The sequence below is a fragment of the Lithobates pipiens genome, unplaced genomic scaffold (genome assembly GCF_037356315.1).
Source record: "Lithobates pipiens isolate NorthernLeopardFrog02 unplaced genomic scaffold, aLitPip1_a1.2 Scaffold_13, whole genome shotgun sequence".
Classification (NCBI taxonomy): Eukaryota; Metazoa; Chordata; class Amphibia; order Anura; family Ranidae; genus Lithobates; species Lithobates pipiens.
Genome location: NW_027507718.1, coordinates 331,989,166 through 332,050,113, shown reverse-complemented (window position 1 = coordinate 332,050,113; position 60,948 = coordinate 331,989,166). Strand labels below are relative to the sequence as shown.

The 60,948-nt window shown below is 44.1% G+C and overlaps 1 protein-coding gene across 4 annotated transcripts; it reads right to left on the bottom strand.

Annotated features, from left to right (window-relative positions):
• Positions 1–2,472: 2,472 nt before the first annotated feature.
• Positions 2,473–49,240, bottom strand: MMAA (metabolism of cobalamin associated A). 4 transcript variants are annotated; one of them, XM_077476982.1, is made up of 7 exons: positions 49,095–49,240; positions 46,882–47,421; positions 43,122–43,244; positions 35,708–35,878; positions 26,797–26,882; positions 6,062–6,211; positions 2,473–3,154 (listed from the first exon to the last, which is right to left on the bottom strand). In XM_077476982.1, exons 2-7 carry the CDS (start codon positions 47,285–47,287, stop codon positions 2,867–2,869), a joined length of 1,224 nt encoding a protein of 407 aa, XP_077333108.1. In that variant the 5' UTR covers positions 47,288–47,421; positions 49,095–49,240; the 3' UTR covers positions 2,473–2,866. The 4 variants fall into 4 exon arrangements, with proteins under 4 accessions (XP_077333108.1, XP_077333109.1, XP_077333111.1 ...); XM_077476983.1 differs by lacking the exon at positions 49,095–49,240 and adding an exon at positions 48,944–49,085; XM_077476985.1 differs by lacking the exon at positions 35,708–35,878.
• Positions 49,241–60,948: the final 11,708 nt, after the last annotated feature.

Below are 60,948 nucleotides of genomic sequence, written 5' to 3'. Positions count from 1 at the left end.
GGGGTGAAAATGTGCCTATGTGTACCTACATGTCAGTGTAGTGTTGGTGCACTTACTAGGATGTCTTCTCTCCTCGCCGTCCGGTCAAAAAAAGACTGCCCCGAGGAGAGTGACATCACTTCCTCCTGCCTGTGTTTACACTACATTCGCCAGGAGCGATCGAGAGGGGATGGCCAGAAACCAACGGCCATCCCCTCATCGCGTATTGCTCCTGAAGCGAAACGGACCGCGGCAGCCAGCAGGAGGGGGTCCGATCGGACCCCCCACCCACTGGAAGGCAGGCACGTGCGGGTACGTGCTTGTGCCTGTCCGTGCCATTGTGCCGACGTATAATTACATGCGGCGGTCCTAAAGTGGTTAAAGAAATTATTGGCAATGTGTTTCCTGTGTGTGAGGAGGAGCTCCATTCCTTAAGGGCTGACCTGGAAGACGACTGGGGGAAAATTACAAAATTTTCTGGCAGAAACTAAAAACAGTAATTAAATACCACCAAAAGAAAGCTCTATTTGAGGGAAGAAAATTATAAAAAATTAATTTGGGTACAGCGTTCCATGACCGCACAATTTTCATTCAAAGTGTGACAGCGAGAAACCTGAAAATTGACCTGGGCAGGAAGGGGGTGAAAGTGCCCAGTGTTGAGGTGGTTAATCACTGGTAGTTTTACATTTTTTGCTAAAAAAACAAAAAGACCGGAAAAAAAAAATGTTTTTCTTTTTTTATTCTGTAAATAAGTAATTTTTCTCCTTGACTGATGGACACTGATAGGCGACACTTATGAGTAATGATGGGTGGCACTGAAAGACAGCACTGACTTGCATCACTAATGGGCACAGTTGGGGCTGCACCGATTATCAGTACCCTGATTATCTGTACAGGTTTCCCCTGTGAGGAAATGGCATTAATCGGCTCTCCCCACCTCACACTCTGTCAGATTGGACACAGCTGATCACATCGGTAAAGAGCCTCGTCATTGGCTCTTTACCGAGATCAGGGTTGCGCTGTGCTCCAGTGATACAGCGTGCCCGCGATCGCCATGCTGCGTAGTAAGACTGGAGCGACGTCATATGACATCATCCCAGAACACCACAGCATCCCGTTCGCTGTCATTTGTCTATACAGCAGGCGGGAGGTAGTTAATGAAATATGTATAAGGTGTGATCTAACAGAAGTTGGGTAAAATGTTTATTTTTGATGCTGTTTAAAGTGGTTGTACACCCTGTAAAACCTATATTAAGGCTTACCTGTAGGTGCTTGAAATATCTCCTAAACTTCCACGGTTTAGGAGATATTTACAAAAATGTCGCATTTGAGCGCATGTGCACTTTAGAAAGGGCACATTGTGTCGTTTCTAATAGGGGTCATGCTGTGACTGGCGGCTCCCACGTGCATGAGTGACGTCACGCGACTCCGGCCAGTGCCACAGCCGGAGTTCGCAGCCCCGGAAGGAAGAGGGGTTGAAGATGGATGCTCGCTGCTAGTGGGACAGCAGTGACATCGCAGGCTTCGGTTTCAGGTAAATGGCACAAAATGGACTGCTACCTTTGCAGGGAAATAAAGAGAAAGTAAAACTCACCAGGGCTTACTTCCGCTTAAAAAAATGTATAGCTCCTAGCGCTGCTAACTCTTTAATTATATATGCACTTTGGTGTGCACTGAAGAGCTAGGCACATATGGAACAGCTTGTCTGGGAAATGTATTAATACCCTTTGTGGCACTGGTAATATGTATTTCTGTTAAGGCAAATGGTCAACCTGAATATTTATTGTTCTTTAACCAATCCTTGGGGAGGTGTGCCCAGTAAGTGGATGAAGAGCACATAAATAGTCTGAGGCCTGGAGCAGGTCAGAGAGAGCCCTGAGTCTAATCCAGGAGGAGTCTCCCCCTTATGGGTTCTGTCCCTCTGGGCAGAAAGCTGGATTGCATTTTTTGGAGCTAATCAAGGGAATTTCATCTAAGGACCTGGTCTGGAGCTCACTGAACAATGCCCAGTGGCCATTGGATAGGGTCTGGCTGTCCTGGGGCATGAGTATTAACCTTTCCCTCAATGAAGAGTGTCAGGTGGATAATGGAAGGAGCCATCTGATGATCCTGTAACATTTTGAAAACGGACCTGAGCTCAGAGTCCTAGTGACTGTGTGCCATTTCCTTTTCCGCCATCTGTCCTTGCTCCTGCATAGAGACTAATCAGGAAGGCTTAGCAAAGTGGAGTGTTCTCCTGCAGATGTTCAGTAAACGAGGGAGTATCCCATAACTTCCTATACCCCAAGCAGTTTAGCAACATAAATCCTAAAAAGACATCCCTTAGACTGAATACTGAGCCAGGGTAAATTAATTGTTGCTGTGTGTCTGGTTGCCTCTGCACTAATCCTGGGAAACGACTGAATAAAAATTTCACGGGTAGCACTACATACAGAAAACATCACGTAGTTAGTTTCTTTACTATTTAACTTTAGAGTCTATACAAATGGCATGTAATGTAATAAATTATATTTATTCCACTAGACAATATCAATTTTACAAGCACTTTTTTCAGCATAAAACTTATTTTAAAACCTCAACAAGACACAAATTCATATAGAAAACCATAGAAAAACCATCAAGAACAACAAAGCCAATGGCAAAAGCCTGAACAGAGGTCCAATGAGGTGGCTCCAGTCATCAATTGACCCGTTGGACTGCAGTTCTTTAAAATCTTGCATACATTTCCTACTTCAGGTGAACTTTTAGTACAATTTTTTACAGATACAATATGTATAAATTTTTATAAAGGTTCATTTTGTTGCATGTGTTAAGACGTTTGCATACCACAAAAAGAAAATTAAGGTAATATGCCCAATGTCTTCTTGATCATAAGCTGTGCAATATTTCAACTGCTTTCAAAGAAAGCCTTTAGTAATATATCTGCTGCCAGGCTGGGGGACAGGACACCAGTGAGGACCTGCCCCTCCAGGAGAGGTAGCTTATCTTTAACAGCAGGATGGTTCCTAAAATGTAAGAGAACGTTCTCCTGAATTACATTCCACATCCACACCTTCTGCTGAGCCCTGCGCTTGCTTAGTAGTTCCGCACTTTCCAGCATGGTGCTCTGAAAGTCTGTTATTTTCTTCCACAGTTCTGGGATCCCTTCTCCGGTCTTAGCAGATATGCGAACAACCTGAAACAGAAATTGAGAGTAAATGGTACTATCTTCTCCAATGCAGCTAAATCAAGTAGAACTATATGGACATACATACTTCATAAGCAATAATTACTGCTCTGTAATATCAGGTGCAGTAAGCCCATAACCAAACAGGCATGACAGCTGCATACAGTGGAACTAAACTCAAGTAAAAATTTGCTGTTATAGGGAAAGTATAGAAATTGTAATTATGTCCAAGCAGTACCCAAAAAAAATTTGGGTGAAATTCCTCCTAACAACAGTGCACTTACTTGTAGATGAGGGTGCCTAAGCACTACTATGCCTACAACCCTATAGCTGTATATCTGCAACGTGGGATTAAAGGTACTGCTACCTCTGACTGCTAGTTTGAGGCGATTTGGAGTGAAGTTTGGAGAGGTTACTACTGTGCTGCTCATTTTTGTTCCTGTTGGAAGCTACGACATGAAGAAGTAACTCTATCAAGATGGCCACCACCACACAGACACTGTGCAGAAGATGACAGGGTCAAGGTAAATCAGTAAATCAGTTCAGGCGAGAGATGACCAGGGAGTGCACTAGGAGCTTTGTGGTGTCTTTGGTTAGAAAGGGACGTAGTTTGGAAATGTTGCGACACTTGAGGTGGCAATATTTGGAAAGTGATTGGATGTGGGGCCTAAAGCATAGATCAGAGTCCGGGATTACACCTAGAATCTTGGCAAGCCGGGATGGGCTGATAGTTGTGCCACTGATCTTGACAGAGAGAAATCAGAGGAAGAGGCACTTGGGGGAAAAAAATTATGAGGTCAGTTTTGGATGAAATGGAGTTTGAGGAAATGGTGTGACATCCAGACTGATATGTCTGTTATTAAATTAGTGATATGTGAGGAGACTGAAGGAGTGAACTGACGGGTAGAGAGAGAAAATTGGGTGGTATTGGAAGCTATGTGAGGCTATCAGCTGAACCAGGAAGGAGATGTAGATTGAGACTAGGAGAGTTCCATAAACGGAACCTTGGGAGACCCCAAAGAAAGGAAGAGGGGAGAAAGAAGTAGAACTGTAAGTAACGCTAAAGGTGTGGTTGGATAAGTAGGAAGAGAACCAGCAAAGAGTACAGTGACTGAGACCAAAGGCATGGAGTTTGTTTTTGAGGAGGAGGTGGTCAACCGTATCAAAGGCAGCACTAGGTCCAGGGGTAGGGGTACAGAATAGTGTCCATTAGTTTTGGCCGTTAGTAGATCATTTGTTAGTTTTAGGAGGGCAGATTTTGTGGAGTGTTTTGCGGCCGAAATCCAGACTAAAGGGGAGCAAGAAGGTTATTCTTGGGGAGGTGGTCGCTCAGTCGGTTGTAGACCAGACATTCAAGGAGTTTGGATAAAAAGTCTGATTGCACATCACTGCTACACTGCCTAGTAAAGATTTTGTGGAACCAAACTTTGTATTTATAGCAATACAGGCCTTTTAAACACAGAGAACAAAAGGAGAGCAGTAACAACCCAAACCATCTACATCACTAACCATTTTGTTTACATAGGATATCAAGCATTGTATATCAACGACAAATCATGTTAACCGAGGGCTTGGCAAATCTGAATAGTACTTCAGTGATCTATAATATTGATGTAAACATGTGCTGAGCTCACAATGTACACCTTAACAAAAACATTTAAGCCAAATTATAATAAAATCTGTATATGATAATCATCTAATTATTGTTGGCTCTTTACTGTTGCACGGAAGATAGACTGTACAGGTTATCACATTATACAGATATTTATAGGCGTGAGAAAACATTTATGAACTACACTGGAATCATTTGGTTTGTGGCGTAAATGGCTCCTATTGATATGATATTTATCCACGACATTATAATGGCTCATGTCAATGGGCGCTGTGTATTGCACTCCAAATGCAGGTCAGCAAAATCTCAGTGACTCCGGGATTGAGCAGTGCACATGGCAGTTCAGAGGCTGCATTATGACCTGCTTCCTGCTCAATATCACTAGTCAGAGGAATTCCGTATAGCTTTACAGCCCAATTTCTGGCCATAGTTTCATTAAGAACCACCTTTGCTAAGCATTTGCGCCAGTGTGTACTGTTCAGTTACAAATCAGTGGAATTTTTCTGACCTGCGTTTAAGGTGCATTCCAAACACAAGTCAAACACAAAAGAAAACAATACCTGCGGATGAGAGCCCTAAAATAAATAAATAACACAGTATAATTAGTATATACACATTAGTATAAATTAGCTGAACGCAAAATACCTCCAACAGCTAACTGCATATCCCTATATCTAAATATAAGGGATTTCATAAACTTTATATCAATTCACTTGACTATTCAATACAATTCAAAGAAAAGCATTATTTTAGTTATAGGTTTTGAGGTAGTTTGGAGACTTCTCACTCACTTTGGTGGAGTGGCCGTGGACAGGAATTAAATCAAGCTCACTGCTGCATGTTTTAATGCCTTTGATTGTCATAATGCATTCTATAAGTCACCCGGCTAAGGGTTACAGCCATGATGTTTAGAATATGCATTGAATGAATTCAACGTTTAACCCCAAGCATTTAAAAAATGTGAAAATTTTTATATATTTGTTCAATAAAAAAAAGACAATGCAAATTGTTTTGTGTGTGTTTAATACAAAAGTCTGATCAGATGACATTTTAGGAGCCATTTGTACAGAAAACGTATAAGGGTTTACAAATATCTTCTCACAGCTGTATATAAAAATAACAGATTCTAAATGAAAGAAAAGAAGCCTCTTCTACTGCGCACTTAGGGATTGTTCACTTGAGTTCAACCAGCCTTTTGGGATACATATTTGCCTTAACATTGCTCATATGCTATAGCAATAGGACTTTCACGTTCAATAAATAACAGTGTCACACACATTGAAATTTATCTTCCATTACTTTACCTGAGGCTTCCAAATTTTAGAACGTTTTCTGAGCAACTTCAAAGCGCTAACATACTCCGCTTGAATCTTTCTTGCTGGTATTAGCAAATCCCCGTCAGCTTTTGTTATGACGACTAGGTCTGCCATCTCAACGATGCCCCTTTTGATGCCCTGCAGAGACAAAGAACATTGTTTACTTACTGCTACCTGCACAAAATGCAAGGAGCTACTGGAGGGGTGTTTCTATTACTCACACCTAGCCGAGAGAAAGCAGCTTTGTAAGAAGCAATCATGAAAATGATCCACTATGCAAATGCCTGTCTCCAAGTATTACATCTATGCAATGACGGACATTTTTTATATATTTATTAATTCTTGTAATGCAGAAAGATGATATATAATATATATATATATATATATTTTTTTTATTTTTTTTTTTTTTTCTATAAATTCTGTATTTTCAATTAGCTGAGAAAGTCAAAATTAATGAGATACATAAAGCATTCACCAGATCATACATACAGTGGATGTAAAAAGTCTACACACCCCTGTTAAAATATCAGGTTTCTGTGATGTAAAAAAAACAAGACAAAACATAAATAATGTCAGAACTTTTTCCACCTGTAATGTGACCTATAAACTGTGCATCTCAATTGAAAAACAAACTGAAATCTTAGGGTGCGAAGTAAAAATACAAAACTAAAATAATGTGGTTGCATAAGTGTGCACATCCTCTTATAACTGGGGATGTAGCGGTGTTCAGAATTAAGTAATCACATGCAAACTCATGTTTAAAGTGCCTCTGATAACTCCCAAATAAAGTTCAGCTCTTCTAGTAGGTCTTTCCTGACATTTTCTTAGTTGCATCCTACAGCAAAAACCATGGTCCGCAGATAGCTTCCAAAGCATCAGAGGGATCTCATTGCTAAAAAGGTATCAGTCAGGGAAAGGGTACAAAAGAATTTCCAAGGCATTAAATATACCATGGAACACAGTGAATGGTCATCATTAATTGGATAAAATATGGCACAACGGTGACATTACCAAGAACTGGACCTCCATCCAAAATTGATGAAAAGACGAGAAGAAAACTGGTCAGGGAGGCTGCCAAGAGGCCTACAGCAACATTAAAGGAGCTGCAGGAATATCTGGAAAGTACTGGCTGTGTGGTACATGTGACAACAATCTCCTGTATTCTTCATATATCTGGGCTATGGGGTAGAGTGGCAAGACAGAAGCCTTTTCTTATGAAGAAAAACATCCAAGCCCAGCTAAATTTTGCAAAAATACATCTGAAGTCTCCCAAAAGCGTGTGGGAAAATGTGTTATGGTCTGATGAAACCCAGGTTGAACTTTTTGGCCATAATTCCAAAAGATAGGTTTGGTGCAAAAACAACACTGCACATCACCAAAAGAACACTATACCCACAGTGAAGCATGGTGGTGGCAGCATCATGCATTGGGGCTGTTTTTCTTCAGCTGGCACAGGGGCCTAAGTCAATGTATATGGAATTATGAACAGTTCCGAATACCAGTCAATATTGGCACAAAAAACCTTCAGGCTTCTGCCAGAAAGCTGAACATGAAGAGGAACTTCATCTATCAGCATGACAACGACCCAAAGCATACATCCAGAACAACATAGGAATGGCTTCACCAGAAGATTAAAGTTTTGGAATGGCCCAGCCAGAGCCCAGACCTGAATTTGATTGAAAATATGTGGGGTGATCTGAAGAGTGCTGTGCACAGGAAATGCCTTTGCAATCTCACAGATGTGGAGTGTTTTTGCAAAGAGTGGGCAAATATTGCCAAGTCAAAATGTGCCATGATGATAGACTGAGTCTGAGTGCTGTAAAATCAAAAGGTGGTTCAACAAAGTATTAGTTTAAGGGTGTGCACACTTATGCAACCATATGATTTTTCTTTTTTTTTTACTTTCCTCCACCTAAAAGATTTCAGTTTGTTGTTCAACTGAGTTGTACAGTTTATAGGTCACATTAAAAAGGTGGAAAAAGTTCTGAAATGATTTATATTTTGTCTCATTTATTTACATGACAGAAACCTGACATTTTAACAGGGGCGTGTGGACTTTTTATATCCACTGTATATGAGGATATGAATACTTGTAAAGCTACTTGCACATAAGGTACATTATGAATACAATGAGGCAGAGCATATCAAGTTAGAAGCAATTCCTTCATCTCTCAGCAAAAGACTGATAAGCTGACGAGTAGAGAAAGTCCGTCCAATAGAACCAGGTTTTATGACATTGTCCTCCAGTGCCATTAGCGGAAGCTACATTCTCTTCCATAAGCTGTGTTTCCTTCATTTTGCGGAACCAAAAGCTAATTGATGGGGCAGTGGTTTGTTTCCATAACAGGGATACAGGTCTTTGAGGCATTTAAGAGATGGAAGAGAAGTGATTTCTTATAACGTTTGGTCGAGAGTGGAGCAAGGTGTAGGAGGAAAGCAGCCAGGTTATTTTGTACAATTACATTCTAAAGGGAAAACCCATCAGTAGGCAACCAATAACCTAAAAAGTAATTAAATGGTTAACTTAACCTGTACTTTTCCCATCTTGAAGATGTAATAAAATCATCCTAATATACAGTATAAAGAGATTTGATGGAAAGCAGACCTATACTCGGGCAAATCTGTGTTTTAGACAATGCAAAACAAGTCAGTTGAAGACAAAGCACTGACAGTAGGAATTCTGCAGTTGCTCTTTTGCCAGGGAGTTCATCGTTATCCATCACAGTGGTGTAGTAGATATCACTTTCACCTAGCAGTAAGAAGGATTGCTGGTTCAAATCCCAACCACGACAATACCTGCCTGGAGTTTGCATGTTCTCCCTGTGCCTGCGTGGGTTTCCTCCGGGTACTCCGGTTTCCTCCCACACTCCAAAGACATGCTGGTAGGTTAATTGGATCCTGTCTAAATTGTCCCTAATATGTATGAATGTGAGTTAGGGACCTTAGAGTGTAAGCTCCTAGAGGGTAGGGACTGATGTGAATGTACAATGTATATGAAAAGTGCTGCGTAAATTGACGGCGCTATACAAGTACCTGAAATAAATAAAAAATAAATCCCAAAGCACTGTAGAAATAGATGACAGTTAACATATTAGTGGAGGAACAAGGTATTGCTGGACAGCTCTACCTGTTATTACACCCCACCCTCTGAGCAGGCCATTCATATAATACCCCGAGCAGAACCTGCAGCAGATAGAATCTCTCGATAGGCTCCTGCAAGGATACAAAAAAATAGGATTTTTATAACAGCTTACCTGTAAAATCCTTTTCTTTGATGTACATCAGGGGATACAGAGCCATAGTAATAACTATGTGGGTTATATCGGCATACAAGGTGCTGGACACAGGCAAGCCCCTTAAGGCGTGTACTTCCCCCATATAACCCCTCCCATTACTGGGAGTCCTCAGTTTTGCAGCCAAGCAATAAAAGTGTATAAGATGAAGGGAGGGACCTCTGTGTCCCCTGATGTACATCAAAGAAAAGGATTTTACAGGTAAGCGGTTAGAAAAATCCTAGTTTCTTTTCTTACATCAGGGGACACAGAGCCATAGTTATAACTATGTGGGATGTGCAATATCAACTGAAGAGGGGAAGACAGACGAAAAAAACAGGAGGCCAGAGGACTCATACTGCAGCCTGCAGTGTATGCTGTGCCCAAAGGCAATATCCTCATGACCTTTAATATCGATTTGATAAAATCGGATAAACGTATGAACCGTTAAGGTAATAAGACCAAGTCGCGGCCTTACAGATCTGAGCCATAGAGGCCTGATGATGTACCACCCAAGAGGCACTAATCGCCCTGGATCAGTGTGCTCTTAATAGGAGAAGGAAGAATTTTGTTCTTTAAGCTGAAGCTTGAATAACCACTTGACAAACCCATTTGGAAAATAGTGGATATTGACGCTGCCTGTCCATATCTTGGACCCTCTGTTAGTACAAACAAAACCTGTGTTTTTCAAACCTGAGCGGTCGCCTTTAATTAGACTCTGATCACTCTTACTACATCAAGAGAATGTATTGCTTTCTCTTCCCCAGATAAGGCTCTGGGGAAAAAGGAAGAAAGAATAATATCTTGGTAAGAATTCCGGATGAGGACATAAAACCACCTCATCCTTAAGTGGTTGTAAACCCTTACAAACCACTTTGACCTACAGGTAAGCCTAGATTAAGGCTTACCTGTAGGTCCAAGAAATATCTCCTAAACCTATATGGTTTAGGAGATATTTGCCCGAAAACAGGCACCGCTGTCTACGGCGCATGTGCCGTAGACAGCGGCGCCCAGGTGCACTGAGCGCCGCATTCTCAGAGACGGAGCTGCTGCGCGTGTCGGCTCCCGTGCGCATGCGCGGGAGTGACGTCATCGCGGCTTCGCCGAATGACAGCGGTGGAGCTGCGAGATCCCACCAAGAAGATGGATGCGGCGGACTACAGGGGACAGCGGCGACTTCGCTGGCTCCTGTGTCAGGTAAGTGACACATAATGGACTACTATGCGATGCATAGTAGTCCATTATGCTTTGCCTTTGCAGGGAATGAAAGAGGAAGTAAACTCATCAGGGTTTACTTCCTCTTTATGCATGATGAAATATGGCTCTTACAAGACAGAGCCGTTAGTTCCGATACTCTTCTAGCAGAAGAAATGGCAAGCAGAAAAGATTATATTTCTTGTCAAAGAACCAAGGGAATCTGGTAAGGTTCAAACGGCTGATTTAACAAAGCCGATAAGACCAATTTTAAATCCTAAGGATTTAGAGGTACCTTGATAGGGGGAATAAACCGTGTTAACCCCTGAATAAGCTACGCACCAAGAGTGGGAAGCAGGAGGCCATATGAAAAGACATCGACACGGCCTGGATCTAGCTCTTGATAAAAGTCAAGGCCAACTTCATTTCATATCCCATATGCAGGAATCAGGAATCCTGCCTATTGACATACTTCCTGGGGTGCCAACCCTCGCATCCACTCCAAGAAGCCTATGCCTTCCAGAGTCTAAAGTAAGTTATTCTGGAAGCCGGCTTCCTGACATTAGTCAAAGTAGACACTACCGAAGGAAATCATCCACGATCTTTTATAGAGTGGGATTCAACAGTCAAACCTGTTAAACTCTTTGTCCGTAAGGTAGGATGAAATATCGGAACGTGTGCAAGAAAGGTCTGGCTATAATGGCAGAGTTCAAAGGACTCCTACTGACATCTTTATGATCTCGATAAATTAAAATCTTCTGGAACCCAGCTGGGGCCACCAGAATCGCCTCCTTTTGTTCCTGCTTAATCCTGCGGAGAAGGCGCTGAAGTAGCAGAACTGGAGGAAATGCATAGATCAGTGAAAACTGATCTCCTGGGAAGACTAATGCGTCTGTTCCGCCTATTAGCGGGCCCCTTGTTCAACATAAAGTTGTCGACCTGATTAATGAATCTGAACGCGAATAGGTCCATGTCCAGAGTACCCCATCTGACATATTGTTAGGAAGATGTTGGGGTGAAGAGATCATTCTCCCGGAAATAATTGTTGGCGTCTCAAGTAGTACGCCTGAAATATTAAAATTGCCGATAGGCAAGGAGTGTTGTGTTCTGCCAAAGCTAGAACATTATTCACCTCTTTTTGGGCTGTACGACTTCTTGTGCCTCCCCTGGTGACCGATGTAAGCCACCGCCGTGGCCCTGACAGACTGAATCCTGTCAGGGCAGTCCCGTAGTCTGACCGCCCAATTCTAGGGCCAGAAGTACTTCCTGAAACTTCCAAAAAAGTTGATAGGCAAGGTCCTCTAACCTGGACCATCTTCCCTGGAGAGAATCTTCTTCCAAGGTTGCTCCCCAGCCTAGAAGGCTGGGGTCTGTTAACACCTTCCAGGATAAAGAGATTTTCCCTCCTGCTGGATAACACCACCAATTTAGGCTCTGACCTACGTCGGGAGCCAAGCGAATTGGCAACAAACAAGGCCTGAATCTTCTTTATCCCAGACCGACAGGATGGTGTCTTGAAGCAGTCTTTGAATAAAACTGCGCGCAAGGGACAGCCTTAAAGGAAGCCACCATTTCCCCTAAAAATCTCCTGCAGCCGAATGAAGGAATTTTCCCTTATCCTGATAAGTTGAATTAGTCCTACAATGGAACCGATTCGCGTCTGGGGTAAGAATACCTACTTCTGTATGGTATCTATAACCAGCCCCAAGTAACCTCCTTGATGGTTTTAAAGGAGAATCTTCCTAGGCTGAGAATCCAACCTAGCGATTTCAGATATCTACAGCTGAGATCAGACTCTGGTTTTAGACCTGAGCCTGAATGATTTATTAAAAGTAGATCTTCTAATAGGCTAGGACCGTTATACCTTGAGCCCTTAACCTGGCTAAAGGAGGTGCCAGAATCTTTCAGAACACTCGTGGTGCTGTGGCTAGCCAGAATGGCAGTGCCATAACTGAAAAAAATAATTTTATATTTCAAACCGCAGAGATTTTTGGTAAGCGGGAAACTTGGAGATATGTAACTCCCCTCCTTGCAGGATGGACACAGCCGAATCGAATTATGAAAGGATCGCATGTTCAAGTGCTGATTCAGATCTCCGAGATCTAGAATGGCTCTTACTTCTCTGTTTGGCACTGGGACATTAAAAGGTTTGAGCCAAAACCCCCCCGTTTCCACTAAGGGAATCTCTGATATCACCGACTGGGATAACAGCTGATCCAGAAGACAGAAAGGGAGACATCTTTTTTTTCTTGAACCTTAGGAGCATTCCCTGAGGAGACGGACACTCTTGCATAAAGACTGCCGCATCAGCAGCCCCAAGGACCCCACAGGCAGCACCCAATCGGGGACCCTCAGATCGAAAGCCGACAGCCATCCGGGCTCATGGAACTCTAGATGTAACCTAGAGGAAAAAAAAAAAAAAATCGCAGAAATCCCTCTGCTCTTAACATTGTTCCTGCCAGACCTTGAGAATCGCAGGACCTTTCAAACCCTCACTCAAACGAGTGGGAGTGCTCCTTCATGAGAAGGCCTTAGCATTCTGCTTTTGGGCTCTCTGCCCCCAAGATTCTGGTGCTTCACTTGGGAACTTTCTCCTGAACCTGACCAATGAGACTATCGAGACTGCCTAAAGGCAGATGCCCCAGGCATAGCAGAGGCTGAACGATTAAAGGAGACATGTTTAACCTCCTTTTACTGGTAAAGAGAGCTTTACCCTTTTTGGATATACTTATCCACTCTAAATAGCCGTACCCCAGGAAGGGACACTAACTGACTAAGGGTTTCACATGGTGTTTCAGCTGATTAATATTTCAGCCCCTGACCTCTGCAAGAATGCACTAGTCCAAGTATAAGCCACGAGGCTTAAACGATCTAGTCCTTCATAGCATCTGTGAGACATGGTGCATCAAATACACCAGCCCCTTGCCGGGCCTGCTGATCAGGCAGAATTTTCAGGTATCTCACACCTGTTCTTTAACCCCTTGGAGTCCACATCTTCCAATGCATTGGCGTGACTCAAAATGTGCTCCACCACAATAGTGGAGCAGACGTTAAAGGGTTAATGGACTGAGATACTCCAATTGAAGCCTGTCTTTAAAAGGAAAATCCAACCTTAACTTGCTGGATCCTTTAACATCAGTGCATTATCCACTGGACATGCGAGATTCTGCTCACTGAGGTGATTGCAGCATTAATAGCTGAAACCCCCTATTTCTTCATAGAAATATTGCCATTCAGAATACATAGCTATGCATGAATAGGAACAAACATCCCCAGGTGGGGGAGGTTCAAATGAACCTTATTAGAAGTAGAAAAAAGGAGGAGTGGGTGCTGTGTCGGTCGGTAAATTACAGAGAAAAGGATTTTACGGTGAGTACAAAAATCCTATTTTCTCTTATATTCACCGACCGACACAGCTCCTCTCTGTAACTACATGGGACATCCCCAAGCAGTGCCAAACGAGGGGTGGGAAAAAAACGCATTAAAAACTTCATCCACCATGGCAAGTGGGAACTAGTGAAACTAAACCCACAAAAAAACAGCAGTGTGTAGAAACTCCTCAACAGGAGTGATCTCCCAGACCGCAACCTTGCGGAAGTAATGTAACAGTGCAATAAACGAAACAGTACTGTGTTTTTATTGAAAAACCAGGGAAAAAACTCAATAGCAACTACACAGCCGCCTGCAAAACTTTGTGGCCAAAACTAGCATCAGCCGATGCACTGACGTCTACCTTGTAAAACTTGGTAAACGTATGGACAGACGACCAGGTCGCCGCCTTACACACCTGAGCGACAGGCGCTTGGTGTCAGAAGGCCCAAGACGTTCTGATTGCTCTTGTAGAGTGGGCCGTGACTGGAAAGGGAGGCACCTTCCCCTTCAAGGCGTAGGCTTGGACTACAATCTGTCTGATCTACCTGGAAACGGTGGCTGACGAGACCGCCATACCCTTCTTAGGACCAGCCACCGAAAAACAAACAGCGAGTCTGACTTCCGAAAGGAAGCTGTGACAGACAAGTACACCTTCAGAGCCCTAACCACATCGAGAGCGTGAAGAGCCACCTCTTTGGGGTGCTTCGGCTCAGGACACAACGATGGCAATACAATGTCCTCATTGATATGAAATGCCGAGACCACTTTCGGTAGAAAGGACGGTTGTGGACGCAACACCACCTTATCCCTGTGGATGACCAGATAAGGCGACTTGCAGGACAAGGCCGCCAGTTCCGAAACTCTCCTGGCTGATGTGATGGCCACTAGAAAGACCACCTTCTGTGAAAGGGTCAACAGAGGAATCTCCCTGATATTCTCAAACGGCGGCTTCTGAAGCGCCGACAACACCAGGTTCAAATCCCACGGAGGCAACGGAGGATGCACCGGAGGGACTACATGGCGCACCCCCTGAACAAAAGTACTCACTAGTGAGTGAGACGCTAGGGGTCACTGAAAAAAGACAGCCAAAACTGAAATTTGCCCCTTGATGGTGCTCAACGCCAACCTCTGGTCTACACCTTGCTGAAGAAACAGCAGGAACCTGGATATAGAGAAGGACCGCGGATGCCACCCTTTCTCCTCGCACATGGAGATATAGGCCTTCCAAGCACGATGGTATATCTTCCTGGAAGAAGATTTCCGCACTTTCAGCATAGTCGGAATCACTGAGTCCGACAGACCCCGGTTCCTCAATACCTGGCTTTCAACAGCCAGGCCATTAAAGCCAGCAATGGTAAAGCAGGGTGAAAGATTGGACCTTGACATAGGAGGTCCTCTCGCAATGGCAGCGTCAGGGAGCGTCTGCCACCAGACGCACCAGGTCTGCGTACCAGGCCCGCTGAGGCCAATCTGGGGCAATCAGGATTACCGGAATCCCCTCGGCTTCCACTCTCCGAAGCAGACGTGGCAACAGTTTCAGCGGAGGAAAGGCGTAGATCAGCTGGTACTGATCCCACTGAGCCACCAGCTCGTCTGACGCGTCTGCCCATGGATCTCTTGTCCTGGACACGAATCTCGGGACCTTCCGATTGAGCCGGGAGGCCAATAGATCCACATCTGGGCCTCTTACGTGCACCTTTCCTGCCACGTGCCGCCTCTATCTTAGCAACATAGGAGTCAAGGAACGTCGTCAGGGTGTCCATGCGCACCGCACTAACCGCAGGTGACCCGGTTGCTATAGCCTGGATTTCGGGGGAAGAAACACCAGTTTCTGAAGCCATGCTGACCCTATCCTGTCTGCCACCTGCAAGGGGACTTAAAGAGGAGGGCCGGTTTAAAAAAATAAATAAAATTAAAAGTCAGCAGCTGCAAACACTGTAGCTGCTGACTTAATAAACACACTTACCTGTCCAGGGCGCCCACGATGTCGGCCGCCCGAGGCTGACCCGTCCCTCGGCGCCGCCATTTCAACTAAGGGAAACAGGCAGTGGAGCCTTGCGGCTTCACTGCCCGTTTCCTACTGCGCATGCATGAGTCGCACAGTGCTTTGTGAATGGGGCGCGCTGTGTTCTGGGACACACAGTTCCCAGAACACACAGCGCCCCATTCCCCAGAAGACACCGCACAGAGGAGAGAAGAAAGAAGATGATCTCCGCAGAGGAGGAAGAGGCAGATTAGGATGATGTGCCTAGCAACAGGCATTTCTGGTAAGTTAAAAATTTTTTTTTTTTTTAATGATTTTTTTATGTATTTTTTTTTTCAGGGTGGCCTTCCACTTTAAGACAGTGAAGGTCCCTCCCTCCTGCTGCCGCCGCCGCGTGGGGGGGGGGGGGAGGGGTACTTAGCGCTAGACTCACCACCCTGGGGCATTCTGTGAATGCCAACAATAGTGCCTGTAGTCCCTAGGATGTTCCCAGATGCAGAGAGGAGAAAAAACTGTGTCAGCAGCAGCAGCTTTAACAGCAGTGCAACTATCTGTAGAACAGCTTCAGCGTTCAGCACAGAGCCATCCAGTATCCCACACACACAGTGGATACAGGAAGTAACAAGAGAAAGCACGTCATGCTGTCACAAGAGGCCAGCGGTGAAGAAAGCATTCAGGCTTTCACAAAATGGCTGCCGATGTAATCAATAGGAATCCTAAGGAAAATGGCTGCTGAAGCTCCGCAGGGGAATCTATAGCTTTCCCAAATCCAAGATGGCTGCTGGAACGGCGCCATGCAGTGAAGAGAGCAAAAATAAAAATGAGCTGCCTACTGACAGGCAGGCAACCTCCACAAAAACTGCTTTTTTGGGACCCCCAAACCTGGACCAGGACTGAACAGCAACCACACAGAGCCCCCACAGGCGAGAAACAGCGACCCCCCACACACACCGCCCTCAGCGCATGCAGACATCCCCATCAGAGGGGGAAGGGAGGTGTGATAGGGACTGGGGAGAGAAAATAAGGAGGTGAGGTGGCCCCCGAATCGACCCCCCAGGGAATACCCAGCTGCTCCCCCCATCGAAGCAGGGAGAGCTGTACTTACCAGTCCTGAAGAGCTGGGAGACATACCATCACAGACCTACACCTGCGCAGTTACAGGGTAGCTGTTGGCCTCGGTATACTGTGATCCAGACATCAGTAGCCCGGTCATATGTATACCCCGGAGCATTGAAGCTCACAACCACCTCTGGAGCATGAGGTATGATGTGGCCTGCCGAGCCGTAGCTGCGGCCTGCTCACGCTCGATGGCCAGACTGGGGAGACTACAAGGATATCATTAACCAGCCTGTCACCTAGCCGGCAGTCGATAGAAGATCTCAGGATCTCTCATCTTGCACAAAAAACAGCAACCCTGCAGTAAAAATATGGACCGAGAGGCCTGCAAGGTTTCCTAGGTCATTCTCCTTGCTAGGCGAAATAAAAACTGAAGCTGAGGCCTGCAGGGTTTCCTAGGTCCTTCTCCTTGCTAGGCGAAATAAAAACTGAAGCTGCTAGCAGCAGGAGGAGGGTTGATAGCCCCCCCAGGGCGGGATTAAAGTTCTGTGTATTGTGTAACAATTTTGCCTAGTTTCTTCTAATGGCAGGCTATACAACCCATGTAGTTACAGAGAGGAGCTGTGTTGGTCTGTGAATATAAGAAAAACAATCCTCGCCCTTCACAATGCTTTAAAGTACTGGATACCAGGGCCCAGCTCTTTAAAGTATTCGCAAGCAAAACCTTGTGTCTTCAGATGACGAGGCCCGGGTAGCATTCATTTAGTCCAATACGGAGACATCAGAATGGATCCGGTCAGGATGGCTGGCTCTCAAAGGATTACTGCCCGTGGAGCTCGGCACAACACATCCTTACACGTGCCCAACGCCTTAGACACTGGGAAAAAAAAGAGGGGTTATATGGGGGGAAGTACACTCTTTAAGGGGCGTGCCAGTGTCCCGCACCTGATACGCCGATATAACCCACATAGTTATTACTATAGCTCTGTGTCCCCTGATGAAAGAAATTAAATGAAATGCATTTAGGTATCATATGTGCAGAAGGGCCTAAGCGGATTCTCTTCGGGAATGACATACTAAAGTTGTGTGTAATTGGGGCAGCACTAGAATTTGAAGAGCGCAAATGGAGTTCTTAATTAAATGTACAAAACACTATTCAATAAAGCTGTCGTTACCCCTCTTGATAAAGTATTACACCAAACTCATGAAGCATTTGAGCCACTTTTGGTTTTGACAGCAACTCATGCATCAAATTCAGATTTCTAAAGTTCTAAAATGCTCCACGTTTACATTGTTTCATGTTGGATGTGCAACTTTTACACTGTGTTGCACTGAATGCGCCAAATGTAAAAGTCGAGTTAATTAAGACCAACTCTCTTTTGGCGTACTGAGGGAAAAACTGTCTCAGACATATGTTGTAAAATTGCCTCACGTGCATTCTAAAAGTGGTGCAACATAAACCAAATTCAAGTACAAGTTCTAGACAGGCATATGAATTTGGCGCATGCTTTACAACTTTTAGGGCTCGTTTACACTTCAAAATGTTGCACTGGACATGCTTTTTTAAAGCACTCTGAATGTCAAAGCACCTGTTACTAAATAAAATAGTAAGCTTACAGTCCTGTTTGTATATTGTGTTTGCTTTGCTGCAGTGTCTTGAAAAAGTATTCATACCCCTTGATATTTTCCACATTTTGTCATGTTACAACCAAAAACGTGCATGTATTTTATTTGAATTTTATGTTATAGACCAACACAAAGTGGCATATAACTGTAAAGTGGAAGGAAAATGATAAACAGTTTTCAATTTTTTTTACAAATAAATATCTGAAAAGTGTGGCATGCATTTGCATTCAGCTCCGTTTATTCTGATACCCCCAACTAAAATTTAGTGGAACCAATTTGCCTTCAGAATGATCATCCATTTAGCCAGATCAGATGAAAAAACGGATGTAAAACAGACAAACAGTCCATTTTTGCATGGCTCTGGGACTCAAGTGGTTAAGAATTCTAGCTGGCACATGTAAAAAACAAATGTTAAACTGACAAAATGATGTAAACTTCATCCATTTTTTCTTTGAAAAAATGTGACTGAACTGATGAAAGAAAGGTCTGCATGTGTGAAAGGGGCCTTATTGAACAAACAGCATCATGAAGGCCAAGGAACACACCAGACAGGTCAGGGATAAGGTTGTGAAGAAGTTTAAAGCAGGGTTAGGTTATAAAAAATATCCCAAGCTTTGAACATCTCATGGAACGCTGTTCAAGCCATCATCCGAAAATGGAAAGAGAGTATGGCACAACTGCAAACCTACCAAGACATGGCCGTCCACCTAAACTGACAGGTCAGGCAAGGAAAGCATTAATCAGAGAAGTAGCCAAGTGGCCCATGGTAACTCTGGAGGAGCTGCAGAGATCCACAGCTCAGGTGGTAGAATCTGTCCACATGACAACTATTAGTCGTACACTCCACAAATATGGCCTTTATAGAAGAGTGGCAAGAAGAAAGCCTTTGTTGATAAAGTCATAAGAAGTCCCATTTACAGTTTGCGAGGCTCCATGTGGGGGACACAGCAAAATGTGGAAGAAGGTGCTTTGGTCAGACGAGACCAAAATTGAACTTTTTGGCGTAAAAGCAAAACGCAATGTGTGGTGGAAAACGAACACTGCACATCACCATGAGCACACCATCCCCACTGTGAAACATGGTGTTGGCAGCATTAGGTTAAGGTATGCCTTTCTTCAGCAGGGACAGGACAGCTGGTCAGAGTTGATAAATGGAGCCAAATACAGGGCAATCTTAGAAGAAAACCTGTTAGACTCTGCAAAAGACTTGAGACTGGGGCGGAGGTTCACCTTCCAGCAGGACGACCATCCTAAACATACAGCCAGAGCTACAATACAATGGTTTAGATCAAAGCATATCCATGTGTTAAAATGGCCCAGTCAAAGTTAGATCTTAATCCAATTCAAAATCTGTGGCAAGACTTAAAAATTGCAGTTCAAACATGCTCTCTATCCAGTCTGACAGCTTGAGCTATTTTGCATGAATGGGCCCCATTTATTGGCCTCTCAATGCAGAAAAGTGGGTCTGTACCTTTATTAGAGAAACATGATGCTTTAGGGCCATTTCTCTGCTAAAAGGTACAAACCAACTTTGCCGCATTGAGACTTTTCTGCCCTCAGCAGAACACTGAAGATGGGTCTTCCAGCATGACAACAACCCAAAACATAATGCCAAGACAACAAAGGAGTGGCTCAAGAAGAAACACATTAAGGTCATGGAGTGGCCTAGTCAGTCCCCAGACCTTAATCCTATAGAAAATTTATGGCGGGAGCTGTAACAGCGACAGCGAAGAAACCTTAAGGATTTAAAGAAGATCGGTAAAGAAGAATGGACCAGAATCCCTCCTGAGATGTGTGCAAACCTGGTAACAAACTACAACAAACGTCTTAGCTCTGTGCCAACAAGGATTTCTCCACCAAGTACTAAGTCATGTTTTGTTTGGGGATCAAATACTTATTTTATTCACTGAACTGCAACTTAAATTTATAGCATTTGTTTTATGTGTTTTTTTTTCTGTACTTTTTTGCTTGATATTCTGTCTCTTACAAAATCCGCAAGGGATCAAATAATTATTTTCCTCACTGTATATCCTGGGTGTGACCGGTGCAAATGTCACATCTGGTGTGCAGCATGGAGCAGCAGGAAGGCGAGCGGTGTTCCGAGCTGGAGAGGAGCAACTAGAAGAGGACACACCTGGTGTGCAACATGGTAACGCTATAGCGGAAGGTGAACAGGAGTGGAGAGTGAGGATTGAGTGGCGAAGGAGGAGAAAGTAGCTGGTGAGCAGCAGGGAGCAATAAAGCACAAAGTGAGCAAGGACCAGAGAGAGGAGGATCAGAAGAGCTGGGGGTTACTACTGAGTAAGGGATCAGCAAAACCGGGTGTACTACTGAGCAGGGGATCTTCTGAGCAAGAGTACTAAAATGCTGGGGATCTGCTGAATGAGGGTACTAATAAGCTGGGAAACTGCTGAATGAGTATACTAATGTGCTGGGGTTCTACTGAGCCCCCTTAAAACAAATAGAGTATCAACACACACAGGGCATTTGCAATGCTTCATTAACCACTTCAGCCCAGGAAGATTTTACCCTATTCCTGACCAGAGCACTTTTTACAATTTGGCACTGCGTCGCTTTAACTGTCAATTTCCCGGTCATGCAATTCTGTACCTAAAAAAAAAAAAAAAAAAATTTGCGTCCCTTTTTCCCCGCAGATGAGCTTTCTTTTGGTGGTATTTGATCACCTCTGCGTTTTTTATTTTTTTGCGCTATAAACAAAAAAAGTGACAATTTTGGAAAAAAAAAATATTTTTTACTTTTTGCTATAATAAACATCCCCAAAAATGTTTTTAAAAAACAAATTTCTTCATCAGTTTAGGCCAATATTTATTGTTCTACATATTTTTCGTAAAAATCACAATAAGCATATATTGATTGGTTTGTGCAAAAGTTATAGTGTCTACAAACTATTGGAAAGATTTATGGCATTTTTATTATTTCATTTTTTTTTTACTAGTAAAGGCTGTGATCTGCGATTTTTTCCGGTATTACAGCGGATAGATCGGACACTTGACATTTATACAGTGATCAGTGCTATAAAAATGTGTAAATGTCAGTGGTAGGAAAGGGGTTAACACTAGGGGGTGATCAAGGGGTTAAATGCGTGTTCCCCGGATGTGTTCTAATTGTATGGGGATAGGACTGACTGGGGAGGAGACACATCCTTGTTCCTACTTATTAGGAACAAACGATATGTCTCCTCTCCCCTGACAGAATAGGGATTTGCGAGTTTACACACACAAAAACCCATGCTGGCTCTCGTGCCCACCGGCCATGCAAATCGGGTCCCTCGCCATGCTGCAGGTGTGCACGCGGCTCTTAAAAGGGGAACAATGTACCCATATATTGTTTTGCCCAGCCGCGCAATTCTGACGACGTATATCGGTGTGAGCAGGTCTGCAAGCAATTAAAGCTTCAAACAAATCATCAAAGCATCAGAAAATACATCAAAATAGCAAGTTGAAGCGGACGGCGCTGTAATGTGTTAAAGGTCAAACCAAGCGTACATGAGCCCTTCGAATGCATGTAAAATCTGCCTACGCCAGTCCTTATGAATTTCAGGGTATGACTATATAATCACTTGCCACCCATGTAACGCATTTGTGAAGCGGCAAATATGTTGGGCTTTAATGCCCACATGCTGTACTAATGTGTATATGGACGGCAGAGGTTTCTGTGCCAAGATTGTGCTTCCAGGAATGGGCTCATAGATAATACAAACCCCCTCCCACTAGAGCCCAATTAAATGGACACACCGGGGCCTGGCGGGAGGGGGTTTGTATTATCTATGAGCCCATTCACACATCTGCATATTAAAAACTATACCTATAGTAAATTGAAAGTCCTGCACTAGGTTCTAACCTACGGATTTAGCGTGGTAGATTTAAATTCTAGTGCAGTATCCAGCAAGTGCATCTTGTTGAACATATTAATGCGTTTAGCTGCAAACAAAATACCTCTTCCTTAGAAGAAACACATCTCAAAACACACCATGGAGCAAGAAATAAGAACTCCAGGTATATTTAAAAAAAAAAAAAAAATAATAATAATTCTTGTTGAATATCAGGTGGTGTCTGCCAACTTCATTTTTTTGAGAACCGATGGTATGGCTTTTGTTGCTGGCACTTGTACAGGAAAAATATAGTGTTGCTCCTGCACATAAGCAGTCTGCCCCTCCTCTCCCTGGTCTATTCACAGAATGCTTTGCATTCCGTTAATGGATTTACGGAATACAAAGTGTTCTTTGATTGGACAAGAGGAGGAGGGGTGGACAAACGACCGAATGACTGTGTAGGAGAACCGCAAGGTCCCCGCTGTAGCAAAACCTATTTTTGATGCTCAGGTGAAAGTTTAAATTGTAATGAACAGGCAATGATCCAGGAGGTGGCAGACATCTCAAGACCAGACATCTAACTGTTTTTTTTTTTTTTTGTTTTTTTTTAACGTTTTTTTTCTTGAGTTCTTCTTTAACACTGCATATGAAAAAATCATGGTGTAAATAGGCCTTATAGGTAGCGACAGAAAATGGGGACATACGTCCCATGAATGTATGGCCTCTTTGTGCATGCTATACATACAAATACCACCAACACCTGTTTCCAATCGGAGTCGCACATTTAACTTCTCGGTGACTAACAGGAACAGAAGAGAACCTAAGACTTTAGATAATCCACATGAAGGTCTAAAGCAAAAAGTATGATTTGCATACTCGTTTGTATAGTGTGTGTAACCTAAAGTGATTTAAAAGATCAGTTACGAACGAATGCCACATAAAACTTCCTGTGCATTACAGGAAGCAGACAGAGGTGAACGCTAATGTAAATTACAAGCCATTGAATCTAACTCACATGGAACATAAATGATTGCTCCCATATGGTCAGCTTTCTTCAGCAAAAGCAGCTGATTTACATTCATTGGCTAACTGGGTGGATAAATATTTAAAGAAGAGACAAAGCAGACAGGGAATTTATAGGATCTGATAGAGATTCATAGAGTAGAGGTCACTGCTGCAGAATATTTTGTAGTGTAATATAAAGCGTACAAAGTGTTTCCCTTATAAATGGACTATTATAGTGTGCTTTTATTGGGCCAGTACACCTAAAGCATAGTTTACCTGACATTGAAGCCAATATAGATATTCATGTAAACAGGCACCTAAGATATTTATTTTTTATACAAAGTAATTGTAAAGCACAATTTTGTCCATTTGAAGCTGGGGGTTGATTCTCTGCAGGATGTGCCAGTGAGCTGTGAACTGGGCCTCTTTAAGCTTACAATTTACTTAGCTCCAGGCAAACGGCTAAATATACAGTTGAAAACATAAGGGAGCTGTTTACTTGTTAATGCATTTGCATTTCTGTCCATCCAGTCCCAAAATTTTAACAGCTCTGTCACAAGGCACAGCCCTGTCTGGCTTGCCTGGTTTTGATCTGCTCTAGTTCAATAACTCTTACAGGTCTTGTCTTAACTGTGCCTGTGACTGAACATTGAAGGAGAAGAAGGCGGCAAATGAACCCATCTGTCACTCTGCTCTCTCCTCCTATCAGCATGTTCCTTGTTAACACATAAGCAAAGAAGCACAGCCAATTAGCTCTTGTTTCTTGCTCTCCTCCAAGTCTGAGCTGTGCTGCACAGGCCATGCAAGAGGCTTGGGTAAGTGTTATGGTTAGGGGCAGTGGCAGCCAGTCCATAAGGGGTGCTGCCCTCATTGCTTTCTATGAGGTTTTTATTTTTTATTTTTTTTCAAGCCACATTATTAGAGCCGGAGGAAGCACTGTACCCCGAACCCACCCACTTGTGGCACTAGCGAATTACTTAGGAGGCAGATCTAAAGTAGACCGGGTTAGCCAGGAGGAGAAGTGGGGTGGCCAGTGAGTGCGGGAGGGGGGAGTATGCGGACCTGGAGGGGTAGTTTGCAGATAGCCAATGTCAGATATTCTGAAGGGCATCAGTCAATTCCAGCATCTGGTAGGAACCATTATTAAAGTACACACAAGCAAGGTTTCTTATTAGACAGGCAGTGTGAGTGAGGGGGCTGGCTGCTGAGAATAGATGCCAGTGAGCAGATTGGACACAATTCAAACTCTGAATTTTACCTGAATGTTACATGTCTAGCAGCTCTGACAGTCCCATGCTCCAGGGGAGGGTAGTGGAGTTGTTTACAATGTTCTGCATGTGTTAGGGGGAACACCCTAGATACGGAGCCAGGAACTCTGGTGTTAAGAGCTCTCTAAAAGAGAACTTAAGGACTAAAAAAGGTAGCCAGCAGGTGGCGCCACCTATAAAATTTGACCCTTTTAATCTGCTAAGCAATCATTTCCAGAACATAGTTTTATAAACGAGCCTTCTTTGGTCGTTCTTCCTCAAACAGAACACAACAAGCAGCAGTGATTTATCATACAACCTTGTGCCAGATGAGAAGGCCAAAAGGACAAAGCTGGGAGTCCCCATCAACATTCTGTGTAGCGACATTGTATGCTGCAGATCAATAATATGTCAGTTCCAGGTAGTCAGGATGGGAAGCTTTAGGATACAAATTTCTATCTGGGTAATGGTGTGCTGCACATTTTGGAGCCTTCCATTGCTATGCAAGCTGATTACACATGTTTACACCTCTAGGTTTTCAACAGCCAAGCAGAGGCTTTTTTTAGTTATAAATTGAGTAGTTTGTTGTTGCTTTTCCTTGCAGTGCCTTCATGAAATGTATTCCTCACACTTGAAGCCATGTGGCAGCAGCGGCCCGCCCATAAGGGGCACAGGGCGCCCACCCAAAGTTCATCGTCGCCCCCAAAATTCACATAACTATTTATTTTAAAAAAAAATGATAATATGACTAACATTGTTATGTTGAAAAATGTTAGTCATATTATAATTTATTTAAAAATAAATTGTTCCACTGTGCGGGGAGCTGGACTAATAGCTGCCTATTAGCACCGTCATTTTTTTAACAAGCATACGATTAGAGCATGAGGCTCCAATTGGCTCGTTTATTGCTGTCCTTGACGCGCAGAGCAATGCACCCCGGACCCTCTAACTTTTGACGTTAATGAGGCTGTAGCTAAGGACCTGGACAGCAGGGGTTTGTTTGTGCTCCCCCCCTCCCAAAAAAATAATGCATCACCAGCCACCACTGGTTAGGGGTTGGTTTCAGGTTGAGTATTCATTTTACAGATGTAATAAGTGTACAAATACAATAAGCATGATGAAAAACCTGTGTACTAAAAAGCCAAAATAATGTAAACTAATCTATATTTCAACCTACTTTAGCTATAGATAGAATGGAGGAGGGGCTATGAACTTAATTAGTCTGTGCCCATACGGGGATCATTACCTCCCATTTCATATGCTGCTCATTAGATGAGCTCAGGCAACCTCTGAACTCATTTCTAGCTGAACTTGAGCTCTTTTTTTAGGCCAGTGAACATCGGCTGGAAGAGTTCTGCCCTGCAGGCTGCCTCTTTATTTGAGCTTTGGGGTAGGAATGACCTGGTCCGCAGATCACTAGAGAGAAAAATGAAGAAGGAGCGCAAGTTCCAAGTTGGCGAGAGATGGGTTCGGAGGACACATGAGTTCATCTCTACTGCTCATCACACAGGAAATGTGGAGAATCTCCCAAATGGAGACACAGAGAACAATCTGGAATAGAAATAATTATTTGTTGCTGTACCAGTCGGAAGGTTTATCCTCACCCCCTGTCTTGGAGGCCACCCTCCTCAATGATGGGAACAGGGGGTAGAAAAAAAAAGCTTGACAGTTTTTAGCTCTAGCTCACTGTATCCAAATGTAAACGTTTGGAGTAATACTGTGCTGAATTATAGAAAAAGTATGGATTCACACTTTTGTGCTATGGAAAACATTTGCTACACATGCATTGTTAAATTGCACCCCAAGGCACATGTGTAGCAGCGCAGCACTGTGTTACATGAAATCATTTTTTTTATGCAATGGCAATCCTAACACATATTACCATGCATAATAGTGTGCTGAGAAAGTGGGAATCCAAATTAAATAATTTTATTACAAATGCTCTTTCAGTCAATTCAACCTCAGGTTTACAAGTTTATTTCTCCTTTAACATTTCTTTTACATATTAACTTCAATAAGCCATTCACAATGTAAACTGGAATAATAAAAAAAAGGATATATATATATATATATATATATATATATATATATATATATATATATATATATATATATATATATATATATATATTTACCTGCAATTCATCTCCCCCTGCTGGTGGCAGCATTAGAACAAACATGTCAACCATGTCAGCCACTGCAAATTCAGACTGTCCTACACCTGCACAATGACAAAGGGAATGCAGGGTTATTTCCTTAGAATGAGCCATCTTGCAAGTCTACAGGTACTGTGGAAGACAACCTTACAATAAGCACAAACTCCAGAAATAATTACATCACAACAGAACAGGAAGGCAGCAATAAACACATATTTGTAATACAGGGAGCAAGATTTCGATCCTCTAGTTGGTTTTAATCATTTCTGTATACCCATGACAGACATTTCCTCTCAATTCCTGTTCAGTTGAGAAGTGTCAGACATAACACTGAAGGCCCGTACACATGCTTTGATTTTCTGACATCAATTGTGTTACGATGACCGATCGTCTATAAATCTTACTGTTAGTATGGTGCTTTTGACAGCCGATTTCATTTTTCCTTCAGACTTTATCTGGATGTGCAGACTATAAAAATTTTTTCGGATGTGAACTCAACATCTGATTTTCATTTCATTAGCATGGTCTTCGTACGAAAAAATTGTAAGAGCAAGACTACGCATGCTCAGAAACGAAAGAATACATACAAAACTATTCAACACTTTACGTCACTTCTGACGCTGTATACTGTCGAAAATTCTCGTATTGTTAGTAACCTCTTCACTTTTGACATGAGACTAGCATGCCACAAAAAAAAAAAAAATCTGATGTTCTGTTTTTCTGAAAATCAAAGTGTGTGTACGAGACTTTAGAGAAGAAGAATCTCCTCTATGGTCCCCATAGACAGCAGGCTGCATGCAAAATCTCAACGGGAAAACACTGCATTTTAAAAATTATAGTAAATCTATGCCCAGGCTATGAACATTCAATATTTACAAATTCTTACCCAGCTGTAAATGAGCTTTAAAGCAAGCCATCATTGACCTTGGTGTCTGTTGGCAATGTGGAACAATTAATCCTCAAATTTCACAGTAGAAGCATGGAGGCCGTTTACAGAGGAAACGCATAGATCAGTGAAAACTGATCCCATGGAAAGACCAAGGCATCTGTTCCGCACGCTAGCGGATCCCTCATCCTTCACACAAAGTGGTCAACTTTGTTGTTGAATCTGGACACGAACAGATCCACGTCCGGAATACACCATCTTTGACATATCGACAGAAAGATGTCGGGGTGAAGGGACCATTCTCCCGGAAACAATTTTTGGTGACTCAAGTAGTCCGCCTGCCAATTTTCTATCCCTGGAATGAAAATCGCTGATAGGCAAGGAATGTTGCTTTCTGTCCAAGCTAGAACATGATTCACCTATTTTTGGGTTGCACGACTTCTCGTGCCCCCCTGGTGATTGATGTAGGTCACAGCTGTGGCATTGTCAGATTGAATCCTGACAGGACAATTCCGTAGTCTGAGCGTCCAGGACTCCAAGGCCAGACGTACTGCCCGAATCTCTAGAATGTTGATGATCAAGGCCCTTTCTGACTTGGACCATTTCCCCTGGACAGAAGCTTCTTCCAGGACTCATCCCCGGCCTAGAAGGCTGGCATCCGTTGTTACCACTTTCCAGGATACCGGTAGAAAGGATTTCCCCTTTTGGAAGTTGCTGGATATCAACCACCAATTGAGGCTCTGCAGTACCTGCATTGGAAGTGCATTGAAAAGTCCAAAGCCTGAACCTTCCTTTTCCAAGCCGACTGAATGGTGTTTTGTAGCAGTCTTGAATGAAACTGCGCATAAGGGATGGCTTCGAAAGAGGCCACCATCTTCCCTAACAATTTCATGCACAGCCGAATGGAAGGATTTCTCTTTGCTTTATGGAGCTAACTCTTGTCTGGGGTAAGAATACCTTCTTTTGAACGGTATCTATGACCAGCCCCAAGTACTGTAATCTCCTTGATGGTTTTAAGGAGGATTTTTCTAGGTTGAGAGAGCTGAGATTAAACTTTGGTTTAGAGATTAAACTTTGGTTTAGACCGGAGACTGATTGATCTACTAAAAGCAGACCGTCTAGATACTAGGCTAGGAACAGTTATACCCTGAGCCCTTAATTTGGCTAAATGAGGTTCCAAGATTTTTGTGAACACATGTGGTGCGGTGGCTAGACCAAATGACAGAGCCACAAACTGAAAATGACGATTTTCTACCTCGAAGCGTAGAAATTTCTGATGAGCTGGAAATATTGGCACGTGGAGATATGCATCCTTGATATCGATCGATGCCAGAAACTCCCCTCCTTGCAAAATGGAGACAACCAATTGGATTGACTCCATGCAAAAAGACTGGATATTTAAGTGCCGGTTCAGATCTTTGAGATCTAGAATGGGTCTTACCTTCCCGTTCGGTTTTGGAACAGTGAAAAGGTTTGAATAAAACCCTGAACTCTCTTCCTCTGAGGAAACCTTTGATATCACCTCCTGGGATAAGAGATGATCCAGAGCTAGAAAGAGAGAATTCCTTTTCTCTGGATCTCTGGGTACATTTGATCTTAGAAAACGAGGAGACGTAATTCTCGGAACTCTAGTTTGTAACCTAGAGAAATTGAGGAAGCCCCCCAGCTTTCTTGACATTGTTCCTGCCAGATCTTTGAAAATTGCAGAAACCTTCCCCCCACCCAAGCGATCGGGGGTGCCCCTTCATAAGGAGGCTTTATCATTTTGTTTTGCAGGCTTTCTACCCCAAGTCCTCTTTTGGCCCTGGGACTGCCCCTGAGGTCTTCCTTTTGAGCTTGACGGTGGAGGCCGTCAAGACTGCCTAGAGGCAGATGCTCCTGGCAGTGGAGAACATGCACGCTTAACCACTTGCTTACTGGGCACTTAAACCCCCCTCAGTCCCAGACCAATTTTCAGCTTTCAGTGCTCTCACATTTTGAATGACAATTACTCAGTCATGCAACACTGTAACCAAATTATTTTTTTGTCCTTTTCTTCATACCAATAGAGCTTTCATTTGGTGGTATTTGATTACCTCTCGGTTTTTTATTTTCTGCGCCGAAAATTTTGAAAAAAAATGAATTTTTCTTCGTTTCTGTGACAAAATTTAGCAAATTAGCAATTTTTCTTCATAAATTTTGGCCACAATTTATACTACTACACATCTTTGGTAAAAATAACCCAAATTTTTGCATATTATATGATCTGTGTGAAATTTATAGAGTCTACAAGCTATGGTGCAAATCATAAAGATTTGCAAAAAAAGATCACATCTGATGTACTAAGGCCTATCTCCATTCTTGAGACCCTAACAAGCCAGGAGAGTACAAATGCCCCCCAAATGACCCCTTTTTGGAAAGTAGACATTCCAATGTATTTAGTAAGAGGCATGGTGAATTATTTTAAGTTGTCATTTTTTCCCACAATTCTTTGCAAAATTAAGATTTTTTTTTTTTTCCACAAAATTTTCATTGTAATAGCTTATTTCTCCCACACGGAATGTGCATACCACAAATAACACCCCAAAATACATTCTCCTACTCCTCCTGAGTATAACGATACCACATGTGTGAGACTTTCGCACAGCCTGACCACATACAGAGGCCTAATTTTGAAGTAGCACCTTCAGGCATTCTAGGAGCATAAATTACACATTTCATTTCTCAACCACCTATTACAGTTTTGAAGGCCCTAGAACACCAGGGCAATGGAAACGTCCAGAAAATGACCCCATTTTGGAAAGCTAACACCCCAACGTATAATCTATGAGGCATAATGAGTCTTTTCAATGGTTCATTTTTTTCCAGAAGTTTTCGGAAAATGTGGAAAAAAATGAAAACGCATTTTTTTTTACACAAAGTTGTCCGTTTATAAGATATTTCCAACGCATAGCATTTACATAGCAAAAATAACACCCCAAAATACATTCTACTACTCCTCCTGAGTATGGCAATACCACATGTGAGACGTTTACACAGCCTGGCCACATACAGAGGCGCAACATGCAAGAAACACCGTTGGCGTTCCAGGGACACATAGCCTGCACATACCAAGAATTACACCCCCAAATACATTATGCTGAGCAAAGGGTAAAGAAAAGATTACCTGTGGTTTTAGAAGCGCAGTTGTCCACAGGAGGATATCACTGGTCCAGGCAGCAGGCAGGGACTTGGTCAGCAACAGCGAACACAGTTTTTTAGGCAGCAGGCAGGGATACTGTCCATATTACAGTCCAGGGTCAGTGCAGAGATGTCAGCAGTGCCAAAAATATTGGTCCTGGTAGTAGGCAGGTCCTTGTGGTGTGGTCAGTGCGGCATGATGGCAGTAAGTCCTACAGGCAGCAGACAGAAGTAGAGCCTCGTTCAGGACAGAATGGGGATAGGGGTAGAGGCTGCTCCCACCCAAATCTCTTTTGAAGTCTCCAGACCCTAATCTAGGAATGAAAAAACTAAGAAAATAGTTTTCTTCATCCAGAAAAACTATTCTGGAGCCCCTCGCATATGTGCGACCCCTGTGTTGCATCCCACTAGTCCAGTTGCAGAATACAAGATCAGTCCAAGAGGCAAGCAAATATCGTGGTCAAACAGTCCAAGGTCAGTTCCAGATCAGGCAGAGATATGTACAGAATCGTTAGACAGAAGCATGGTCGAATAACAGTCCAGGGTCAGTTCCAGATCAGGCAGCGATATGTACAGAATCGGCAGGCATAAGAGTGGTCAAATAACAAGCCAGGGTCAGTTACAGAGCAGGCAGTGGCATAAGGGGTGTGAAGGTGTATGAAGGCAGGAACTGAGGATTATGTTTACCATACTTCACTAAAAATGTAGTGAAGTATGGTAACGCCGAAAACAGTCGCCTATACAGAGGCCTGGTTGGGAAGGACATTGTGCACAATAATAAGATGTGTCTCTTCTGACTCCTGCTCTGGTACACACCTTACATCTTTTTTGGCGTCTTTTGCCTGTTGGTTTGGGGGGGATTTTATCGGGAAAGTGGCGCTCGGAGAGTCGACTAACAACGTCTGATCTGATATTTTCTGGTGGGCCGTTTGGGAAAATAAGGGCAGTGAAAACTTCCTCCTGGTAGCCAAAGAAACGTTTGGGGTTTTGGGTGGCGTTGCGGTAAATGACATAGGAATTATAAATGGCCAATTGAAAAAAATAAATTGCTACTTTTTAGTACCAATGGTATGTCCATCTTGTGACAAGATATGGTTCCATCATTTGGTCGTTGAAGTCGACTCCTCCCATGAACAAATTATATTCGGAAATGCATTTGGGTTTCTTTACGGGGCCATTCCTTCTGGGGATTTCCACAAAGGTATCGTTGTGGATAGAAGATAACATGTATACATCCCTTCTGTCCCTCCACTTCACTGCCAGAACCTCCTTGTTTCTCAGACTTGCGGTTTCTCCTTTCCGCAGCTTCTTGTTCACCAGACTTTGAGGAAAGCCCTTCCGATTCTTTTTTACAGTGCCAAATGCTGGCGTCTTCTTCCGGTGAAGGTTGTGGAACAGGGGCAGAGATGTGTAGAAGTTATCTACATAGAGGTGGTAGCCTTTATCAAGTAGGGGGTATATGAGGTCCCAAACAATTTTTCCGCTGGATCCCAAGTAGTCCGGACAATTAGGGGGCTGTAGCTGGGTACACCTTGAATGAATATGTGTACCCTGTGGCTCGGTCGCATAATTTGTAGACCTTCACCCCATAGCGGGCCCTTTTGCTGGGCATAAATTGCTTCATTCTAAGCCTGCCACTAAATTTAATAAGGGACTCATCCACACATATGTGTTGGTCCGGGGTAAATTTGGGGAATATTTCTGAAAAATAATTTAGTATTGGTCGAATTTTGTAAAGCCGGTCATAATTTGGATCATTTCGTGGAAGGCACTGGGAATTGTCACTGAAATGTAAGAACCTCAGGATCATCTGATACCTGGTTCTGGGCATTACCGCGGAGAAGAGCGGAGTCCCATATTAAATGTGAGGCCTAAAAAAACCTTGAACTCCTCCACCGTTAGGTCGCTCCATTCGTAGGGACGGGCATAATAAGAAGAGGTCGGATTTAGAAAAATAAATTGTTGTGCATACAGGTTGCACTGGGCCACAATTGAGGCCAACATGTCCTCCGTAAAAATTAAATTAAAAAAATCTATAGGGCTAAAATTCTCCGTGTCCACCTGGATTCCTGGCTGGGCGGTGAAAGGGGGAACATTGGCCTCTCCTGAATTAGGAGGAAGCCACAAGGGGTTCTGAAGGGCATAGGGAAGGCCAGCATGGCTCCTAACCCTTTGGGGCTGAGATGACACCCCACTGGTACTTGGCCTTTCTTGCTGGGGCACTGCGGTGCTGGTGGACGGCACTGCGGTGCTGGTGGACGGCACTGCCTCACTAGAACGCCTTCGCTTGATGGGCCGGATATCTTCCTCCTCGGATTCAGTCAGTGTTTCACTGCTGAGGACTGGCTCATAATTTACGTCGGCTTCAGAATCCGAAAAGGAATCTGAAGAGGAGAGCTCCCCGTTGCTCTCGTCGGCCGTGGAAATAATTTGGTACGCCTCCTCAGCGGAAAAGACACGTTTAGCCATGGTAGCACTGATGGGCACTGATGAGGTGGCACAGATGGGCGCTTTTGAGGTGGCACAGATGGGCGCTTTTGAGGTGGCACAGATGGGCACTGATGGGTCGGCACAGATGTGCACTGATTTATTGCACAGATGTGCAGATTTATTGCACAGATGTGCACTGATGAGGCGGCAGATGGGCACTGCTATCGCTGTGTGAGGAGACAGATTCGGCAATGGGTGATGATCTCATTTGTTTACATTTGAGATCATCACCCATTGGAGGTGGCGATCGCGCTGTAAACGGCCGCTGTGATTGGCCGTTTACAGCGATCTGTGATTGGCTGTGTCCAGGGGACACGGCCAACACAGATTTTCCCCGAAGCGCGCTCCCGGGAGCGCGCGGGGAGCTCTTAAAGGGGACGACGTCAATAGACGTAGTCCCGGAAATTGAGATCCGCGCTGTAGCCGTCATTTGACTATAGCGCGGATCTCAAGTGGTTAAAGGAGAAAAGCTTAAACAACTTCTTTACTGGTAAAATAAAATATATCCAAAGGATCTCTAATGGAAAAAGTTATCTAAATCGTTTCCAAATAACCATTCACCATCAAATGGGAAACTGGCCAAGAGCTTCTTACACTGTGCTTCAGCTGACCAACTTTTCAGCCACAGGACTCTGCGTGTATGTACTAGTCCTAGCATAAACCGGGAGGCTTGAATAATAGAATCCTTTATAGCATCCACGTAAAACAGTGCATCTGATACACCAGCCCATTGCTGGGCCTGCTGATCAGGAAGAATTTTAAGTATCTCTACAAACCGGTCCTTTATGGACTGAGATACACCAACTGCCGCAAGAACCAGCTGTGCTACTGAACTTGCTAGAGACATGTTGTTATTAAAAAGAAATTCCAACTTTTTATCTGTTGGATCCTTTAACATTTGTGCATTGTCTACCGGACAAGTGATATTTTTATTTACCGAGGCGATTGCAGCATTGATTGCTGGAACCCCCCCCCCCCATTTCTTATAGAATTCCTCCTCCATTGGATAAAGTGTAGAAAACTTTTTTTGGAGGAAAAAACTGCTTATCCGGGTGTTCCCATTGAGAATATATCAGCTTTTTTAGCCATGAATGGATAGGAAAAGCATCCCCAGATGGGGAAGGCTTTAGTGATCCCAAACCAGAGGTGGGCTCATCAATAGACTGTGCTACAGGCAGCAAAAATGTTGAGCGAACCAATTTAGTAAGGGAGTGTACCAGCAAACTGTCTTGTGAGACTACTCTCTCCATATTAGGATCCTCGGAAGGGGAGATATCAGTGTCTTCCAGATCTTTTGGAAGAACCTCCTGAACCCCTGCCCCTTGTACCTCAGGATGAGGGTCCTGAGCACCAGATGGGGATCTGCTACGCTTGGACCCACTATGGAGAGTGATCATAGCATAAATCTTCTTTTCCAAACTAGAAATGGTAGAAGGAAAAACCTCCTGTGTGATATATATAGGGGCCGAAGTGTCCAGCGCTGCTGCAACACCAGTCTCCCCTGACGGCTCACTCTGACCAGCCGCATCACTCTCAGAGGAGGATGACATTTTCTTGGACATGGATTTAGGGGGGGCTGACATTGCCACTGCTAAAGCTCCCTTCAATCAGCAGGAAGCACGAGACATGCTGATTGCAGAGCTTTAGCTATGAAGACTAAACAAGGGGTGTTTGATCTCTTTAGAGAGACTAGTGTTTACATGCAAGGAGCAAGCATGCTGGAAAGAGACAAGCTTCTCCACTCACGTTGTGGCTACATTCTAAGCAAAAAACTGTAAGGCTTTGCACACCATTTATTTTTATTTTTTAAATAAACCAAAAATACAATCCTTCCATTTACAAAGCAATTAAACAACATTTGCCATCACTGCAGCTACACACAGGGGAAAAAATATGCAGAATATACATAAACGTATTAAAACAATCATTTCAAATAACGATATTCAGCATTATAAAGACAAGCTATCTAATGACAACAAAATGACGTATAGTGCATATAGTGGGGGGCATTATTAGCCATCTATCATAATAATATTTATTACTCTGTGTTCTGACTTAACAAGGTGTGTGTTGGACCTCTGCAGAGAAATTACCGTTTCCATGCAGGGAGCAAGCATGCTGGAAAGGGACAGGTGTTTCCATTAACGTTGGAGTTACATTCTAAAATAAAACTGGAAGGCTCTGCACACCTTTATGCATGTGGAATGTATCTAGCTGAATAAAACTGACAGTTCACTTGGGCTGTAACCAGGAATATGAGGCCACTAAAGTGTTATATAGCTTCTATGTTAGCTAGGCATTACCCAACTTGGGGAGGACCAGTATAGTTAAGAACAATAAAACGAGTATTCTTACCCACAGTCTCCACCAGCACAATATTATAACCACCACTTTCACAGAGTAAAATAGCTTCATTAGTTGTCCTTGTGACCCCTCCCAGTGTCCCCCTGGTGGGAGAAGGTCGAATGTAAGCATTCATATCTCTAGACAGCTCTTGCATTCGTGTTTTATCCCCAAGAAGAGAGCCTGAAATTAGTAAAAAAAACACTATAGTTCTAAATGTAAATCTTGATGGCCATTTGGCAAAGCTTTGTTGTCACAAAGAGGAACATCATACAAAATATGACATGGGTTCACAAATTCTGTTAAATTATTGTACATCGATCATAAGATTCATTTAGTGACAGATTTCTATGTATTGCAGTATCTTCAGAAGTATGAAAAAAAAAACACTGATTGACAATTAAAAAAGACCACCACCAAAAAACGGGTACATGCTATTATTTCAGGCATGTGCAAAGCAGTAAACGGAGCGCAGTTTACAAGAGCACTCCATATTACCACGTTCACCAGCCCACCCCTATGTGGGTGAAGGAGTTTTACTGCCAGTTAAGAATATGCAAATATTTTAATGTACATGGTCTGGGCACAAGTTCAGTTTAATTCCTTACATGTTTTCACAAACATTGCTAAAGACCATATTAAAATATACAGTTTAAAAAAAAAAGACTAAGTTAGACTTACCGGTGACGGTATTTCTAAGAGCCTTTCAGGACAACCCCGGAGAGAATGTAGCTCCACCTTGTCATTAGGAAACACATGCCCACTTTAAAAACGCCTCCTCTTACTCCATGGCTTCAGTTATTGTGGCCTTCCGACACTGGAAAACAAAGCACAGGAAGCACAACACCATGGTAGAACTTAATACATTTACTAAGCATAACCTAGGGAGGGAAGTAACGGTTGTCCTGAAAGGCTCTTAGAAATACCGTCACCGGTAAGTCTAACTTAGTCTTTCTCAAATCGCCTTTCAGGACAACCCGGAGAGGATAACCGAGAAACTTACCCTAGGGCGGGACTACTGCCTGCAGTACCTTCCCGCCGAAGGCCTGATCTGCCGCAGACAGTAGATCTAACCGGTAGTGCCGGAGAAATGTCGAATAACTGGACCAAGTGGCAGCCTTGCAGATTTGTTCAGGCGTTTCACCGGCCCTTTCAGCCCAGGAAACTGCCGTGGATCTAGTAGAGTGAGCAGCAATACCTGAGGGAGGTATTTCTCCTTTTGCTTTATAAGCTTCTGTTATAGCCTGCTTAAGCCACCTACCCAGCGTACTCTTAGAAGCTTTCTGCCCCTTGCGTGATACAGAAAATATCACAAAAAGGGCGTTTGATCTTCTAAAATTTTTAGTCATATTCAGAAACTGCAATAGACACCTTCTCACATCCAATGTGTGAAAAACTTCCTCTCCTGCATTCGCTGGGGTTGCAGAGAATGTAGGTAGCACTATTTCCTGCGATCGATGAAAAGCTGAGGATACTTTCGGTAGGAATGCTGGATCCGTCCTCAGTACCACCCTGTCCTGATAAACTCTAAGGAAGGGTTCTGTAATAGCTAGAGCTTGGAGCTCGCTGACTCTCCTGGCCGAGGTGATGGCCACCAAAAAGATTGGTTTTTAAAACCACCTTCTGTAAAGAAGCTTCTTGTAAGGGTTCAAACAGTGCTCCCGAGAGACCCTGTAAAACTGTAGACAAATCCCAACTGGGAAAGTCTTTAAGGGCTACTGGTCTACTTCGAGCAAGAGCCCTAAAAAATCTAGAAATTAAAGTTTCTTTAGATAAAGTCTTTTCAAAGAAAACTGATAAGGCAGCCACCTGAGTCTTCAGGGTACTGGCTGTGAGACCCTTCTCCATTCCTTCAAGACGGACACCGTGCGCTTGACCTTGAGCTCTCTAGAACTACACCAGGAGTTGAACTTTTTCCAGACTTTCATGTAAATTGCCTGTGTAACTGCCTTCCTGCTAGACAGCAGGGCCTTTACTACTTTATCTGAGAGACCTTTGGCTTTTAAGAGGTCCTCCTCAGAAACCAGGCGGTTAGCTGTAGAAGTTCCACCTCTGGATGATTTACTGTCCCCTGGGATAACAAATCTTTTCTGAGTGGTAACCTCCATGGGGGCTTCGAGGCTAGGTTTCGAAGACCCGCGAACCAAGGCCTTTTTGGCCAAAAAGCAGTGACTAGTATTAAGTCTGTCCCTTCTTCCCTGAATTTCCTCAGCACTAGTGGAATTAGAGGAAAGGGGGGAAAGGCGTAGCACAGCTGGTAGTGCCAGGGGTGAGCAAATGCATCCAGCCCTATTGCTGCATCTCCTCGGTGAAGAGAAAAGAATCTGTCCACCTTTGAGTTCTGCTGGCTGGCAAAAAGGTCTACTTGTAGAACCTCCCAAGCTTCGGAGATCATCAGGAACACTTCCTGATTCAGGCTCCATTCTGCCTCTAGCAATTTGCGCCTGCTTAGGAGGTCCGCAAACAAATTCTGAGAGCCCTTCAGATGCACTGCCGATAGTGAGGCTGTGTTCTGCTCTGCCCAGGCTAACAACAGATTGGCCAACTCCATCAAGCTCCTGCTCCTGGTTCCCCCTTGCTTCATAATGTAGGTAACCGCTGTTGTGTTGTCTGACAACACCTGGACATGGTGACCTCTCAAATTCTGCTGAAAGGCCACCAAACCCAGAAAGATCGCCTTCAACTCCCTCCAGTTGGATGATCTTTGAGCTTCTTGCTTGGACCAGACCCCCCTGAGATGTCTGACCGTCCAGGTGGGCCCCCCAGCCCCAGGCACTTGCGTCTGTGGTAAGATGCTTGTCCACAGGAAAGGTCCACACCAGGCCCCTTGAGAGGCTTGCCTGGTCTCTCCACCACCAAAGAGCCCTTTTCGTCCTTGACGAAATTTTTAACTGCTTTTCCAAGGGATCCTGATAGGACCAGCTTGACAGAACCTCCCTCTGAAGGGGTCTGGAATGGAACCTGGCCCACTGAACAGCCAGGATTGCTGCCGTAAGCAGGCCCAGAACTGCCATAGCCGTCCTGACTGAGACTACCTGGTTGCTCTGTATCCGCTGTACAGCTAGCTGCAACTTTTCCTGTTTTTCCAGCGGCAGGAACACTTTCTGGAGAATCGAGTTTAACGTATACCCCAGAAATTTCTTTTCCTGTGAAGGGGTCAGGTTCGACTTCTCTAGATTTAGAAGCCACCCCAGGCCTTCGAGGTGAGACTGGGCCCTCTGGAGATTGACTAGGACCTGCTCCCTGGAGTCCGCAAAAAACAAAAGGTCATCCAGATAAGGGACGACTGGAATCCCCTTCAACTTCAGGGGCTCCAAAGCCTCTGCCATAATCTTTGTAAAGACCCTGGGAGAGGACAAGAGTCTGAATGGCAGAGCCCTGAATTGGAGGTGCCATACCAAACTCCCCACCTTCAATGCCAGGCGCAGGAACTGCTGTGATGCCTGATGAATGGGTATATGAAGGTAGGCATCCCTTAGATCCAGGGATGCCATGAAGCATTCTGGGGTCAACAACTTTGTGATGGAAAAAAATTGTATCCATCCTGAAATGTTTGTACCGAATGAACCTGTTCAGAACTTTCAGATTCAGGATTAAACGGTACTTCCCTGAGGGTTTTTTCACCAGGAAAATATGTGAGTAAAAACCCCTGCCCTGTTGGTTTACTGGGACTTGAATTAGAACCTCTTGCTGTATCAGCCCTTGGCAATGTTGTCACATAAAACCTGCTCGGGGGTGGTTCTGAAAATTCCAACCTGTACCCCTGATCGACAATGCTCTTCACGAACAGATTTGGAGACAGCCTGTCCCATTGTTCGCGAAAAGCTGACAGTCTCCCCCCCCCACTGGGGAGAGATTGTAACTTGCTCTTGGGGGACTGCTCTGGGGGAGATCTAAAGAGGACTCCACCCCTGCCTTTGCCCTTCTGCGAACCCCATCTGCTCTTGCGATCCTGGTCTTTTTTATGGGACTGCTGAAAAGCACGAAAATTCTTTTTGGCAACCTGCTTTTTCTTAGCTGGAAAAGCCTTCTTTTTATCGGCTGTCCTATCCAGCACCGACTCTAAATCGGGTCCAAAGAGCAAGTCACCCGAGAAGGGCAGACCACACAGTTTGATCTTAGAAGCCGTGTCCCCAGACCATGTTTTCAGCCAAACTGCTCTCCTGGGTGAATTTACAAGAGCCGAAGACCTGGCGGCCAGTTTAACTGATTCTGCTGATGCATCCGCCATATATTTGACTGCATTCAGGATCAGTGGAAAGGACTCTAAGAGATCCTTGCGGGGTGTCCCCGCTTCAATATGGCTCTTCAGCTTCTCTACCCAACATTCCAGGTTCCTGGCCACTACCGTAGCTGGATTTAGACTGACTGACGCAGCACCCCAAGCCTTTTTAAGGATGGAGTCAGCTTTTTTTGTCCATTGGGTCTTTAAGGATCCCCATATCCTCAAAGGCTAGATCCGTTCGTCTGGATACCTGCGAGAAAGCTGCATCGACTCTGGGTTTTTTGTTCCAAACCTCTGAGTCTTTATCTTCGAAGGGAAACTTTCTCTTGAGAGCTTTAGAGAAGAAAGGGGCTTTTTCTGGGTCCTTCCACTCCTTTCTCACCGAATCTGAGAGGACCCTGTGGACTGGAAAAACTCTCCATTTTGTTTCGTCCAACCCCTGGTACATTTTGTCATGAATTGACAGCTGTACTTTTTCTTCTTGAATTTCTAGAGTAGTCTAGATTGCTTTAAGAATGTCATCTACTTCCTCTAGAGATAGCTTGTACTTAGAGCCCCTGCTATCTTCTTCCTCTTCCTCCTCCTCAGAATCCCTGAAGGAGATGAGTACTACCCCCTTCGTCTCCAGAATCCTCGGTCTCCACCTGTCTGGACGACGACGCCCTGGGGCTGGGCAGCAAGTTCTGAGGCTCGGTCTGTGCGGGAGGGTTTTGTATCAGGATGGACCTGACTGAACTCAAGGAGTTTGCCAGCTCTTTAACCGCAGAAAACAAATCCTTATATTGCTGGGATGTTTCCTCTTCCACCAATTCTCTGATACAATTTCTGCACATTGCCTTCTGCCACGAATCTCTGAGGGGGGTCTTGCAAGAAGGACATTTTCTCTGACCTGGTCTAGCTTTTCCTAGTGATTTTTCCTGAAAAGACATGCAGGCTTAACTCACTAAAAGCTCTCAACAACCAGTCGCTTAACACCAAGCTAGGTGCAGAGACCCACCACCAAACAGACCACTAGTGAGACCCCAGAACTAGGCTGCAAAGGGTCAGAGCGAAGTCACCTCTGACCTGCAGCGACAGGACCCCAAGAGGGGGGAACAGACAAAGACATAGCCCAACAGTGAAGCAGAGGGTGCCAGTGCACCTTACATACCTGGGCTGGACCGGTGCTAGGGGCGCCTGTCTCCGCCATAGCTGGCTTACACTCCTCCATCGCTGAGTAAGGCAGCTATACACAAACAGCTCTGTCATTTTTTTAAATTTTCCCGGCCGCCGCGTCATCAGGGCCGGCCGGAAGCGGAAGCACACAGTCACCTGACCCGCCCCATGATCCCTGCGTTCCAGGCGCTTGAACCACAGCGCCACGCCCCCTCAGAGCGCCCACGCGTCACCGTAAACGACGCTGTCGCCGCCCAGGACCCGACGCCGAAAACGGAGCCACGCCGCTGACCTGCAGCGACCTCCGCCAGCGACAGAGCCCTCCCTGCGCTAATCCAGCTGACACCGGGCACCCGACGCCGGCACTCCGAGGGTCCTTACTCCCGTGAGATGGCGAGACCAGGAGCTCCAGGAGTCCTCCCCCACTGGAGATGCTGCTGGGGGTCAAAAGAAACAAACAACCGGTACGTGAGGTAAGCCTTACTCCCCTACAGAGAGTGTAGCTCTCCCCTGGTTCAGGCACATGCTTCCTCCATGGAGGAAACACAATAACTGAAGCCATGGAGGAAGAGGAGGTGTTTTTAAAGTGGGCATGTGTTTCCTATGACAAGGTGGAGCTACACTGGATGAATTCTGGATGAAATGTGAATCTCAATTTTTTTGCTTAGAATAAAGATCACGATTCTCGGCGTAACAACATCTTTTACACTATACAAATTGGGCTAACTTTACTGTTTAGTTTTTCTCCTTTTAATTCACAGGTGTTTTTCTTTTTTCCCCAAAAATTGCTTTTGAAAGACCGCTCTGCAAATACAGTTTGACATAAGATACTGAAAAGACCGCCACTTTATTCTCTAGGGTCTCTACAAAAAAAAAAAAAATTATATAATTTATATTATAGTATATATTATACTATACACACACACACACACACACACACACACACACACACACACACACACACACACACACACACTTGAAATCGGTTATTTGTGCTAGAAAATTACTTAGAGTTATACATACATATACATATATATATATATATATATATTTCAGACACCCTAGAGAATAAAATGGTGGTCGTTGCAATACTTTATGTCACACCGTACTTGCACAGCAGTTTTGCAAGCTTATGTTTTTTGGAAAAAAAATACACCTTTTTCAGTAACGTTAGCCATTTTTTTTATATTGTGAAAGATAATGTTACGCCAAGTAAATAGATACCCAACATGCCATGCTTCAATATTGCGCCCGGTCGTGGAATGGTGACAAACTTTTACCCTTAAAAATCTCCACAGGCGATGTTTAAAAATTTCTACAGGTTACCAGTTTTGAGTGACAGAATTATTGCTCTCTAACGATCGTGGCAATATCTCACATGTGTGATTTGAACACTGTTTTTATATGCGTTTGCTTCTTATTTACTTAACTTTTTATTTTTAAGCTGTTCTTTAAAAACGAAAAAAAAAAAATGGGTCACTTTTATTCCTATTATAAACATCCCTTGTAATAGACGCATGACAGGACCTCTTTAATGTGAGATCTGGGGTCAAAAAGACCTCAGATCTCACATTTACACTTAAATGCAATAAAACATTTTTTTTATTTTTTTCCCAAAAATAAATAAAAATTCCCCTTTAAGACTACTGGGCAAAAGTGACGTTTGACGTTGCTTCTGTCATCCAATGTTATGGAGCAGAGAAGGGGCCATCTTTCCCTCACTCGGCTCCATGCTACTGAGGGAATAGGATCGGATCATCTCTGCCGCTAACGGTAAAGGTTTTACATAAGGAAATAAAAGCAGATCATTGTAAGCACCCCTGTCAGTGTTAAATGGTCTATTTCAACCCTCTAATGGCTACATCTGCAGGACAGATTGCACTGTTCAATACAAAAGCCCTATTGGCAGAATCACCTGGTAAAAAATAAAAGAAAGCCTAAAAAGATAACCAATGCAGCCACCACATCTAAGAATTGGTGAGCTGCTGTATATTAAATGTTTGCTTTTGGGTTTAATACCGCTTGAGGGACTTGAGAGCAACTTACCACCAGTGGTGCTAGACGATGGGTCAACAGCCAAAACTGCAACTTTGTGTCCCTGCTCAGTAAGCATTTTCCCAATATATTCAATAAAAGTTGATTTTCCAGCTCCTGGGGGACCAGACAGGCCTATGTCAAATATTGGGGAAACAAAACTATTTTAGTCACTGAATAGTTCAATATAAAATGTAACAGTTTTTCAAGTTAAAAATCTGAAATAGAACCCTAAAATCCATAAATTAATAAATAACGCAAGTAGCAAGACATGTGAAAATCAGATCAGAAAACACAGGAAGAACTTTGCACACAACCACAACTCAATGAATAATGTGGCTGTTGCCGCACCGTTCTTAAACTGTGACAGTGGGTGCGGGAAGAAGATCCCACGGGGGGTTGAGGTAGTGGAGAGGTTAGCTGCTCCAAAGTAACATGTTACATCCTAAATATGGGTAACAAGGTGAACTTATCCTTTAACTGCTTCCGGATTGCCACATGTACATTTACTGCTGCAGGGCAGGGCGGCCCAGGTGTGCAAAATCACATACCTGTACGTGATTCCGTGCAAGCGGTTTAGGTTGTGTGCCACTCCTTCTGTGATGGGACACAGCAGGAGCCAATCAGCAGGTCTGGTGGCCTCGATCTGCCGATCGTTCACAGGAGAGACTGATCAGCGGTGTGCCGATTTAACAAAAGCACACCACTGATTTGTCAGAGAGGAAAAGTGAGAGATCGGGTTTTAGCTAAGCTGAATCACGATCTCTATTTTCCTCCAGTGTAACAGGCTGGTACTGGCTTATAAAGCAGCCGATCAAACCAGTCTGAGTTTGCTTGGCTACTTTCGAGGGCAGAAGAGAGAACTGGGGTTTAATACAATCAAGATCTCTCCATAACTCTCATGACCCATGCTATCACAAGGATTGTTGTTCATCCATTCAGATGACAATAAAGTTGATAAATCAATAAATAAATTCAAAGAACGTAAAAGCACCCCTGTAGCCCTTGGCAAATGCACACGTGGGTTCCAAACACATATTTAAACAGTGATTGAACCGCACGTGAGGTAAGGCTGTGAACGTCACAGTGGGTGCAAGAATTCTAGCACCAGACCTCCTGTGTAACTTTTATTTGGTAACCTGTAGGGGCTTTTAGTTTCCAAAATGTATTATTCAGAAATGTTTTAAAAGTATACACATCCAACATTTGGCGTTGAATCAAATAAGTGTTGTTGATTATAAACCAGGGTACAACAAAACAGTATAACAAATGAAAAGGGCATCAAGCAGGGAGATAACACAGTGTAACAATTCTGTCACATCTCGCCCCTCTAAGGATATCCAAATTGTGGGAGAAGACACTCAATTAATACACTTAAGGCAATAGTAACCCATCTTTCCCCCGGTAATCCACTGACGTAAAATATTATTTAGAAGGGAACACCCCCCCCCCAATCGCTACACCTGCTTGTTGCAGCTAACTAACAACTCCTCGGTAGTCACAGAGACCTCAAGTGGCCTGAGGGTTGGTCCAGAGGCAAAACATAAAAAGGTATTATTATTAATAATAATAAATAAATAATACAGAAGCAAAAAATAATAATTATATATATATATATATATATATATATATATATATATATATATATATATATATATATATATATATATATATATATATGGAAAACGAAAAGAAGGAAAGAAGACAAAACCAGAAGAAAAGCAGTACATCGCATCCCAAAAGAAAAGTACTTCAAAACAGTCCCGTCTCATAAGGCTTCCGACAGGCAATTCATTCAGGGTTCCCAAACAAAATAATTTTGTTGTTCAAAATCGCCAATAGGCATTCATTTACCTTTATCTGAGATAGCTTGAACTTTGGCAGGTGAAAGGGAACTGTAGGGGTTTTCCCAAGACCTGGCTATGGAAAGTCTAGCTGCAACTAATATAAAGGCTATGTGCCTCCTTGTGCATCTTAGCGTCCTCTCTTAGCGTCCTCTCCTCCGGGCACCCCAACAGTGCCTGCAGAGGTGATTTAATGGGGTTCACTTGAGTGAGCAAGTGTATGAAGATGTAAGTTCGAATCCAGAACCTCCTCACTCTTGGGCAAGTCCACCACACGTGGAACATAAAGCCATCTATTCCGCAACCTCTGAAGCACTGTTGGGAAGCCCCCGGGACATAGTTTGCTACTCTCGCCAGAAATAGCAGTGCCAATGGGGTGTGTAGGGATTTAAATTCATGCGTGGACAGTAATCTGTCCCATAGGTTCAATGAAAATGATAGAGTTGGACATAGCATAACTGGTCTATCCTTCGCCCGCATCCACATTAAGTGGCTTATGTCCTTACTGGGGTATAGGGACAACTCCAAGGACATCCAATGCGGCCTGGAATGTTGTGTATGCAAGCGGATCAGCTGAGTTCCCTGCGCCGTGTGGAAATATTTACTCAGATCTGGTATGCGCAGGCCCCCCTCAATTGTGTACAAGGTATATCTGTTCACCCTACTCGTAGGGGCTTTTAAAAACATTGCCTATGGATAATTTAACGTACCTTTAGTTTGTTGCCATTTCACAGGCATGTGCAATTTTAAAGCATGACATGGTTGGTATCTATTTACTCGGCTTAACCACCTCGATACAGGGCACTTCCACCCCCTTACTGCCCCAGCCAATTTTCAGCTTTTGTTTCTGTCGCACAATGAATAACAATTTCGCGGTCATGCAAAACTGTACCCAAATTACATTTTTTGAGACAGATAGAGCTTTCTTTTGGTGATATTTAATCACCACTAGGTTTTTTATTTTTTTGCTAAACAAAAGAAGATCCCACATTTTTAAATATACTGTAGAGACCACATGCTTGAAAAAAAATCTAGTATTGTGGAGACAACCCGATTGATATAGTCAAAGGTACACACCAGGTAGAGGGAATCTTCAACATCTTCATATAGGTCTTGCATATGGTCATATTACAACTTGGACAAAGGAGTAATACTTTAATGAGCATTCCTTTTCTTTAAAGTATTTCCGTTCATGCTGTTAGGCAAGATTACAAACTTGGATGTCAAGCACAACTCTCATTTAGCAGGTCCAGACATACTGGCATAGTTCATTGCTGGTGATGGTTAATGCTCACATTGCTGAAAACCATATTCACTGAGGTCCCCATAGTAAAAATGTAAAGTGGAGGAAACACATATTCAAATCTGCAAGCAAGCCATATGAGATGTCCAGAGACTGCAGACATGTTACAGGGCACGGCCAGGGACTATACAGTAAACTGTAGTAGACTTGCAGGCATACAACAGCAGATGGATACAGAAAACAGACAAGCTGTAGTAAATGGTCAGAGACTGCAAACATATTACAGCAAAAAGAGCCTGCAGGCATAGACATGAGAGATAGTCAGAGACTGCATACAAATGAGTCAGTAGATGGTCACAGATTGCAGATATTCGACAGATGTGGCTGGGGACATGCTGCAGGACTGAGTCAGAGACAAGTTGTATAAGAATGCCAGAAATCTCCATTATTAGTGTCATTTAAATGAATGCTCCCCACTATTGCCTCAAGGGTTGCATAAAATTTACTAAAGGGTTGCACATGGGCCATGAGCAGCAGGTTGGGCATCAGGGATCTAAACATTTTGCCCTTCAGATTGTGTGTACCCCTTTTGCTAGTAAAGTTAAAAATCAAGCTATCGTTCAAATGAAAACAAGAAGCTGACATAAACGCATTGGGAATTGTAAGCATGGAATACATCACTTACCTATTCTAAACGCTAGAGGTTTTCCATTATTTAGGTGCTCCTTTTCTCTGTGATGACTTAGTACCTTTTGCAGCAGTACTTGAGCAATTTGCCTTTTTCTCATATGTGTAGATTCTATCAGTGTTATGGCTTCTGCCAAGCAAGCTCGATGCCCTTCCACCAAACCCTCATAAATTCTATTTAGCAGTCGCTCTTCTTTTTTTGCTAGAGTCTGCGTTTCGTGCTGGGTCAGCGCTGCGATACACAAGTTCCTTCTGTTGCTAGGCCTGGAGTCCATCTTTCTTGATGTAAAGTAATCATTTCTGTGCTTGTGTATGGATGTTTGAAGCAGCGCAGAATTTCTATGAAAATTGGTAGACAGTGTCCATGCTACATTCCGTAGCTGGAAAATAGGAAATGTTTGCATGTTTCCAACAGAGACTGTCACCACATCAGATCTCGAAGAATAAGAAAAGTGAAATGGGTTTGATGATAGCTAAACTGGAGGCTTGCTGGTGTCTTCTTCAACCTTCAATAGGCAAACATGTTGCAAAGTATTTTCTAAGGAAAAAATAAATAAAAAATACAAGTTACTTTTAACTATCTAGGACAGTGGTTTCAGCCCTTTTCTTGTCAATATCCAGCCCTTAGGGCATTATTCCCCCTACTGAAAACAGCAGTGGGGATAGTTCCTACCACCGACACCAACCATGGGGCACTATTCCTCCCCACCGACACCAACCATGGGGCACTATTCCCCCCCACCGACACCAACCATGGGGCACTATTCCCCCCCCCCACCGACACCAACGATGGGGGGCACTATTCCCCCCCCCCACCGACACCAACGATGGGGGGCACTATTCCCCCCCCCCCCACCGACACCAACGATGGGGGGGCACTATTCCCCCACCGACACCAACGATGGGAGGCACTATTCCCCCCCCCCACCAACGATGGGGGGCACTATTCCCCCCCCCCCACCGACACCAACGATGGGGGGCACTATTCCCCCCCCCCCCCACCGACACCAACGATGGGGGGCACTATTCCCCCCCCCCCACCGACACCAACGATGGGGGGCACTATTCCCCCCCCCCCCCACCGACACCAACGATGGGGGGCACTATTCCCCCCCCCCCCCACCGACACCAACGATGGGGGGCACTATTCCCCCCCCCCCCCCACCGACACCAACGATGGGGGGCACTATTCCCCCCCCCCCCACCGACACCAACGATGGGGGGCACTATTCCCCCCCCCCCCACCGACACCAACGATGGGGGGCACTATTCCCCCCCCCCCACCGACACCAACGATGGGGGGCACTATTCCCCCCACCGACACCAACGATTTGGGGCACTATTCCCCCCCACCGACACCAACGATGGGGGGCACTATTCCCCCCCCCCCACCGACACCAACGATTTGGGGCACTATTCCCCCCCACCGACACCAACGATGGGGGGCACTATACCTGCATTAAATTAGCTTCAGAACCTGTGTAATTCATATATGTGCGGGTTTAAAGGGAATAGATGGCACATATTTATGGTTTATCAATCCTAGTATATACCATACCTAGCCGATGCCCCTGGAAGTGGGAAATCACTGCAGAAGTCACCACTACTCTAGTGATCTCCACATGCTGAGTGTCTGTCCTGCTGTTTTCTGCCCACAGGAGGTCAGCTACCCAGCACAGGCACCAATCAGAGAACCTTGGCACCCCTTGAATGAATGCAAAGCGTTTTGTGATTGAACCAAGTGGAGAGATGACACTGCTGCCGTTATAGAGCACGCGTAGTTACCACCACATCCACAGGTTCTGGGGCTGATAAAGGTGGTATTTAAACTCACTTGGTGCCTGATCTGCATTCAATTATCCTCAGAACCTGTGTAACTCATATGTATTCAGGTTTAAAGGGATGAGGTGGCGACTTTAAGTATACATTCTGCAAAATAAATAATGTTTTGGCCTTAAATACACTTTACTTAGCTTTAGAAGAGTTACCTATGATTCATTATCAGTCATTTATTTTATGGTAATCTGTAGTTCCTGAATGACCTGGATGTGTTCTATTACCTGTCCAGAATCACTGGTCTCTCTCTATACGTGGGTGCTCTTTGTTACACTTCTATTCCCTCTCCTCTTTATACAGCAATGTGACAATACTGTCTCAGCATTTCCCTCCCCCTTCACCGAAGTCTAAATCTTTTAGCTATGTCTTCCATACCTCTCTGAACACCCCTGCCTTCTCTTGAGTTCCAAGCCTCGATCTCACTGGCAGCCTTCACAATTCAAGCCTCGATTTCACTGGCAGCTTCCACATTCCAAGCCTCGTTCTGGTTCTCTCAGCTTCCAGGATGCTAGCTAGACGTTGTCTGTACGTCTTTAGTCACATGACTGCAGACTGGAAAGAGAACATGCCGGGGGAGTTAGAAGGGATCTTTTCCTAAAGTCTACATTAACCACTTGCTTACTGGGCACTTAAATCCCCCTCCTGCCCAGGCCAATTTTCAGCTTTCAGCGCTGATGCACTTTGAATGTCAATTGCGTGGTCATACAACACTGTACCCAAATGAAATTGAAATCATTTTTTTCCCACAAATAGAGCTTTCTTTTGGTGGTATTTAGTTACAGCTGGGAGTTTTATTTTTTGCTAAACAAACAAAAAAAGATGCAAAATAAAAAATAAAAATCATGTTTCATAGTTTGTTATAAAATTTTGCAAACAGATCGAGGAGGAATCAGCGCGAGGAGGAAAAATAGCCGATTACCGGCTCTGTTGTGTCACATGATCAGCTGTCATTGGCTGACAGCTGACCACGTGGTAAGGGGTCGGGATCGACCCCTTGCTCGGATCCGTGATCAGGCGAGTCTCATAGACTCGCCGATCACAGGGCGCGCAGGCCGCTCGTGCACGGGACGACGTCAATAGACGTAGTCCCGGCAAAGCAGGTCCGCGCTGTAGCCGTCATTCGGCTATAGCGCGGATCTCTAGAGGTTAAGATACACATATTATTAAGATACACCTATTACACTGCCATTCCTCACATTACTTTTTGATGCTTAAACGTCTTAAAGTGACTCAAATCTGGTTTTAAAATAAAGTAGAAGAATGTATTCTTAAAGTGGTAGTAAAGTCTTTTTTTTTTTACTTTTAACTACAGGTAAGCCTATAATAAGGCTTACCTGTAGGTAAAAACAATATCTCGTAAACCTATACAGTTTAGGAGATATTTCCCTTGCAATGAGCCGCTGACTTCAGATGCGCATGCGCTCTGGGGATTCTCAGCTGAAAGTCCGGCAGACGCTGGACCTTGCCGGAAAGAAGTCTCACGCGCGCATGCACGTGAGTGATGACATTGTGGCTCCGGCTACTCACAGCACTGGAGCCGCGATACCCAGAAGACACGCCAAGGGAAAATGTCAGCTCCCTCATCGTGGACCGGGTGAGATACCAACGTCTCTTTCTAAGGTAGGTATTTCATAATGAGCTAGTATGCCTTCAGCATTACTCAGCATTACTCAGCATTACTACCCTAGCAGTAATGCTCAGCATTACTACCGCTTTAAAGTGGTTCTAAAGCATTAAAGGCATTCTATGCATTAAAGCGTTTGTTACCTTCAACACTTCATATTCCATGATATGTGAAATCCATGCCAGTCCCTCTGATTTACTACTAAAAACTGACCGCGCTAAGCAGGAGAGCACAGCATGGTCAGTGTGCCCTCCTCCAATGATCAGACTTATCCTGACACACACACACACCTCCCCCGTTTCACAGCCTTTCACTGAGAAGATCGCTGCTGTTTCTCCTCCACCCAGCTCTTATGCAGCTGAGAACATAGGGAATGTTATCACTCATAAAAAAAAAAGGGGGGGGGAAATGTTATTTATAATGTATTTTTACGTCGATACAAAAATGTTTTGCCTTTCATTTCTATTTTAACTAAATAGGTTGCTTTACAAGGTGATCATTTACAATGACTAAGGTAAAAAACCTGTGCTGCCGTTCCCCAACCCCCCCCCCCCCCCTTTTCCTAACCCAAGCCCAATCTGAACACAGCGATGTGCACAAGCACAGTGGCTCCAGCTGCTGTCTCTCTCCTCATTGGACAGATTGACAGTGATTGGTTCCTGCTGCTATCAATAAAATCCGGTGACACAGGATCCAGGGCCCAGTCTCACTGTCTGTATCAATGGATGCAGCAGCAGGATTCGAAAACGAGCCCACACAGGTGTCCTCAGGGAAAGTGGCTTTCCGTGGGGGCACCCGATAAAGAGGAGGAGACTGGAGCTACGGCAGGGGACCCAGAATCAGGGAAACTCTGCGCAAAACTATTACACAGAGAAGGTAAGTATAACATGTTTGTTTTTAGTAAAAAAAAATAAAAAATCTTTACAACCACTTTAACTACTTAAAGTGGTTGTAAACCCTTACAAACCACTTTGACCTACAGGTAAGCCTAGATTAAGGCTTACCTGTAGGCCCAAGAAATATCTCCTAAACCTATATGGTTTAGGAGATATTTGCCCTTAAACAGGCACCGCTGTCTACGGTGCATGCGCCGTAGACAGCGGCGCGCAGGCACACTGAGCACAGCATTCACAACGACGGAGCTGCCGCGCGTGTCAGCTCCCGTGCGCATGCTAACTCTGGAAGGGCGTACACTTTGACGTCCTCCCAGAATTTTGCTTCCACGCACCCCCAGTGCACGCACCGGGAACATCCGCGACCGGACCCGGCACATCATGGTAAATGGCTGCTGACCACGGCCGTTTACCACGTCATTGCTCTGTCAAATGACGGAGCGATCACATGTAAACAAACCAGCATCACGTATGGTTCCTCTCTCCCTTTCTGTACAGAAGGGGGGGGGAGATCAGGTGCTGCTGCAGCACTGTGGACTGGATGTGTAGTACTCACAGTGCTGATTTGTGCCCATTGCAGCCATTCAGCCAGCCATCCATACTGAGCCATCCATCCATCCTCAGCAATATTCATCCATACTCAGGAATACTCATCCATGTTCAGCTATCAAGCCATACTCAGCAATACTCATCCATCCATCCATACTCAGCAATACTCATGCTCATCCATCCATCCTTACTTATCCATCTATCCACCCCCATCTATACGCAGCAATACCCATCCATCCCATCTGTACTTAGCGGTACCCAACCGTCCCATCCGTACTCAGCCATACTCAGTCATCCCCATTAGGGTTGCCACCTGTCCGGTTTTCACCCGGACAGTCCAGGTTTTTGACACACATGTCCGGTTTTCAGTGTGCCTGACACCCGGACACACTGCTGTCAGTTGAGAGGGGAAGTGGAAAAAGTGTCATTCAGAGGAAGGAGGGATGAGCTGCTGGATGATGATAGGTGAGAGAATTGAGGGGTTTGTATGGGTGAGGCTTTTCTTTACTGTGTGTGTACAGTAAGTGCTTCACTATGCCATACTTGCTTGGCAGCATGATCGCTCCATGCAGAGCAGCTCCACCTCCCATCTCAGGCCCCCAAATTCGGCTCCCGCATCTTGCCTTCAGGCTCAGCCATGCTGCTCCTGTTTGCTTGACTGTGCCTCTCATGTTCTGCACCTCTGTGCAAAGCAGCTTTGCCTTCTAACTCTGGCTCCCACGTATTGTCTTCAGCCATGCTGCTCCTGTCCAGCTTGTAAGGTAGGAGAGTGCCCCCCCTCCTGTCACACCGCACCCCCTCCTGTCAAACTGCACCCCCTCCTGTCACATTGCACCCCCTCCTGTCATACTCTTCCCCCTCCTGTCACACTTTTCCCCCCCTTCCTGTCCCATTGCACCCCCTCCTGTCACACCAGGGGCGGATCCAGAGTCTAGTCTTGGGAGGAGCACTGCCAGAAAATTAGGCGTCGCTTGCTTAAAAATCACTGATCGCCGCCATTACTAGTAAAAAATAAATAAATAAAAATTCAATAAATCTATCCCCTGTTTTGCAGACGCTATAACTTTTGTGCTAACCAATCAATATACACTTATTGGGGGGGGTTACCAAAAAAATGTAGCAGAATACACATTGGCCTAAACTGATGAATACATTTTTTATAGCAAAAAGTAAAAAATATTGTTTTTTTTTTTCAAAATTGTCGGTCTTTTTTTGTTTATTTTGCAGAAAATAAAAACCAGAGGTGATCAAATACCACCAAAAGAAACCTCTGTTTGTGGGAAATTGTCATTCAGTTAAAGTAACACAGCGCAGTATCACAAAAAATGGCCTGTTCATGAAGGGGGGGTAAAACTTTCCCGGAGCTGAAGGGGTTAACATTGAACAAGTTTTAAGGGCATTTTTTTCATACATAATGACAGTTATGGCACACATCTATTTTGCAATTTGACACAATCATTTATTCTTTTACTCACTTTTAGTTTAATATTTTGGTGCTCTGGACCTCTGGTGGGGGAGGGGCACCCATGCAGGTTGCAGGAGCAATGAGTTGAGCGGGAGCAGAATGAGCGGGATCCGGTAATTGCACTAGTATGTCCGCACTCCACAGGCAGCATTAGATGACATTAGATGTCCTGGGTTCATGTCGCTCTGCACTGCAGTGTGGAGAAGATGGAGTGAGGAGGTGGGTGGAGCCAACATCCACTCAGGGGCGGAGGCCTGCAGGATGGACTGTGGAGAAGATGGAGTGGGGAGGAGCTGAGGGGGTGGAGCCAACACTCTCACTCAGTGATGGAGTCGGTCGGAAGAAGACTGCACTCTGAATGCCGGTGTCTTATCACATATGGTCCCCCATCGGATAGTGTCCGCTGTGTACTGCGCATGCGCAGTACACAGCAACACAGATTCCGAAAATTGCCGAGGATGAACGGCGCCTGCGCACTGAGTCCAGGTTCTATCCCCACTATCTAAGTGGACATAGAGTAAGAATATAAAAGAGCCGAGCGCAGCGAGGCCCAGCCCAAAGCGGGGCGAGCAAAGCTCGCCCGCGAGGGGCCCTCTAATATTCACAACCCTATGTCCGCTTGGATGGTGGGGCTACCACCTCCACTCATGGCGCAGGCGCCGTTCAGCTTCGGAGATTTTCCAAAGCTTCGTCTGCTCCGTACTGCGAATGCGCATGCGCAGTACGGCACGGACACTATATCATGGCCGGACAGTATATGGCAGAACACCGGGGGGCTCTCTCTCGCTTTCCTCAGCAGCGGCAATGTGACTCACTGACATCACTGGTTGCTAGGGACTAGCAACCAGTATAGGAAAAACATACAGAGGCCAAGCCCGCGGCGCAGCTCCACCCACCTCCTCAGTGCAGCGGCGTAATTATTACGGAGTCTCTCTCTCTCTGCGCCACTGATCAGCTGGTGATGATACTGAGAGAGAGAGACTCGGGAGTCTGGACTGCACTGCAGTCAGTAATATTTTCGGAGGGGGCAATTGCCCTGTTGCCCCCCCCCCCTGGATCCGCCCCTGCTTGCACTGCTTGTTCCAACCATATGGAAGTGAGGGGGAAAAGGAAAAGTTTGGGAGCTTACAGAAGACATTACAAAGAAGCAGAAAAAAAACAGTAAGAAACAATCTAATTAGAAATAGATTGCAGGGACATTAAAGTGGAGATAAATATACTTTTTCTTCAGCGGTCTCCAACCCTCACCAGCACCTTCTTCTGGGTGCTGTTCTTCAGCCATCTTTATTGGTCGGCGCTGGATTACATCACTCCTGCACAGGATTCCATCATCTTGGCACACAAGGGATCAATTTACATGCCAAAGAATGCTGTGAGCAGGCAGGTAGGCATGTCCTCTTCATTAAACAACCTGCCTGCTCATAGTTTGGGACAGTGGAACTGTGGTTCTGCTTTAAGTAGTGGACGTTTTTGGAATATTTTTGGAGAATAAGGATATCACTGTGTGTTACTTTAAAGTATATCTAAATCCATGACTTGTTAAATCATTAGTAAGACCTTATCTGGAATATGCAGTTCAGTTTTGGGCACCAGTTCTCAAAAAGGATATAGGGGAACTGGAGAAAGTGCAGAGAAGGTCAACCAAACTGATAAGAGGCATGGAGGAGCTCAGCTATGAGGAAAGATTAGAGGAACTGAATGTATTCTCTCTTGAGAAGAGGAGATTAAGGGGGGATATGATCACCATGTATAAATATATAAGGGGTCCATATAGTGAACTTGGTGTTGAGTTATTCACGTTACAGTCAACACTGAGGACAAGGGGGTACTCTTTACGTCTAGAGGAAAAGAGATTTCATCGCCAAATATGGAAAGGTTTCTTCTCAGTAATGCTGCATACACACGATCGGTTTTCCCGTCAGAATAAACCCCAAAGGTTTTTCCAAGGGAGTTCCACTGAAACTGTTGTGCCTACACATGATCATACCAAATTCTGACCATTTAGAACACGGTGAGGTACAGAACGTACAACGGGACTAGAAAAAATAAGTTCAAGACCCAGTGCGCCACCCTTTTGGGTTTGTATCTGCTTTTCAGTGCGTGCAGGCAGTTCGTATCTGTTTTTTTCAGTGCGTTCTGGTCCGCTCATTGCCAATTTTCAGCTCCCTCTTCACAGGCCTTGCTATTCTTCAGTCCGTTCTGTTTGTTCGTTCTGACCAGCTGACCGTTTTGAAGCCATGTTGCGGTTACATGCTCGTTGTAGAGTTCGTGCTGTGCAGGGGCTTGGTGTTGGAGTTTTAGCTTTGACACAAGCCCAGTCCATGAACAGGGCGAGGAGTAGTTCATGGATGAAGAATTGGTTACTCCAGCCTAACCAATTCTTTCATATACCTGTTCTCCGTGAGATCCGTGAGAATAATCCTGAGGATTTCAGGAATTATCGCAGGTTGACAAACCCCATTTTTCCCCATCTGTTGGCTTTGCTGTCCCCTTATATCAGCAGGTAGGACACCTGCATGTGGCAAGCCATCACTCTGGAGCAGAGGCTCATCGCCACATTGCAGTACTTGGCGACTGGGAGAAGTCTACAGGACCTCAAGTTCTCTACAGGCATCTCCTCCCAGGCTCTGGGGATCATTAACCCAGAGACCTGTTCTATCATTCAGGTCCTGCAGAAGGACTATATTAAGGTAAGTTTTCTCCTTTGACATCACAGTCTATGCATTTAATGTTTTCTAATATATTGTATTTCTTTCCTCATTCCCTAATTACCATGATTGTAATATGCTGTGAATGTCCCCTTTGTCCTCATGCATGCTGTAATCTTTTAATGCTCTTTTTTGTCCTTCATGCATATTTGCCTTCACCATCCCTCCAGCATGCAATACTGGGCCCATATACACCTAAAGGCTAGTGACTTAATGTATTTTGTCAGCTCCATTGTAGTGCTTTACCCTAAACGCCCGTAAAATGTGTCCAAATGTTATTTCTATCCTAAAATTCAGGCAGAGTGCCAGAGGCTTTTTTTGGGGGTCCCAAAATCATTTGGAACCCCTCCCCCCCAACACTAAATCCACCATACCAATCCTCTATCTGCTGACATTGCCAAACCCAATACACACTATGCCTACTACCTCTTTTGTGGTCATATTTATGGATGAATTCCCCAAAGCATGTAGTGAAAGGGACTGACTGAATACTTTCAAAAGGGTACTGTTTAAAGTTTTATACTCCTATTATTATCTTGATAGGTAATTGCAGAATGTAAAAAAGTGCTTCCATTTGTACAGTGTGTATTTATATTTTTGTATTATGACACTTCTTTCCTGTCCAGTGGGCTGCCAATAGTGTAAGTAATGAGGTGCTGGCCAAAGTAACACACATTATTTATGCATTCAGCTCTCAATGAAGTGGAGAGGGTTACCTGTCCAAAACATCCCCCGCTCCTAAAATTTTTACAATGGGCCATCAGAGGGGTGGAGGAATCTGATAAGTGGTCCTTAGATTTTTGCCTTTAAATACTCCTTAAAATAAATGTTATACTGCTGTTGGCCAAGAATGTTTGTGTCTAATCTGCTTGCAAGGTTTATGTGCAAAAATACAATTTTTTTTCTTGTTTCACTCTACAGTTTCCTTCAACGCCACAGGAATAGCAGACTGTGGCCTCCCACTTTGCCACCCATTGGGACTTTCCCAACTGTGGAGGGGCAATCGATGGGAAGCATGTCCACATCGTCCCACCATCCCATTCAGGGTGATACTATTATAATTACAAGGGGTTCAATAGTATCCTGTTGATGGGGGTGGTGTCGGCAACATATGACTTCTTGTATGTGGAGGTGGGGAGGAATGGCCAGATGTTAGATGGTGGAGTATTTACCCAGACCGAGTTCTACTGACATCTCAAGAGTGATGGCTTGGGATTGCCACCTCTGGAGGAGAACGTGGAAGGGCTGCCATTTGTCTTTGTTCCAGATGAGGCATTCGGTCTGGGTGGCCACGTGTTGAGGCCATTCCTCCAAAGCACCCTCAACCCGGAGAAGAGGGTTTTTAATTATAGGCTGGCCAGAGCCAGAAGAGTCATGGAGAATGCCTTTGGGATCCTTGCCAGCCGCTTCCCGCTTGTTTCAAACAGCAATAAATATGGCAGAATACAAACTGAACCATATAATTTTGAGTTGCTGCATCCTGCACAAGTTTCGCAAAAAACATAATCCTAGTTATGTTGCCTCTGTTGGGCCCGAGGCCGGACTTTCAGAAGTTACAATGATGACCCTGGAAGTGGGCCGTCCTGGCCTACCCCCCTTCAAAGTGCCCGTGAAGTGAGAAAATGATGTCCAATATTTTATGGGTAGGGGGCCATTGCTTTGCCAACAAATTTTCAATAAATTTTATTTTTTCTCAGATAAAATCTTGATTTTCATTTACTGCTTGGGTATATTTTTGATGACTCGTAGGTTCTCCTAGTGCAATTGTAGTGCCTAGTGGGTTTTCCATTATTAAATAACACCCACTATCACTGTATAAACATCAACTTTACAAAAAAAATGGTATTGAAAGAAGAATCTACACATTGTTGAATATAAAATCTTTTATTCTGTGCACATTCACATGTGCGTTGTAAAACATATTTTTCATAAAAACACCAATTATTGTTTTGTTTCTTTTTTAATTAAAAAAAAAAAATTTAGGGTACATAAACAGGCATGTTTCAAAACATAACATACACAACTCAGGAACTTACAAAGTTCAACATTGAAACACTGAAGGCAATATCAGACATTATAGTGTCCAAAATGTCTTGATATTGCCTTCATCAGATAAGGTGATGTCACCCCTATAAAAGCAAAATTTTGAAGATGCACACAAATTGGTAGTCCAAATGGGTAATGTCAACATGTGCCATCTCCCATCATGGGGGATCAATGGATGTGTTTTGGGGGTGCAACCTCTTCCTCTCACCTACTAGAGTCATGAGGAAGGGGTTGCACCCACAAAACGCGTACAATGAGATCCCCTGATGGCAGATAGCACATGTTGACACACGGTGTGCTTCAAAATCTGACTTTTAAAATGTACAAATATAAAAAATAGAATCTGGTCATCTAAAAAGAAAATGAAGAACATGATCAATTTTGTTTTAGGGAAAAAGGGATTATATTCTCTCCAAAACATCGATCATGTTCTTCATTTCCTGCTGCATGATGTCAAGGCGATTGTGCATTGCATCCATCTCCCCATTCCACGCCATGATTTTGGTAATGAGGGTTTGGGTGCTGGCCCTAATAAAAGGTTCCGCTGCTTCCCCTTCCGCAACATCACCTAAAATTGAAAAAACATGTATTTAGAAAAATGCAGGCATACATAGATTACCTGAAGTTGGGGTTTCAGACACTCATCTGGTGGGGTGCCCATGTTGCCCACTTCCTCCCCTTCTCCTTCCACCACATCCTCGGGGGGCTTGGGCCTACTTCCGCATCTGGCTGACATGGTCAGGGGTCCCTGGGAGTCTTTTCTCCCCTATGAGAATGAAAAAAAAAGGTATACTTAGCACACAAATATTTGAGTCCAGAAAAAGAAATGTGAAACATTGCTTAGAAGTGGTGTACAATTGTCTTTTTGGGAGATTCAAGTTGAAGACATGATTAAAATTCCCTTTTTAACAAGCTGCAATACTTACCTTTTTTGGACAAGTTTCACAGATGGAAACACCCCAAGTATCCACTGGAGCACCTGTGTGGGTTACCCTAAAAAATGTGCTCTGGTGTCCCACACTAGTGCTCCTGAGTCCAGGTGTGTAAACAGCTGCTGAGTGTCCTCTCCTTACATTCCACTGGATCAATTTTGCAATTCATTCAAGTTTCAAAGACATCTAAACTTCCTAAAATTCTTTTAATAAGACAAATTAGCATGACCAAAATGTAGTTAAAACCTTGTATCAGCTAAATACATCATATTTATTTGCAAACGAACAATGTTTCTTACAAACGATTACTATGCCCACGAACATGAAAGTAACCATGTCAAACTGTACAACAGTAAAGAAAAGCACATGGAGCAGCATGCAAGTTAACCCCTTGCCGCCGAGCGTACGCAGATGTGCGTACTAGGCTTCCGGGAGTTATACCGGGATGATGCCCGCACCTGCAGGCATCATCCCGGTACCATTTTTCTAAACGGGCGATTGGCTTTCCAGCCATAACAACCAGCGGCTAGGGAGGGACTGGAATGACGCCGTAAGTGGCGCCATTCCAGTCTCCTAATTGTAAACACGGAAGCGACGTCATGACGTCACTTCCCGTTTACTCGGCTGCCAATGGCGCCAGATTTAAAAAAATATATAGTATTCAGAATCGCCGTAATACTTTGAAGTGTAAAGGACTTTTAGCAATAAAAGTGATCAAATTTTATTTTATTTTTTTAAAACAATTTATTAATTTTAAAATTAATAAAATAAATAAGAAAAATATTTTTTTTTAAATATTGCAACAATCGCCGTTTTATTCTCTAGAGTCTCTGCTAAAATATATATATATAATGTTTGGGGGTTCTAATTAATTTTCTAGCAAAAAATATGGATTTTAGCTTGTAAACACCAAATGTCAAAAATAGGCTTAGTCATGAAAGGGTTAATAATCATAATGGGAACACACGACAAGTACTTACTTTTTTGAAGCACCTTCTTTATTCTTCAATACTGATCCGGCTCCCTTAGTTTAAGGTCGGACCAGCGCTTTTTTAATTGGTCTTTAGACCGTCGTATCCCAAAATGCTGCTCCAGAGTGGTCACAACTGATATTATTTGGTCCTTCCGCAAATTGGGATGGGTGTATGGACCATTTTTCCCATCATAATCCTCCCTCCGCAAGATGTCCACCATCTCCACCATTTCTTCAAAGGCCATGTTGGTGGCCTTAAATCTCCTCCTTCTCCTGGATCCAGACGTTTGGGGCTTTCCTCCTCGCTTGATGTAAAACTAGCCACCTGTGTCTCTGCCATGTTGCTCCTACTGCAAACCGAAGAGAGAAGGGGGAGGGAATATTTGTGAAAAAAAAACGTCAGGGGCCGGTGACGCGGGTGGAGTTTCACGCATGCACAGTGTATAAAAAGCTAACACGCATGTGTCGTAACTACATTCTGTGTGTGCGGAAGAAGGAACGGAAGCCACGAACGTAATAAAGCAGGTAATTTTTGTTTTTATTCACGATTTATATAGCGCCAACAGTTTACGCAGTGCTTTACAATGTATAGGGGGGGGCAACATTATAGTACAGTTAAATACAAAAGTTACAGGAGGGCTCTGCTCATAGAGCTTACATTCTAAAGGGAGGGGGTGGTGGTACAAAAGGTAATAGCTGCAGAGAATGATTTGATGGGGGTGGCTTGGGACAGTTGTTAGGTGGGTGTGGAATAGGCTTCCCTGAATAAATGAGTTTTCAGGGATGGACAGGGTAGGGGCTGATGGAACATACTGGGGCAGGGAGTTCCAGAGGATGGGAGAGGTTGAATTCTGGAGATGTTGGGACATGAGTGGCCTATACTGACTGTAGATTGAGGCTTATATTGGAATAAGATTAGGAGAGTTTAGCCTGATATTTAGTGTATCTGTCTTGTGCTTGGTCTTGGTCTTTCAGAAAAAATGAAACAATTTAAAGATCCTCATTTTATGTGACAATTCATAGATCGATACAGAGATAT

What these genes read in the sequence shown, in the direction of transcription:
- MMAA (XM_077476982.1), bottom strand. Translation starts at nt 47,287, where the DNA reads ATGCAAACATTTCCTATTTTCCAGCTACGGAATGTAGCATGGACACTG. An exon ending in ACCTCTAGCGTTTAGAATAG is followed by an intron (nt 43,245 to 46,881) that starts GTAAGTGATGTA and finishes TATTTGACATAG; the next exon opens with GCCTGTCTGGTCCCCCAGGA. An exon ending in CTAAAATTTGGAAGCCTCAG is followed by an intron (nt 3,155 to 6,061) that starts GTAAAGTAATGG and finishes TTTCTGTTTCAG; the next exon opens with GTTGTTCGCATATCTGCTAA.